The sequence below is a fragment of the Opisthocomus hoazin genome, chromosome Z (genome assembly GCF_030867145.1).
Source record: "Opisthocomus hoazin isolate bOpiHoa1 chromosome Z, bOpiHoa1.hap1, whole genome shotgun sequence".
Classification (NCBI taxonomy): Eukaryota; Metazoa; Chordata; class Aves; order Opisthocomiformes; family Opisthocomidae; genus Opisthocomus; species Opisthocomus hoazin.
Window position 1 is genome coordinate 50,051,884 of NC_134454.1, and position 72,089 is coordinate 50,123,972.

General features: G+C 40.6%; 1 protein-coding gene across 1 annotated transcript; it reads left to right on the forward strand.

Moving 5' to 3' along the window:
- The first annotated feature begins 13,326 nt into the window (after positions 1-13,326).
- On the forward strand, positions 13,327-58,563 carry RASEF (RAS and EF-hand domain containing). Its single transcript, XM_075411341.1, has 17 exons — positions 13,327-13,685; positions 31,689-31,835; positions 32,625-32,715; positions 37,361-37,456; positions 38,553-38,630; positions 39,094-39,209; positions 40,008-40,076; positions 40,933-41,017; positions 42,419-42,510; positions 45,364-45,598; positions 46,645-46,782; positions 46,873-47,020; positions 47,933-48,014; positions 49,293-49,407; positions 50,282-50,401; positions 51,439-51,515; positions 53,461-58,563. Exons 1-17 carry the CDS (start codon positions 13,327-13,329, stop codon positions 53,567-53,569), a joined length of 2,157 nt encoding a protein of 718 aa, XP_075267456.1. The 3' UTR covers positions 53,570-58,563.
- Positions 58,564-72,089: the final 13,526 nt, after the last annotated feature.

Here is a 72,089-nt window from a genome sequence, read left to right on the forward strand (position 1 = left end):
TATGTACAAATGTCCAGTGGCAATATATTCCTTACCACTAGAAATATTGTCCTTGTGATCAACAGGTTATATCCTACAACCTTACAACAGCCTCTTGTACTGAATATTGTTATACCTTTGCTCAGAGTTCCCTTCTCCTCGACAACCTTAGTTTTTTCAGACCTTTGGAACAAGGTCAAGTTTCTCAGGCTATGACCCTTGTTATTCTCCTTGGGAATCTCTCCAGCAAACCCATGTAGCAAAACCTGGGCATTGCTCTCTCATTGAGACCTTATTTGTGCTGAGCAGAGTGGAAGTTTATGTCAGGTGTCTCTGAGGGTGTGCTACTCTGTGTAGGTCCCTGTATGATGTCTGTTCTTTTGCTGGTTGATGTCCAGGTGATGATCCACACACTTTCTGATCCTTTCCTGAACAATTGCTGCCTAGCCAGTTACTTCTCAGCCAGTTCATGCAGTTCATCATACTGACTAAGTGTGGCACGTGATAAATAAAGATTTTGTCCTCACTAATTTGTATCCTGTTTTTTCTCAATTTGCCCAAGCATTTTTTAACTCTATGCTTGCTATTTCACTTGCTTGTATCTCTTCTCTGCTAGGTTTCAGCTACAAATTTAGTAAGAATATTCCTAACTCCAGCAGGGTTATCAGTGAAAATCTGAATAGTTATGCATCTATTCAAATTTGACTTTGAACCCTAGGAAAACACTCTCCAGGTATGGCTTTTCAAAGGATTTTTTCACCTGCATAACAAATTTCACATTAGCTGTTACTTCATCACAGGCTGGTCCACAGCTAGTTCCTTCAGTCATTACAAGGAACCTGTCTTTCCTCACATGACTCTTAATTAAATTTCTTGCAACTGTATTCTCATTTAGAAAGCCCAGAAAAAGAATTGTTTGCCTATAATTATTTATACCTTCAAGGCAGTTCCATGTTTTTTAACAACTGAAAACATACCTCTCATACTGAACTTTCAATTTCTACTTTCAGTAGTAAAAATCTACTCTGTTTATAGTTTTTAAGAGAAAAAGGGAGTGCCATACACTTATTATCAATCCACTTGTTTACTATTGTGTATCTTAGTATTCTGATTGTAACAAATTGAATCTATTTTTGATGAGAGAATTATTGCATTTTAAACAATCATCTTCTCACATGGAGTCAATGTGCGTCACAGGTTTCAGAGCTTCATGTTGAGAGCATAGTTACTGGCAGGAGTAATGAATATACTCTCTTTTCATCATAATTCCATATTTTAAGAGGCTAAGCACCTGCTAATTAAAACACAGAGAGCAAAATAGGTAAAAGAATGAAAGGGCTTTTCAGCCCTTTCAGTACATTTTCAGTTTCCTACCTTGAATCACAACATATTAAGATTCCAGGCTGTGGTTCACAGGTAGCTATAGTAACATATATGTTTGTTACATTTTATGTTTCTTTAATAGAGTTCAGTGCTGTAAGAATAATGATTCTGTTTGTTGTTGTCCAGTTATGTGTAATTTAATGCGAACTTTCCATTTGATCCTGATCTTAGTATTTTTTTCTGTAATGAAAATGAAATAAACTGCACTTGTGCTGACTACGTTTGGATTTTTTTTTTGTCATTATACTTAGCTTGCTGTGCATAATAAATTATTCAGATCGTTTTAAGGGACCTTCATGCGTGTGACTTCCTTCTAGCTTGCTAACTCCCAGGAAGGCTCTCTGATAGACTAAAGGTGTTGCCGTTCGTGCTGTATCACTTATAAATCAGTTAGACTGCATGAATGCTCTAATTCTGAAATAATCACACCAATTTGTTTCGGAAGGATAGACTACTCTAGTTTGACATTTAAAGAGAAGGGAAGAAAATTTTATTATTTATTTTAAATATAGGAGAAAATTGAGTTCCTTATATCTTATCAAGCAATAATTCTAACCATTTGGAAGATTTCAAAAAAAGACATGCTTAGCTGTGATCTTCTCAAGCAGACAGAGTATAATATTGGGAGCTGGATTTTGACATGATCGCAAGTCAAGAGTGCAAGGTGAAATGTACCTACATTGCGTTCAACAAGGGCTCAAACACTAGAAAGCTGTAGCTTCCTCCTTGCTTTCCTTTCTGTTCCAGCTTTCTATGCTATCACTTCACCAGTTACTGGAGAAAGCTGACTCTCTTCTTTACTTATCCATGTGGTGGAGTGGGCCTTCCCTTCCACCTTCTCCTCCCCTGCAGGCTTCTTACTCTCCTGCAGAAGTCACTAAGGCAGAAGTTCTCAGCTTTAAACTGTTTATACAAGTACTTCAGCATTTCAAAATGTTTTTATGGCAGCTGGGTCTAGGATTGTCCATATTTGGACTTATGGAGCTCAATATAAATGTCTTCTGGGAGTTATCCTTAATACCTTTCAATTTTATTTTTTGTAATTGCTTTATGTTGCCCTGCTTATTCAGTGCACAGACTATAGGGGTTTTTCCATGGTTTCACCTTTGTTTCTGGATGTGTAGATTTTACTTGCATCTCACTATCTGCTGTCATTTGTTCTTGTTCTCATTTGTACGTTCTGTATTGCTGTGAACAAGTAGCTGTAATTTGTTTCCGTAAATCAGAGTCTTAGATACATTGCACTCTTTGGTAAGATCTCTGTCAGTATTTAGAAAATTACCTTTATTCCATCCGAATGTAAATAACAAATCACTAAGGAATTCTAAGCGCCACATGTTGCCTGTTGTATCGTTACAGTTTGTTCCGAAGTTAGCATTTTAATGGTGAACGGTATGGTATACATGCATTTTTTTCCAAGCTACAGTGGAACCATAAGGCAGAGACCTGCAGTTTTCCCTGTTGGTGTTACTTCTCATGGATGATTCTCTTGAATCACAGTGGTGTTATCAGAGCAGAAGTGGTAGTCCTGCAGACTTGAAAATGTGTAGCTTTCTGGCCACAAAGGACTGCCTTATGCTTTTGCGTGCTTCATCTTTCATTTCAAATTTTCAGTCATAAGGAATAGTGATTTCAAAGAACAAATATCTTTTGTGCCCTTTTTTAATCAGATACCGGTATCAGTACAGGCTGGGGGATGAAAGGATCGAGAGCAGCTCTGCTGAGAGGGACTTGCGGGTACTGATAGACGAAAGGCTGCACATGAGCCGGCAATGTGCGCTGGCAGCCCAGAGGGCCAACCATGTCCTGGGCTGCATCAGGAGAAGCGTGGCCAGCAGGTCGACAGAGGTGATTCTGCCCCTCTGCTCTGCTCTGGTGAGACCTCACCTGGAGTACTGCGTTCAGCTCTGGAGCCCTCAGCACAAGAAGGACATGGAACTGTTGGAGCGGGTCCAAAGGAGGGCTACAAAAATGATCCGAGGGCTGGAGCAGCTCTCCTATGAGGACAGGCTGAGAGAGTTGGGCTTGTTCAGCCTGGAGAAGAGAAGGCTGCAGGGAGACCTGACTGCAGCCTTTCAGTACTTAAAGAGAGCCTATAGGAAAGATGGGGACAATCTTTTTACTAGAGACAGCAGTGACAGGATGAGGGGTAATGGTTTTAAACTAGAACAGGGTAGGTTTAGGCTGGATATAAGGAAGAAATTCTTTACAATGAGGGTGGTGAAACACTGGAACGGGTTGCCCAGAGAGGTAGTGGAGGCCCCATCCTGGAAACATTCAAGACCAGGTTGGACAGGGCTCTGAGCAACCTGATCTAGTTAGTGGTGTCGTGCTCGCTGTGGGGGGGTTGGACTAGATGACCTCTAGGGGTCCCTTCCGACCCAGAACTTTCTATGATTCTATGATTCTATATAGAAAATATTGCAGCTCTCTGCAGCCTAAGTAACACAGTCAAAGGTTTATGTCCCTTAAAAGAATAATACACACAGTTTCTTTAAAAATGTATACTTTTAAATCTTCCTATTTGCCACAGAAGAAAGAAAGAAAATAGGAACCTATAGCCTTGAGCTAGCTATCAGCAACTAACCTGTAACCATAGCCAAATGTTACCCCTGCTGCTTCTTTAGGCAGCCAATCAAACAACCTTGTTTGGATTTTGTCAGCTGAGTAACACTTCTGGATTTAAAAAAATTAACATATAGGTGTCCTCATTGATCTGGAAAGCACAATTTTTTATTCACCAGTTGCTGCTGCTGTCAGTAAGCATCTGTCAGAGATAATTTAATAAAAAAATTTACATCAGAGTTCACCCAATTCATAGTAACATTCTGTTAATTGAAAGAATTCAAATGAATGTAGTAATCAGTTCTTACAGCTTGTTGCATGATGCATAGGCTTTATATTCATGTTAAAATAGCAATTAGAGTTACACCACTACCACCTCCTCCCGCGTATGAGAATGATAACTGTTTTCCCAAGACAGACTGGTAAATTTCTCATTGCCAGTTATGCTTCCTAAGTTCCTAAATGCTGTGTGTTGAATGCTAGTAATTACTCTTACTTTTTTAATGATTCTATGAATTTTACAAATAAAAAAGTCATGTTACAGTTCTGTTTCTGTCTTTGTTTAAATGTAACAGAATAGTTTTAATTTTTAAATTTTCCGGATACAGGTGGTTCATTTTGCATTTAATTAGTTTCAAATAAAATCTGGAAGAATAACTGGTCACATATGCTTCTTTGTACCAATGAGTTTTGGTCTGTGCTTTTTTTTTTATTTCATGCTGCTTAAGCTGTCTGGACAGAAACCTGACCCTGCTGAAGTAGTGGCAAGACTCTTGATGGACCTGCGAATCATCTTGCATTTATATGGACTGGTTCAAGTTCAGTTACCGACCTCATACAATGGCCACGGAACTGTAAAGAAAGAGTGACTTCCTTTTCTTTATCCCAGTCACTGATACATTTATATATTTTTAGATTGCTTTCCAGAAATATGCCACTTGACAATTCACAAGATTTAATTGGCACCCCAGCATCCTGTAAGAAAAACAGTAGCTCTTACACCTGTACTGGTAAATAAATGAGTGGGCCTGGGAGCATTCCTGGGTACTGAAACCAATCCACGTGACACAGCATGTGTCTGTGCAGTCTGACTGCATGCACACCCCATTTTGTGAACAATCTCTGAACTATTCTAGCTTCTTGGGAATGTTCAGATTGCTAGTTGGAACATGCCAAATTTGTGCCAAGAAAAGGTCTAATAAATTACTTGCAGAGGCAGCTGAATTATAGAGTCTAGGAAGAAGCAGTGACACGCCGAATAAGGGGAAAACCAGCTATTTAATTTGGACATGCAGACAAAGTGCCTTTTCCTAGTCTCTAAGATTATACACTAAAACTCACCTTTAGTTAAAAATTTTTACAAATCTTCCTGTTATTTTTTAAGAGATTTTTCCTTTCCCAGCTTATACATAATTTCCCTTTCCTTCCTCCAATTTTTCTGAAGCAAGGAAAATAGAATTGAAACTCCATCAACATTACGAGGATTCTACATTTAATATTTATTTATGATTTTCCAAAAGTAAAGCTGATTCAGCCCTTACAAAGATGTGATGTGTAAGTCTCTGCACTTATAAAACCCGTAAAGGTATTCTTAAAGATATCTGGAAGAACTTAATGTTAACCTGTTTTTCATTTGTGGGTCTCAGGGTAGGCCTGTTGGCCAGCTTTTGCTGGGTCAGTCTGGAATGTGTGAAGCTTGATTTCTGCAGAGATGTCAGTCTGGATGCAATTAAAAAACTCACTAGTAACTGCAAAATGTTAAGTGCCTGTCTTTCCAGAAAAAAGCATACTTCAGTCTTTGGCTACAGCTGCAGCATTTCCTGACAGATCCTGATAATTTGATGCAAATATGCAGCCATTGTTTTTCTTATTAAATGCAAAACATATATTTAAAGCTATTCACAGCTAACTTAAAATGCAACCAATTTGTGTTACTCTTACAGGAGTTTGTCTGCATTACAATGTGTTATAATCACGTTATAGTAATGCATAACATCTATTGCTATTTACTTTAATAGGTTGTACATCAGTTTTTCCATATCACATCTCCCAAGGAGAGAATATTTTACAGCATTATGATGTAGCTATCTGAAGTGGTATCTTTAATACTATATAGTACAGAATTTCATTAAGAGTAAATTTGTTCACAAAATTATTTATTTTATTTAAATGCCATGTTTGTAAAAAAGTTTATCACGAAGGTAAGAATCATTATACACACCTTTGACACTGTTGCAATGAGTTGTTTAACAAATAGTTCGTTAATTAAGACCAAAACTTTTTCTGTTGCTCTGGATTGCCTGTGAACAGTTTCTGTTTTCAATTTTTCTTCCTCAGATCCATTTATTCAGTATTATCCAGTGGAACATCCTTAGTTCTGTCTTGAAAGTTATCAGTTCATAATGACTATTTGAAACCAGAGCTGTCCTCATTTCTGCTGAAGGAAAAGTCAGATGATATGCTTTTCCTCCCTAATCAGCTGGGTGAAAGTGATGGCTCATTTGTGCTGTCCCCCACCCCTCCCCCCCAGCAGACAGCAGAGCACATTATGGTAACTGTCACTTAGCTATAAAGTGATATGAAATACAAGAAGAATAAATCCTTTTAGCTCTGTAGTGTAGTCAGCTAAAGCACCTAGACCTTATCACAGCTAAAGCCGAACTCTGTGCAGCCCAGTGAGTGGCAGTTGTTATCCTGTGTTTCAGAAGCCAGGTGCTTTAGGAGGAGGATCAGCCTGCCACCAAAAGCACTTGTTTTACATACACAGAATTAACTTTCATCAGATGTTCTTGAGTATTTACTTAGAGTTTAACAATACAGGAACATCAGTATGATCATTTTGTAAAATATTTGTGAGCAAAGGTTGATACAATACAATTTGTGGAAGGTGTTACATGTGTAGAAAAATATCACATTGGAAATAATAATTATTTTTGTAGTCTCCTTCAGTTATCTGCAAGATAATACACATATCTAAAAGGTATATTAAGTCTGTTAATGGATTTAGGCTCAGAACATTTATTTTTTCTTTATGTTTTGGAGGCAGATGAGAAGGAATCTCTTTTTAGTGACCTTTTAGAGGAGGAAACATCCAATAGAATTGATATTTATTTCCTTTCTGATTTTACATTATGTTGGTGAGATGCATTGTCTTTTCTGTAATTTGTATGATGAGAAAAGAAGATCTCTTGAATTGGTAGAAAATTTGGCAGATGTTTTTTTCAAGTCTTTTAAGACTATGACAAAATCTCACTCCCCTTCAAGATTAACAAGCATGGTATTATATCTTATATTCCAGAAGAATCAGTATGGCTTCATAACCTTGTGATTCTTTTATTGTTTGTTTTACTTTTCAGCTCTGAGTCATGTAACCCTTAAGCTACTTCGGTTTAAAAATCCCATGAATTTCCTTTAACACTTTCCCATTTAGAAGATCCTTGAGGAATGCTTTACTACAGGTTTCTTCTTGCCCAGCTCTCCATTGATTTATTGCTATACTGTTCGGTTGTACATCGTAATAAATAAATATTTAATGTTTTTGAATGCACTTATTTTGTTTCTCACATGGTACAGAATCCGCCTTGTTTTGGCAGAGAAAAGTCAAATGAGTTACATTCACATTTATTCAGCACTTAAATTTGAACTGTTTTAGAAGTGCTACATATTCAGGAAGTAAATTCTAACCAGATTATAATCTCAAATGTTATTCTGACCTTTTATAAATGGAAAGGCTATTTTTCTACCTTAGTAAATTAAAAACATCAGAACAGTTCTCTGGCAGAGGCCAGTGGGCATGGCATTGTCCACTTTGTTCTTATTAAACTGGACTTACCTTACAAAACAGGGTGGCCACATTAAAACTGGCTTATCCCATCTCCCAGACAGCGTTCATTAGAACTGAGCAACCATTTCGGAGATGCTAGTTGTCCTGCATCCAGTGCCGGGGGATTGTTCTCAACAATTTAACAATGTAGATGGCTGAGTTTACGTGCCTTTGCCTGAGATCTGGCACTTCTGAAATTATTAGCTGCAGACAAGGGGACTGAGAACCGCCACCCAAAACCGCTTTCAATGGGGAATTGACCAGTTCTGTTTTCCCCAGGAAAATTGCCCAGAAGCCTGAAGTTGTGGGCATGTGCAATAGGCCTGTGGGCACTGTGCAGCTCAACAGCCATATTCCCCTTGGGATCCAGAAATGGGACATGCTTGCCTCATTCTTTAAGGGTGTGCTCGGTGTTAATACACACAGTTTGCCTAAAATGAACAGGACAAGGTTTCAAACAATGAAGCAGTGGCAGCCACTTTTACCTAAGATATAGTAGAAAGTACTGATTGTGTGTGTCTTCTTTATAGAGCGTCCTGAAGGTATACACACAAACTTGGGAGATGAGTTAAGCTTTCCTCTCTGTCTGAACAGATTCAGGTATTTCTTGCTGCATGTAAAAACCCCTGTCCTGTAGGCTGTCTTACCGTTGCTCAAGTGATTGAATATATACCATTTAGCCAGAATCTGTGAAAATACTGTAAGACTTTTTTGGTCACATAGAGAGAAACGAAGCATGGCATCCAGTTTTCCCTAGGCCAAAGTCTCCAAAGACTTTTTTATCTGTTTATAGTGCACGGTACAACACAGATATGTGGAGCAGTGGCTTTGAGCAGCTGGATGCTTCTCAACTCCACCACTGTGCCCAGTAGATTTGTGGTTAGAACACTCAACTGAGGAAAAAGAATCATAGAATGATAGAATGGTAAGGGTTGGAAGGGAAAGATCATCCGGTTCCAACTCCCCTGCCATCAGCAGCGACACCTTCCACTAGACCAGGTTACTCAGAGCTCCATCCAACCTGGCCTTGAACACTTCCAGGGAGGGGGCAGCCACAGCTTCTCTGGGAAACCTGCTCCAGTGTTTCACCACCCTCGTGGTGAAGAATTTCTTCCTTAATCTAAATCTGCCCTCTTTTAGTTTAGAGCCATTCCCCCTTGTCCTATCACTACACACCCTTGTGAAAAGCCCCTCTCCATCCTTCCTGTAGGCCCCCTTCAGGTACTGAAATGCTGCGATAAGGTCACCCCGGAGCCTTCTCTTCTCCAGGCTGAACAGCCCCAAATCCCTCAGCCTGTCCTCATAGGAGAGGTACTCCAGCCTTCTGATCATCTTTGTGGACCTCCTCTGGACCCGTGCCAACACATCCACATCCTTCCTATGTTGGGGTGGAGCTGGATGCAGTATTCCAGGTGGGGTCTCACGAGAGCGAGGTAAAGGGGCAGAATCACCTCCCTTGACCTGCTGGCCACGCTTCTCTTGATGCAGCCCGGGTTATGGTTGGCTTTCTGGGCTGCAAGCGCACATTGCCGGCTCATGTTGAACTTCACATCCACCAGTACCCCCAGGTCCTTCTCCTCAGGGCTGCTCTCGAGCCACTCTCCACCCAGCCTGTACTTGTGTTTGTGATTACCCCGACCCACATGCAGGACCTTGCACTTGGCCTTGTTGCACTGCATGCGGTGCATGCAGGCCTACCTCTCCAGCCTGTTAAGTTCCCTCTGAATGGCATCCCTTCCCTTCAGCATGTAAGAAAGGTAACTGTAATTTGCTTCAGGCAAGACACTGAATTAAGCTTTGTTTTCCTGCTTCTGCAGAAATGTTCGAACACATTCAGCAAGAAAGGGAGGTAGCAAGAGCATGTAACAGTGATCTTTGTGTTTGCAAGGAAAACCTGGGACTTGCTGTGTTTTTGAAAGAGCTTTGGCACCATCTGCAGAAAAAGGTCAAAGCTAATCCTGGAAGGAGATATGTCATTTTGACCTAACATTGTTCATCTCTGTCTTGAAAAGGACACATCTATCCTCTGTCTTCAGTATTGCTCATCATTAACTGGATTTGCATATGGGGAATTGCATTTTGAGATCCCGTTTCTTCAAGAACAAAGAAGGTTCATCAGTACATGTAATCTGGTTTTGACTATTAGAAACTGGAAAAACTATGTAGACTTCAAAACACAAGGAAGGCTTATATACCTGATAGCTTGTATATCTTTCAGTTAAAAAAAAAGAGATACTATCCTAATCTAGAAAGCTTATTTTGCTTATCTCTTTAGACTGCTCTGTCCATTAGAGCACTACCAGTGAGTCTCTTCATGGCTTCTGCAGAAAACTTCGGAGCCTGATCAATATGGATTTCACCGTCTGTGACTATACACAAAGGAATATTTAGTCCATGGTGAAATTCGAACTCCTAGTAATGAGCAACATGTAATAATCTAATGTAATAAATAACTTTTCCATCACAATGTTATTCCTCTGTGCACAGAATAACTTATTCTTTTCAGTTTTTTCATGAATGGACTCAGAGGATTTTGCTGTAGACGAATTTATTTTACAGCTGTGGAGAAAGAAATAGTAAGAAATAAAGCAGTGGTTAGGTATTCTCTCCACAAAGCAATGTAATTACTGCTTGTAGTAACAATCCACCCTTACCACAAGCACATAATGACAGAATGGATCTAGCAGCTTTGATTTCTTTTAGCCTACTGGGACTGAAAAGACAAGGGAAGAAAAGCCTCTCTTTTCTGAGGATGCTGGTGGATTTTTCCATGTCAAACAGTCTCATTGGCCCCTTTGTTTCTCAGGAAGTGCTGCTTCCATCCCTGAAGGTGGAATTTAGGATACAGTCACTGCTTTTGCATCTCACTCGGCCAAGTCTGCATTTCTGTTCCTGTTCATTAAAAAGCAAGGTATTTGTCAGGCTTCCTTAACACCTTAAAAATAGGACAGAATAAAAAAATAATCAAGTTTTCATGAAAATCATCGTGAAAGCCACGCTGTAAAAGATGAAATTCGTAAGCATTTATTGCTAGCTGCTAATGTTATTCAAAACCTTTACAGATTTTGAGAATTGGCATTATGACAGCATGTCTTCAGAACGCTCTTTTTCTGTTACTTCTGGGGTTGAAGTGGTTTTATTAAAGCAGCATGAAGACGACTGCTAACACCTCCAGACTAGGCCCAGCAGTTATTATTGGCCATTTCAGCATCTCCCTGGCTACTCAGTTGATCATACAGACAAGCTTTTAAAAATGCTGTCAGATGTTCATACCTCCTTTGCTGCCAATACTTAATACTTTCTGCAAAAGCATCTTGGTTACTTCGCTACTCTTATATTAATGGTTTGTTTTCTCTCTTGCAGCCTGAAGATGCTTCACTTGTGTGGTTTCCGCTTCAGTCACGGTCTGGAGTCCATTAAAGAAATCAATAAAGTCATTAAAGTCTTTCATAACCTTACTGACCTAACTGCTAACATTTCAGTTGAATGAAAAATTCTGTGTATCCTGAGAGACATTTTTGGCTTCTAAATGTACCTCTGTTTTGATGAAGAGCTTTTATGTCACTTTGTGTCTCATTTTTTGATAAAGTTGAAGCACAAGATTGTGTTCTTTTGCAATATTATGCAAGTTATTGAATTTCTTTGCCTTGGACTAAGTTTTTATAGATTATGCCTTTTCCCCTTCAGAGTTTATAATGATGCGATATATCTGAGAAGTACAGTCTACATGATGGCTTTTACTAAATACATCACCCTTACTTTTTAATTGAAGAGAATAAGAGTGAGCCACATTCGGTAGTACTAAAAACTACACAGCAGGGAATGAGAGAATGTAACAATCGTCTATAAACTGCCCAGACTTGGCATTTAAGTATGTGCACCTATCCTACAGACTTCACATGAGGTGCATGCCTGGATATAACTGGGTTATCAGCTGTAAATACCATCAAAGTCATGAAAAGTGCAGACGAAGGCACAGCAGGAGAAAGGCAGAGAAGGGAGACAGCGGAGGGGGAGAACCACTGCCACCCTCTCACCATGTCCTTCACTGGCCTGCACATGCCATGCTTCCCTTCCTGATGGGAGGGAGAGAGCGAGGCTCAGGAACAGATACTGGTGCAAAAGGAGACAAAACAGCCCCAGCTCCCTCAGCTGCTCCTCATAAGACTTGTTCTCCAGATCCTTCACCAGCCTTGTTGGTATTCTCTGGTCACGCTCCAGCACCTCAATGTCCTTCTTGTAGTGAGGGGCCCAAAACCGAACACAGTACTCGAGGTGTGGCCTCACCAGTGCCCAGTACAGGGAGACAATCACTTCCCTACTCCTGGATGCTTCTGCACAGTTCTGCAAGGTTACTTTCAGAGACCACATGAATTCAAACAGCATTTAAGAATTCTGTATCTTATCCCACTGGCCAGCTCTGCTCCTCTGCTTTTTGCACTCCTGGGGCAATGCTAGGTCTTTGTGTCATGTGGTGCCACACCTCCTGTCGCTGGTTTCCCTGCATCTTCTAATCTGCTCTGTTTAACCTCTGTGTCTACAACAGCGTCAAAAGCCATCTTTTCCCACTCAGCACAAAGGGATGCTTTAGTAACAATACAGAATCACACAGAATCACAGAATGTTAGGGGTCACCTAGTCCAACCTGCCGAAGCAGGGACATCTACAGCACAGGACCTTGTCCAGCCAGGTCTTGAATATCTCCAGAGGAGAATCCACAGCCTCTCTGGGCAACCTGTTCCAGTGCTCCGTCACCCTCAGAGGGAAGAAGTTCTTCCCCATGTTCAGACGGAACTTCATGTGCTTCAGTTCGTGCCCGTTGCCCCTTGTCCTGTTGCTGGGCACCACTGAAAAGAGTCTGACCTCATCCTCTTGACACCCATCCTTAAGATATCTATAAGGAATTATAACGTCCCCTCTCACCCTTCTCTTCTTCAGGCTAAACAATCCCTAGTTCTTCTGCACAGTGCGCCGAAAATCTGGCCTCTTCAGTTTACCGATTTGAAGGTATCTTTGCATTTTCAGCTTAGGCTGCTTGCAACAAGGGACGTTTCTGAACCGCTGGTGATGGCGTGGCAGCATGTGCGTACTCGACGACGTGCAGCTCCGGGCCTACTGGCGGCTGGCCGGCGTCCACCCGGTGAAACTTGGCGCCACACTGGGTTCGCTGCCTTCCGCGAACGTCAGGAGCGTTTTCATCCTGCTGGAGAACAGGAGCGGGATTTTGCACCTCTCGGTGACCGCGCAGGGCTGGGACCCGCACCCGGCTGCCGCAGGGCTGTGGGACGCGTTTCCAGCCCCCGGCGCCGGTAACCAGCCACCCGCGGGAGCGGGGCCAGCACCGTCCGCCCGTCTCCCGGGGCGGCCGGCAGCCCTGCCCGGGCACGGCCGAGCGCCCGCCACCGCCGAGAGCCGCCACCTGCGGCCCGCCCTCCGCCTCTCGGCCGCGCCCGGCCCCGCGGGGCGCCGGGGCGGAGCAGGCCCCGTCCCGCCCCGTCGAGCCGAGCCGACGGCAAAGTTGTGCCGCCGGGTCGGGCCGCCGCCGCCGCTCGCCCGGTCGCGTCCCGTCCCGGCCGATGGATCCCGAGGCGGCGGGGGACGAGCTGTCCCGCTTGCGCGCCCTCTTCCTGGCCTGCGACGCCAGCGGCTCGGGCCGCATCGAGCGGGAGGACTTCGCGGCTCTCTGCGCCGAGCTGCGGGTTCGGCCGGCCGAGGCCGAGGCCATCTTCCAGCGCCTCGACAGCGACCGCGACGGGGCCATCACCTTCCCGGAGTTCGCCCGCGGCTTCCGCGGCGCCACCCGCTGGCGTCCCGGCGGCGGCGAGCCGGGGGGCGACGAGGGGGAGGAGGCGGCGGCGTGGGCCGCTCCGGGGCTGGAGCAGCCCTGGAGGGACTTCGAGGTGCGGCTCGGGGACGAGGCGAGGTACATCCCCAGGTAAGGCCCCGGGGCCGTCAGAGTCCGGGCGGCGGGAGCGGGGCCACGGCGGCAGACGGCCCCGCGGAGGGGGGAGCGGCCAGCGGGGCTGCGGTCTGCGCCGGCGCTGATGCAACAGCCTGCGTGGGGAGTCCGGTCCTACCCCCACCCGCCGCGCCGGCAGGTTGCGGAGCCCTCCTCGCTGTTGAGGGCTGCCAGCTCCCTTTTCTCCAGCGTGCCGGCGCTTGCTCGCTCCCTCTCCGCTGCTCTGCCGGGGGCCCACGTGGGGAGGTCAGGGCGGGGGGGGGTGGAAGTGTCCCGAAGAGCGTAGCTCGGTTTGGGACTAAGCCCGGTTACCAGCGGGGCTGTCAGTGCCGAGCTGGTGCCGGTTTACGCAGGCACGTTTTTGGCGATTCGCTGAAACATACCTGAGGTGCTCACAATTAATATGAAAATGCTGGCCGTAAAAAGTACGTTCCGCTTCGTTTAAAAATTGTAATTTAAAACGGCAAACGAGCGATCTGAGTTTAAGGGCTTAGCAGCTATAGTGGAGTCAGTTTAAAAAAAATACTTACATGAACATATCCAGAGACTGCGTCAAGTTGGAGCGGATCCTGGCTGTGAGGCACACAGAAGCTGGTAAAAGGCTCATTAGTTTCCGTGTAACTTTTGCAACAGTTGATTGGAATGTGCAGTTTGTTGTTTTACAGGAGCATGTGTAGAAATCACTGGCAATTTTTTATCTTACCAGTCTCCACATAATGCACCTTAAATTCTCGTCTACCCTGATAGTTTTGTTCTAGCCATGTTTAAAAATGTGTTGTGATTACGAGATGAAAAGTTTCTTCAGAGAAATACGCAATTACTTAACCTGCTACTCATGTGCACAGCTGGAGTCAATTGTTCTGTTCTTTTTGGACTGGAAGGGCAAATAATATTGGTTAGTCTTATTGGACTTCTCCGTTTCAGACAGATCAGTAATTTCATGTAGGCCTTTCTTACCTAGGCAGGTTGATAACTTCATAGGCGTCTTTCCTACGTAGTTTGTGATGCCTTCCATGCTACATACTTGCTTTCTACAGAAAGAGAACAACAACTAAAAGGTTGTCTGAAAGTTTGCAGGAGTAATTCATAACTTCACCAAAAGTCAGATAGAAACTCAATAGGAGATGAAAAAAATCTGCAGTGAACAGTGGTGGCTTGTGGAAGCATCTGTCTCCATTCAGTAATAATTCTGGCTCAGTATCTTGGTTGCGATGTTTGCAGCAGCAGTCTGAACACAGTCCAGTTGTTTGTCTAAGGGGATAGTAGCAGGGGAGGGGAAGAGCTTTTGTCAGCTAGACTGTGCAGACACATCCTCTAGTTTTGTTAAATTCATCATGACACAATTAACATTATTTGTGTTGTGATTCTTATACATCAGAATTGCAATGAGAAGTAAATTTTGATAGTTAAATGCATGTGTATCAAGTGGGCAGCAATTTGATGTCAGTGCTTCCTCTTTGCGTTCAGCTCTATGAATAGCTTTGAACATCCTTCGTCCTTGGATGTACTTACCAGGTGTGTGCCAATGTCAGCTGAAGAACAGTGCGCCCTTTGTTTGCTTGTTCTTTCTCTTTCCTGTCCTGAAGTGCTAGAAGCAGATCTGTGTTACGGCTCAACTTTTTTCCCTTTGTGGCCCACATCTTTTTTTGTTGAAAGGTGTGTGTAAGTTTTTTTTCATGTGAGTAGTCCCACTAAAATTGTTAGGACCACTTGTGTAATTAATGAATATATTGAAATTGTTTGGGGAGGTTGGGCACAGGAGAGATTTTAAGCAACAGAATGCAACAAAACCATGTAAAGTACAAGCTGGTACTTAAAATAAGTCACTTATAGTTTTATTTAAATTATTTAATTTTTTTTAGTTATCAGTTCCTTACTTTTTTTTAAAGAAAGGATGTACTTTGAAAAACAGACCTAGCTTGGAACACACCTGCGTCTTCCGTACTATAAAACAGTTGGTGTCCTCACATTGTGGTTTATTACTCTTCATATATTTGCTGTAACATTGGTGTTGAAAATTGTGAGAAAAGCAACTACAGAGAAGAAACTCCTCAAACCCAGATGAGCAGAGTTAGTTTTCTGTATTTTTCATCTCAGTCTTTTGTGTTTTTTATCTCGATCATTTTGGGTTTCAGTCCCACAAAATGCCGTGCCTTCTGGCCTCCATGTAGCGAAACACTGGCACCTATGCTTTGATACTATTGTGGCCTACACAGAGAGAAACAAGACATAGCAGATGGAATTAGTGAGATAAAGCCAAGATGAAGTCAAGAGAAAATTACGCAGTAAACACCTGTGGTCCCTGACATTCCTGAACTGGATTGAGTGCTCGTGGAAATCAAGGGGAAGTTTTTCACTGACACCAAAACACATGGCTCAGCCTCTGTTTCTGCGACCAAGCTTTTAAAAGCCATAAATAAGCCTCCATGAGGGGGTGTGAAACTCAGTAACAGATCAGTATCCTGACCCAGTCCTCGGTGTAGCAGCAGACATCAGATGCAACACAATTTACTGCCAGATACGGCCTCGTTCCAGGTACTAAAATGAGCATATACTACAATAAGCATATATTGAATTTAGTCAGATTTTAAGAAAGATAGTTTTATTCTGGGATGGATCCTACCTCTCTGCAGTTTGGTGTATTGGTTGCGCCGGTTATGCTTTGAAACATCCAAGTCTGCACTGGAGCTGTGGTTGTATTGGCTGCAGGTAAACAGGAGGAGTAACATCAAAGAGTTTCTTTTCAGCCTTGCTCCTTCCCTCCCCATCTGAACAGATTTTTTTGACTAATTTTAGTTAGATTTGTTGGAAAGGTGTTCACTGTGAGTCAAAGTATTGTTTGCCTTAGTCTTTACACGTGCTCAGTGGGCAATTGTGCCTCTAGCACAACAAAAGTGGAAAGTCTTTTCAGGCTGATGAGCTACTAGGATGTGTGAAGTCAGATTTTAGTGGAATTTCATAGAGGATTGGGGGTTTTTTTGGCGTTCATTTAATTTAAAATGCAGCTACCCTTCTGTGTTGTTATATTCAATCAGGTATAATGACTAATTAAACACAAAGGTTTGCAATGCCTTTGGTTTATATGTAGTGAATTGATAACCGGAGTATACCTGTGTGAGCCATAGGAGATCTGTTTTATTGAGAACTCAGGCATGTGCATTAAATTGTTCCTCTAAGAAGTGTTTGCAATGGTAGAGGCGTAGACAAAAAAAGTTTCGAAACTTACCTGTTTGGTGCTCCAGGCAGCGAGTGCTCTAGTGTACTGCCTGCACTGGAAGGGATTAGCCCTTGACTGTGTTACCTGGTGTTGCGTTCTTTTTAGGTTGTGCCCAGCCTCAGATATGTTTGGATTTCAGTGGTGAGACTGAAAAGTTCCCTCCTAACAGACATGCGCTCCCTTAAGCATGTCAGAAGGTCTCCCAATGGCAATGCTTTTCCATTCCTCAGCCTGAACAAAGAATGATCCAACATACACTGACACTTCAAGAGAAAATTTGTACTTATGAATGCTACGGCAGTTATTTGTGTCTGTAAATTACAGGCAAAAATCTTCCTGGAAAACAATTTTTGAAATTTTAGTGTCAAAGACCTTCAGTCAGAAAGAACAAAAACTTGGGACTGTGTGTGCTGTGTGCATTGTTGTCTATTGTGAGATCACTCTGGTATAAACTGACTCCCTTTAAGCCCTGCCAGGCAATTTTTGTGTGATATTTGGCAAATTGGATAATCTCATTGGAAAATGAACTAAATTAATTTGAGCATGAATGGGTGGATGAATCTGGAGAAGAAAGTTTGTATCCCTATTTCAAGCTAAAGTCTTCTGCTTCTGAGACACCTCATACTTCATTGCTTTGCTTTTTAGTCTTGGGGTCTGTTTAGTTGTGTGCCTTGTACTTTGGGCTGAGCTGACTGTTCGTCGGACTTAGATTTCAACGCTGCCAGACTGTGAGATTTTATGCATCATACAACTCCAAAGTCTCCTGATGTGATTATGGTAACAGTTTGCCCCCAGTCATGTCATCTGGAGCTGTATAGAAAATGTGGATCTGGGAGATGTGATAAAATGAGCAGAGTGCTGTTTTTAGCATGAGCTACTTAAACTGTGAAGACAGGTGGTGCTCATGGGATATACTGCTGTGCTACAGCAAAGGAGAGGGTCTCTGCTTGTTAAAAAACTGTCCAAAACCTGTGGTGCTCTTGCCACCATGAGCCAGGATGGATTTTTGCCAAAGTCAATAAAGAGCACAGCATCAACTCTCGTCAGCAATTTGTGTTTAATTCCAAGAGACGATGAGCCATGATACCAGCATTGGAGAGCTTTCCTTGTGTTTTGGTTTCGGCTGCCGCCGGCAACAAAAGCGCCACGCGGCCGCCCCTCCCCCCGCCGGCGTGCGGAGGAGAATGGAAAGAAAGAGGCAGAAACCGGTGGGTCGGGATAAGGGCAGTTTAACAGAACAGCAAACAGAGGGAAAACAGGAACAACAACGATACAAATAAGGAGAAAACACAACCACGAACCGTACAACAGCTGCTCTCCCGAAACCGGACCGGCGCTGCGCCCGCCCAAGCCGCGAGTGCCTTCCCGCCGCGCCGCTCCCCCCCACCGGAACCCAGCGTGACGTCACATGGTATGGAATACCCGGCTCTGTATGGCCAGGTGGGGTCAGCCCCCACCCCCCGGCTGTGCCCCTTCCTGGAGTCCGGTGAAAATTAACCCTGTTCTGGCCAAACCCAGGACATTATCCACCCCTTATTCCATACCATCTACGTCATGCCCAGGTCCCCCATTGTCCGGTCGATCACCACCACTTCTCCTGTCTCCAGATATCATTCCCTTAGTCTATGGATCATCACTCTAAAGTGTCCGTTGAGTTCATTTAATCCATGACTTCGGGCTCCATCTGTCGTTACGGTCTTCTGTGGCAGGGGAGGTGATGTGTGGTGATGGGCGGTCACTTGCTGCATCCGGAGCTTACGGCTGATGTATCTGGTGCGGCCCGTGCCCACAGTCTGCAGGAGATGTTGATCTTGATGAAGTTGCTGGATGCTAGTTGTTGAAAACCAGGTCCAGTTCCATCATCGCTGTGCTCTGCTAGGTTTTCATCGAAAAAGTCCATCCTTCTTTAATCTGGACGATTCTTACTATGCTACTACTGGTACAAAATATAACAATTATAACAGTGATAACAGACAGTGACAGGGTTATTTAACAACTAACTTTATACAATTTATTTATGGACTATTCTCGCCCAAAATTATATCCCCATGAGGTACACATCGGACTTCCCCATCCTTCCGCATTACCCACCAGGTACACCCAGGTCCTTGAGCAAAAGCAATCCCGCGGACGGGCTTGCCTTTGCCCGAGGCAGGACTGACCCAAACTGTCTTCCCTAACATGTTCCGCATGTGCACTACAGGGACTTTATCCCCTTCTACTGGGCGCTGAGGTTTTGACTGGGCAGGACCAGCCCGGTTGGTGGACCCTCTGGTGTTAACCAACCAGGTGGCCTTTGCTAAATGGGTATCCCAATTTTTGAAAGTCCCACCCCCCATTGCCCTCAAAGTGGTTTTTAGCAGCCCATTGTAACGTTCGATCTTTCCAGAGGCTGGTGCATGGTAGGGGATGTGATACACCCACTCAATACCGTGTTCTTTGGCCCAGGTGTCTATGAGGCTGTTGCGAAAGTGAGTCCCGTTGTCCGACTCGATTCTTTCGGGAGTGCCATGCCGCCACAGGACTTGTTTTTCCAGGCCCAGGATGGTATTCCGGGCAGTGGCATGGGGCACAGGGTAGGTTTCCAGCCATCCGGTGGTGGCCTCCACCATTGTGAGCACATAGCGCTTGCCTTGGCGGGTTTGTGGCAGTGTGATGTAGTCAATCTGCCAAGCCTCCCCGTATTTATATTTTAGCCATCGTCCTCCATACCACTGAGGCTTTACCCGCTTGGCTTGCTTGATTGCAGCGCATGTTTCACATTCATGGATAACCTGTGCAATAGTGTCCATGGTCAAGTCCACCCCTCGGTCACGAGCCCATCTGTATGTCGCGTCTCTTCCTTGGTGGCCCGAGGTGTCATGGGCCCACCGAGCTATAAAGAGTTCACCCTTATGTTGCCAGTCCAGATCCACCTGAGCCACTTCAATCTTAGCAGCCTGATCTACCTGGTGGTTGTTTTGATGTTCTTCAGTGGCCCGACTCTTAGGGACGTGGGCGTCCACGTGACGGACTTTTACAGCCAACTGCTCTAGCCGGGCAGCAATATCTTGCCACAACGGGGCAGCCCAGATAGGTTTGCCTCTGCGCTGCCAGTTGTTCTTCTTCCATTGCTGCAGCCACCCCCACAAGGCATTGGCCACCATCCAAGAGTCAGTGTAAAGATAGAGCACTGGCCACTTCTCTCGACTGGCAATGTCTAAAGCCAGCTGGATGGCTTTCACCTCTGCAAACTGGCTGGACTCACCTTCTCCCTCAGCAGTTTCCGCGACTTGTCGTGTAGGGCTCCATACAGCAGCCTTCCACCTCCGCTGCTTCCCCACAATGCGACAGGACCCATCCGTGAACAGGGCATACTGTTTCTTATCTTCTGGCAGCTGGTTATACAGTGGGGCCTCTTCAGCACGTGTCACCTCCTCCTCTGGCGATGCTCCAAAATCTTTGCCTTCTGGCCAGTCCATTATTACCTCCAGAATTCCTGGGCGACTGGGGTTTCCCATTCGGGCACGCTGGGTGATCAGAGCGACCCACTTACTCCACGTAGCATCGGTGGCATGATGCGTAGAGGCGACCCTCTCTTTGAACATCCAGCCCAGGACCGGCAATCGTGGAGCTAGGAGGAGCTGTGCTTCAGTGCCGACCACTTCTGAAGCAGCTCGAACGCCTTCATATGCTGCCAGAATCTCTTTTTCAGTGGGAGTATAGCGGGCCTCGGATCCTTTGTATCCCCGGCTCCAGAACCCCAGGGGTCGACCTCGAGTCTCCCCTGGTGCTTTCTGCCAGAGACTCCAGGTTGGGCCATTCTCCCCGGCTGCGGTGTAGAGCACGTTTTTAACATCTTGCCCTGACCGGACTGGACCAAGGGCTACGGCATGAACTATCTCCCGTTTAATCTGTTCAAATGCCTGTCGTTGCTCAGGGCCCCATTCAAAATCATTCTTCTTCCGGGTCACGTGGTACAGAGGACTTACAATCTGGCTGTAATTTGGGATGTGCATCCTCCAAAAACCCACAACACCCAGGAAGGCCTGTGCTTCCTTTTTGCTGGTGGGTGGAGACATAGCTGCTATTTTGTTGATAACATCCATTGGGATTTGACGGCGCCCATCCTGCCACTTTATTCCCAAAAACTGGATCTCTTGCGCAGGTCCCTTGACTTTACTTCGCTTAATGGCGAAACCGGCTTTCAGAAGGATTTGAACTATTTTCTCCCCTTTCTCGAAAACCTCCTCCGCTGTGTCGCCCCATATAATGATGTCGTCGATGTACTGCAGATGTTCTGGGGCTTCACCCTTTTCCAGTGAAGTCTGGATTAGTCCATGGCAAATGGTGGGACTGTGTTTCCACCCCTGGGGCAGTCGATTCCAGGTGTACTGGATGCCCCTCCAGGTGAAAGCAAACTGTGGCCTGCACTCTGCTGCCAAAGGGATGGAGAAGAATGCATTAGCGATGTCAATTGTAGCATACCACTTGGCTGCCTTTGACTCCAGCTGATATTGAAGTTCTAGCATGTCTGGCACGGCAGCACTCAGCGGTGGTGTGACTTCATTCAGGCCACGGTAGTCTATTGTCAGTCTCCACTCTCCAGTAGATTTTCTCACTGGCCATATGGGACTATTAAAGGGTGAGCGAGTTTTGGTGATCACTCCTTGACTCTCCAGCTGGCGGATCAGCTGATGAATGGGGAGAAGGGAGTCTCGGTTGGTACGATACTGTCGCCGGTGCACCGTTGTGGTCGCGATTGGCACCTGTTGTTCTTCAACCCTCAGCAACCCCACAACGGAAGGATCCTCCGAGAGACCAGGCAAAATGGACAGCTGTTTAATTTCTTCCGTCTCCACAGCAGCTATGCCAAAAGCCCACCGATACCCCTTTGGGTCCTTGAAATAGCCTCTCCTAAGATAGTCTATCCCAAGGATGCACGGAGCCTCGGGGCCAGTTACAATGGGGTGCTTCTGCCAGTCCTGCCCAGTGAGGCTCACTTCAGCCTCCAGTAGACTCAGCTCTTGGGACCCCCCTGTCACTCCCGAAATGCAAATGGACTCTGACCCTTTGAACTCTGATGGCATTAAAGTACACTGTGCACCAGTGTCCACTAGAGCTTTATACTCTTGTGGATCTGACGTGCCAGGCCACCGAATCCACACCGTCCAATAGACACGGTTGTCCCTTTCCTCCACCTGGCTGGAGGCAGGGCCCCTCTAATCCTCGTCAGAGAAATTGCTGCTCACCTGCTGTAAAAATGACTTGGAGGTCCCCTCCAGAGGATCGGAATCAAGGTCAAACTGTCTACCTGGTCTGGAGAGCTGGCTTTTGGAAACTGGAGCGGCACTTTTCCTAACAGAGTCCCCTTTTGTGATTGTTTTACCTCGCAACTCACGTACTCGTGCCTCTAGACTTGAGGTGGGTTTTCCATCCCACTTCCTCATGTCCTCTCCGTGGTCACGCAGGTAAAACCACAGGGTGCCCCGTGGTGTGTAGCCTCTGTATTCCCTCTCCTGAGCAGGGAAACGCTTGCCCCTAATAGCTGAGACACTGGCCCGTACAGGTGGCGAGTAGGACATGTTCTCTTTGATTTGCCGCACCTCCCGGGCCAGTTTCTCCACAGCTGAGACAAGGGAGGAAGAGAGACTTTCCTCATATTGGCGGAGTCTGACAGCCACCTCGTCCACTGTTGGTACGTCTTTACCTTTCCAGTTTACAACTGCCAGTGAGTTGGCATATGAGGAGGGTGCGCTCCGCACAAACTTCCTCCACATGGATTGTGAGCACTGGAGTTCATCTGGGTCTGTAGGTACCTGCTCATCGTCTGTGTCACAGTAAACCAGCTCCCGCACAGCCAATTCCCTCAAGTACTGAATACCCCTTTCCATATTGGTCCACTTGCCAGGATAGCATACAAAATCGTCACTGAAGGGGTACCTCTCCCTCACGCCTGACAGAAGTCTCCTCCAGAGGCTGAGGACTTGTTCCTTTTTCCCAATGGCCTTGTCAATGCCCCCATCCCTGGCCAGGGATCCCAGCTGCTTGGCTTCCTTGCCCTCTAATTCCAAGCTGCTAGCCCCGTTATCCCAGCACCGCAGCAGCCAGGTGGCAATGTGCTCTCCTGGATGGCGGCTGAAATCTTTCCGCATGTCTCGCAGCTCGCCCAGGGACAGGGACCGGGTGATGATCTCTGTCTCTATCTCCCGTGATGACCCTGGCTCATCATCATCCCTCCCAGAGCGATCTGCTCTCTTTGCGTCTTTCTTTAGTTTTACAGGGGCGACTGCTACCTGCACAGGTTGGTCATTGGGCTCAGTCACTGTGCCTGTGGCTGGAGCTGGGGCTGGAGCAGCTGCTGTGCCCGCTGGGGAAACCGAGGCAGACCCTGCAGCTGTGGCAGCGGTGGTGCTGGCTGGGGGGGCTGTGACTGCCTGCTGGGCTGGAGGTGCTGCAGGGCCGGCTGGGGGGGCAGCGCCAGCTGCAGTGCCTGCTGCTTCATTCCCCCCCCTTTCCCCTTTAGGGCTCTGAACAGTGTTGAACAGGGCAGCTCGGTAGGCGTGGGCCAGACCCCAGCACATTGTGGTGATCTGTGTCTCTCTGGAGTTCCCAGGGTGGCAGCACACTTTTTTCAGATATTTTACTAGTTTGTCCGGTTTCTGTATTTGTTCAGGGGTGAGTTTAAAACACACCGGTGGTGCCCACTGCTCTAGACACCTGCCCATGCTGTCCCACACACCCAGCCACTCACAGCTATCCGGCCCCGGGGCAGGTCTCTGCACGATGTTCTTAACGACTTGCTTAACCCTAAACAAAACCTGCAACCCATTCAGGAGGCATAACAAAAGGAGAGTGCTGCCCTGAGCATCCCACGGGTACTCGAAATTCTCAAAAGCAGTTAGGACCAGCCTGAGGGAGAGAGGGGGGGCGAAAGAGTGGGGGGAGGTATCCCCTTCGGTTTTCCCCACAGACTGGGTTTGATTATTCACAAATTCTAAGACATAGGATCCGAGGTACGGAAATGACCGCAGTGCCGCATGCAAATACAAGACTAATTTCATGCACAGTGATGTTATCACATCATAAGTCGATATCGTAAGGTAGAGCAAAATTATCATCCTGATCTTTTTCCCCGTGACGATGAATAGCACCACAGGGAACAAGTACAGCAAGTACGGATTCAAAAACCACAACCATCTGATGAAAGACAGAAACATTTTTACCGGCGACTTTAACTAACACAGTAAATGCGTATGATAAATTTTAACAAAATCTATGAAAGCAGTTTTAACACCCGCTGCTCAGCCCTGCCGTTATCCCCGCTCCACGTCTGGGCGCCAATTTAATGTTTTGGTTTCGGCTGCCGCCGGCAACAAAAGCGCCACGCGGCCGCCCCTCCCCCCGCCGGCGTGCGGAGGAGAATGGAAAGAAAGAGGCAGAAACCGGTGGGTCGGGATAAGGGCAGTTTAACAGAACAGCAAACAGAGGGAAAACAGGAACAACAACGATACAAATAAGGAGAAAACACAACCACGAACCGTACAACAGCTGCTCTCCCGAAACCGGACCGGCGCTGCGCCCGCCCAAGCCGCGAGTGCCTTCCCGCCGCGCCGCTCCCCCCCACCGGAACCCAGCGTGATGTCACATGGTATGGAATACCCGGCTCTGTATGGCCAGGTGGGGTCAGCCCCCACCCCCCGGCTGTGCCCCTTCCTGGAGTCCGGTGAAAATTAACCCTGTTCTGGCCAAACCCAGGACACCTTGGAAGTCAAAGTATGTTCCCTGGAGAGGGGATAAAGGCAAATCCTGAGGAAAAACAAATGCTGAGACCACTTTGTCACAGTGCTGGAGAGGTGTTCCATTCTGTAAGAATGATGTCTTCCCTTTTAACACATCTCAGGGCAGGGTTTTGATGGATGTGCTCTGCTGGAATTGTGATGGATGCGTTTCTGTGAGCTAGAAGACTTTCTGAGCTACCTTAGGTTTTGCCGCTCTTCTGTTTTTTGCTTTAATCAGAACAGCACCTGTGCCAAATAACTAAAGCACTGTAGCATTCGTTTTCCTGGTATTTTCATGTCACACGATCATTTGTCAAAACCGTGTCCTTTGGCATGTTCTCCTTTTCCACAGACTGAATCCTTCCTTCCCTGTCCCACAGTCTTTTCCAATCCTGCTCCACTGGCTCCAAATCACACTTCTGTCTTCAGGAAGGGAATAGTATTTATTCCTTGTAAACATTAAAAATCCATGCCCTGGGAATCAGCCCTTGGCCAGGCTCACTCATCTGGGTGTTGCAGATTTGTTGGTCTTCTTTTGATGCAGCCTGTTTCTGAAGAGAAAAAGAAAATAGTATTAATAATACTAATAATATTACTAATAGTAATAATAGTAGTAGTAATGGAGAAAAAGAAAAGTGGTATTAAAAAACCCCATAGTGTTTCAGGTTGAGAAATACCTTGAGTTTTACGCTATGTTAATGTTTCATGTAATCCTCAAGGCACTTAACTGAGGAGAAAGTGTTAGGTGCTCAGCTGTGACAAAAGTAGATCCTTTCCAATTTGAAATGGATCTGGTTGATCTTTTCTGGTGGCTGATATGATGGCATAGCCAATGTGTCTTCTTTTCAGAAAAAGGTATTTCTTTGTCTCTTGGTGGCACACGTAGGCTGTTGGTCTGCAGTGTAAGGGCAATCACCAGGTGCGTAATGCTTAATCTTCCTCTTGGTCCGACCATCCAGCTCAGACCTTCCTGGCTCAGACCGCCTTATGCTGTATCCCTGCATCCTCATACCAGAACAGAGCTGCCACAAGTGATGAGAGTAATTTTACAAGCTTACCTACACTGGGAAGAGACCATGAGAACAGTGTTCTAAAATTTGGGAATGGGAGCATATTATGAGCGTGAAAGCAAGTTTAAGTGTAGCGGTGATTATCTTTGCTTTTACCTGCACCTACAAAAATAGAAACTGTGTTTTTCTAGTGCTTGAATGAAGTCCGGGTGAAGAAAACAAAGTGTTTGGGGACCTTAAGTCTGCAGGTAAGAACATGGATGAAAAAGAAGGTAGAAGTGAAGACAGAGGTCAGTAATTGGCGAGGGGTGGTGTGAAGAAAGGTATGAATGTACACAGAAGGACCTACAAGAACGGTCCTGCTGGGGAACGCTTTGGTCTAGTTTTCTGACCTCTCGACACAACCCTTGCCCAGCTAAACATGGCAGTCCACACACAGCTCCTGCCTAAGTGAACTTTTACCTTGTTTTTTTGCTTTGTGCGCCTCAGAGTGCTCTGTGCACGGGGGCTCTGAAGTTGTGCTGGTGTCGGTCTCCACCTTTCTAAATTGAACCCAGGTAAACGTAATAGCAATGGAAGAAACACTGAATCTTTACCATGTGAATGAGGGAAGGTGGTATTCTAACATCACTTGCACATCCTTGATTTCCTACAGTTTTCCACTAGCTTATTGCACTTTGTACGTCTTTGGAGGAAAACTATACTGAAAGTACCAGCCTTGGGATCAGACTAAGGGGCCATTCAACATAGCATCCTCTCTCTGACAACCACATAGCGAACACATGTAAGATACTGAGCAACTGTAGAGTTACTCTTTGATAAATTCCATCAGCTCCCTCCGAGCTGCATTCAGAGTGCGGAACATTAGGCATATGGTCACCGTACCACCATACATTCAGCAAACCAAAATAATACTATGAATTAGCATAGCTCTGTGGGTTAAATGACATTATGCCACTTAATATAATCTAAATAACTGATATCTCTAATACCAGTGTTATTTTTCTGCTTTTATTTTTTCTCTTGCATTGTCATCAGGGCAATTTTATTTTCTTTCTATAATTCTCTCAGGAACTCTCTGAAACCATGTGAATACAGTAACTTTGCTAAAGTTAACTCTTACGTGAAGTTGTGCAAGTAATGACTAATTACTAATCACAAATTTTACAGACAGTTGACGTAATAGAACCTTTGAGATGACGTAAGGTAAAGCCAGAGCAGTACTTGGTCAGCATACAATGCTTTTCTGGGTCCTAGTGTTTTTTGTGTCTGTGCTTTGTAGAAGCAGCAGAAAGTCATGCATGGTAGGTAGGGTAATCATAGTGCCAGATGGTCTGAAGGGACAGTTTCTTTCATGTTGTATGTCTTTCTATGCTTTAGTATTTGTGAATGTCTACAGTTGTGTTAGTGTGGAACTTAAAGGGGTGCAGCTAAATCCATTTAGAAGTCATTTGAGGATTTTGGGGAAGACCAGTTTTGAAGGGCAAATGTGAGCATTTCTGATGAATTTTGCTGAAACTGAAGTAAGAGCATTCTAGTTGCCTTTTTGTCCAGCAAAAGGATAGACTTTTCAGAGTTCAGGAGGCAACTTGGTAAAATCCATTTGTGAAATCTTCCTTGATAAATAATTTTGAATAACTAATGAATTTGCAGAAAGAAATAGCATGCATTCAAGGGGAACTGGAGACAAACAAACAAATTGGGCAATATTCATTACAACTAATCTGTCCTGCTGCAGTGGTGTCACTGATATTTACCAAGGCAAGTGGACATGGAGGAGTGATTGAAAATATGGAAAGAGACAATTCAGAACAATTCCTGTCATAATCATCAAATACTTACTGCGTGTTGATGTAGCGTGTATATAGCTGCATCCTTCTAAAATCGCGTGTATCTATAAAATACTATTACAGTGTGCTTGCTGCGAAGTCATCACGGATACATGGAGTGATTAAATCAGTATCAGTCTTACCAGTTCACAAAAGTGTATGACTTCTGGCTGACAGCATAAATGATTTAGGAGAGTCCCATCAATTTTGTTCCATGACTTTAATTTCTCTTCTGTATTTTGTTGCTGCAGTAGTTGTTGAGTCATGTTTTTAAAAAGGACTTCTGGTAAAGTTGCCATAGAAGCACTAAGGTAAATGTCACTGAGAATTTCAGTGGCCAATTCTAATCTAAAAAAGCCTTCCAGGCCCTTTCCAGGATCCTGCACAGTTGTGGTTTTATGGGTATTGTTTTGCTTCTTAAGACCAAGTACTGCTTCGTAAAACTGGGTCACTGGCATATTTTGATTTCATCTGGATGGTTGCTGATCACTGGGCTAAGGAGGAATAATAAATATAAAGAGGTTTTTATATCACAGAGGGATATAAACTCTCACAATAACTCCTTTCTGCTTCTGAGTACTGCATCTTATGGCAGAGGCTCAGCAGCACGGACATCCTGATTTCTGTCTTCAGTTCTGGTATGTGTATTTGCATACATGTTGAAAAGAAGCTGCAAGAGGGAGTGGCTGTGGCATTCTTGTAAAGAGAACGAAAGTTGCGGAAATACACTACAATATTCTGCTACAAATGTCTTCTGCTCCTGACACAAAATACAGTAAGCAAAGGCCAGACTAGTTGTTTGATTCTCTACTCCCATCAATGTAAGACACTGTACCTTCAATTTTGCTACTCCATTAATAATCTGTGTGGTAGGAGGCCTCTGGTGTTAACACTATGCATGTGCTGTTTCTGAACATAGGGTTGGTAGTACAGTGTGAGGTACAGTGTAGTTTTATGGATGTAGCTTCATTTAATTTAAAGACAGCAGCTGATTAATCCTGCACAAGATGGGATGAGAAAGACAAGAGTACCAACATAACCCTAGAATCTTTTGAAAAAATATATGTAGGTCCTTAAATATCCAACCCTAATTCAGTGACCTGTGATTTAGAAGAGAATCAGGAAAACATTTGCTCAAGTAACGAGTATTTTATGTTAGTATCAAGTAACAAGTAATTTTCCTACTGTTTGCTTGCTTCCTAGGAAACAAGGTTATTAATAAGCATCTTGCTGGTGAAATTTAAAGGAAAAAAAAGAATATTTCAGAACACAGATTTCATGTTTGTATTTTGTATTACTAAAAATCATATGTGTTAACCTAGATTGTGCTGAATTTATCTGCCTTGGAAGATTGATAAACTCTGTCCATCTGGCTGTGGCTAGTGCAATTTCTATTTCATGTGAGACTCGTTTGAAGGACAGTGTGTATAGTCATGCTGTTTGAAGAAGTGACAGTCTTCAACAGCTATTTCTGCATATGCACGGTGTCTGCTTCTATCTAAAATATAAAGCTGTTCTGGAGTAGTTTTATTGGTTGTTGTTTTGGTGAGTAGTCTGTAGCTCTGAAGGACAACTGCTGAAGTGCTAGGAATTTATGAAATGCAGCATACATTGCCAACTGTCAGTCCAACTATTAAAAATAAATGGAATTTGAAATGAGAGACTATGAAGAGGCTACATTTTGTGATGTTTGAAGTACAGCCAGGCTCCAGCTTCAAGCCTACCCAACGTTAATGGAATTGTGGTAGGAATTTTGTAAATGGTGGCACCTTGAGATACTGAACTTGTTTGTTCAGCTGTATGTACTTGGAAATCAGTGTCTAAATGCTACGAATCTGCTGTAGTCTTGACATTTAATTGAGATCTGATGAACTCAACCATCAGACTTATTTTGTGATACATGATATCATCAGAACCATTCCAAAACTCTGTGGGGCAGTAAACCCTTTAGCACAGAAATCTCACGTTTGTCTGTATGTTGCAGTGGTACAGAGTGAAAGGAGGGCAGATTTTAAGTCTGCAATTTGTTTTTATTTTTTGTTTTTTCCTAGTTTTAATATTTCTGATGGTGTTGATAAAGTCAGTGTTGTTTCAACGTGAAGTTGTTGCTAAGGAGAATGTCTGTAACATTTTTTTAAATGTGAGTTATTAATTGACTGAACATGCATTCGGGGAGTTCTTTAATGATGTATTATTTATACGTAGTTTGTAGCATCTGATGATCAGCTAAATCTGTGCATTATTGTGACTATTTGTGAACTTTGACCTTACTCTGTTTCAAATATATTTTGAAAAAGAAATTGTGTGCATACATTGGAGGATACTCAGAGCACTACATTAAGTTTAACTTAACTTCTGGAAATACTGAATACAGCTGAGACATTACACTTTGTAAAGGAAACCCTTTGCAAGACAGAAACATGTACGTACACAGAAATGCCCCTGGCATCAGTAAATCTATATTTCTTCGTGCTGCTAGTAAGTTTCTGTATATTGAAATGAATGTCAACATTTCAGCTGGAAACAGTTTTTACGGTGTCCTGAAATACTTCAGTTGTTTAAAATGTGAATCTGAGCTGTATGGTACTGTTGTAATATAGTAAGTTGTACCTTCAGTGGGTTAATCACATGGTGGAAGCAGAGTGCTGCAATGTTGATAATCTAAGCTGTGGAATTGCGTCAAGTGGGAGAAAAATGTAGAGAATATACAGTGATTGTTGATGATGTGCTTATGGTGAAGGTATTAAATAGCATTACCTCCATAGAACATAGGAAAACATCAGCTGTCTAATGAGGAGGGTCATTAAATGAGAGTTTAAGCTTTCCTTTAACAACAAAAAGAGGTCATGTGTTCATGATATGTTAGATACGGTATTAGACGAGAACTTGCAAAACATTATTTTTGTATGCATTTCTACCATTGACGTGTGGTATTTCCTCATTACTGGCCTGCTTCCTCCACCTTTCTAGACCTGATCTTCGCTTTTCCTTTTTTTCTGTTTAATTTTTAAGTTCTTGAATACCTGCTTGTGTTCTGGCATATAGTTGATATGGCAGTTACCTTCGATTTTCCTTGGGACTACTAAATTCTGTTAACAGAATTTTCTCTGGTATATTGCCTTATGGTGATCCAGATACTGGAACCTAGCTGGCATGTAATGCAAATGGTTACATGGCATTACTAATGGTATGACCAGAAATCAGTGCTTTTTATGTAGTAACCTGTGTAATAATATTATTGTGCTTATGCTATTCTTTGTTTTTGTATCTTGGCAAGATTCTTTGCTTTGATAGTTAAAGCTGTATACAATCTATGTAAATGAGTCCAGATCAAATGGAAATTGGAATATACTATTCCTGCATGCAGGCAGCTTTTAAGAAACAGTATAAATTTCAGGAGGGCTTTTAATAACTAAAGGATCTGCAGAAACTTTTTTCTCTCTTCTGTGCAAGATATATCTGTTGTCTTTCACGTAAGAATCGTGTACAGAATGAACATCTTATAACAATGAGTTTTTTTGGGTATAAAACAGGGCTGCCATTATGAGGAGTGCAGTCATCTGGACCAGAATAATTTGTCTTAAACCAAAGAGCTGTATTCCCATTTCCCTTGCAGTTCCCCCCCACCGCCCACCCCGGCCACACACTGTTGCAAGAGGTGTAAATACTAGAAGTCCAACAGCTGAGGGATCATAAAACTTTCTTTTTTCTTGAAGAAGATATGGTCACCTCCCTCTCCCCACTCTAAACATCCTTTTTAACTTAGGTGGTTGGCATTCATACCTGTTTTCATTTCTTATGCAGCCTCCTAAAATCGTAAACTTCGTCATGGACTATGATTAACATTAGAGCTGCCAACAAACTTGATATGTATTGTGGGTTACTCCAGTGGCATGCTTTTGAATACACCATGAATAGAAGTACAAAAAATTTACTTAAGCTAAAAATTTTTTTCTAAAATAACTATATTGAAGTAGAGAAGCAGGAAGGGTAAACATCATTGAGAAGAATTCAGATATACTATGCTGAATATTCAAAGTCCATATCTAACTTGCTAAATTTAAAAATACGCAGAAAGAGGAATATCTTCATTTGTAATACATTTTTCAAACCTGTTATAGAACATGTTCCAAGTGTGTTAGAATGGTATCTTTCTTTTTCAGACAAGAGCAGGTCAGTGTTCTGTATCAGAACATACACATAGCAGAACCAAGATTAATCCAGCCGTACGAACATGTCATTAAGAACTTCATCCGGGAGATCAAACTTCAAAGCACAGAAATGGAAACTTTGGCCATCGCGGTAAAAAGGTATAGTAAATTGTGTTCCTAGTTCAGTTATGCAATTACTTTTGTGTCTGTCACACTTGGGTGGGTTAAACTACTGGGAGTTAGTGCCAAAATATATCATGCGGAGTATTTCCATAAACTGAGTTCAAAGGTTAGTTTATGTGCATACACATGTGCGAAAGCAGCTTGCAGATGATCCCCTGTTCATATTTTGGATAAGTCCAGGACCAAATTTTTGCAAACTCTGTTCTTATCTTTAATGTCTTAAAACATTTTGACTCCTCTTCCTTGGCTGTAACTTTGAGTTATAGCATACACGCCCATTATACTTTCATTTTAGAAAAGATGTTTTTGCTTCTTTGTTTTCAGGGAGAGTATTTACCTATTGTAACTACTCGACATTTACAATCTCACATCATTACTGCCAGAGCGAAACAGATTAGCTCAGGACAGAGATCTTGTATCTGTGGGAGATGCAAGTGTCTGTAGTTACCCCTTTGAAGTCTTTTCATAGCATAACCAGAGGGGCCTTTTGTCTCTGTAACTTAATTTTCAAAATGCAGATGTGAAGTATTTCATGTTAAATAATCAGCTGCCAACTTTTATTTAAAATCTAATTTGCCTGTATCTTCAAATTAACTTGTGATTTTGGTTCCCAGCCATATCAGTTTCAAGGTCTGGGCAATATTAAACAGTTTCCATGTCTGTCTGTCTAACCTGTTTCAATTGAGGTAGGCAGATGTGTTTCACACAAAGTTTCTGTCAAGCCAGAGGGCAATTCCTAAGAGAGTATTTACTTTTAAATTTTAGAGCTCAGGATAAAGCTGCAGTTCAGCTCAGTGAGCTGGAGGAAGAGATGGAACAACGGATACAGGCTGCAGAGCATAAAGTTAAAAAGGAAGTGAGTATTTTATGTTTACAGAATTTCATAATTACCAAACTCTCAGAGGTCTTAAGCAGGATTGATGGCCAGGTGTGTTTTTGATCCTGATGGGCTGACTAAAAGCCACCAAAGGCAGGGCCAGGATGAAAAGAAGCTGTGCATGAGCATACATTGAAAATGTATTCGCTTAATGCTTTACCAAAGAGGAATGGCTGCTCTGATGTAATAAGCCAAGAAAAAAAAATGCTGACCTAGACGAGTTTATTTCTGAGGCCAGTGTTCGAAACGGATTGGAGAAAATGATCTTTCACCATAAAAGAAAGGAATCTAGTTCTCCTAGTAGATGAATTTATGTAGAAATTAATGCTTGGATCATTTGTTCTTAATTTGTATGTCTGCCCAGAGCGGTGATCTTTCTTTCCCCCATTCTCATGCTGCACCTGTATTTTAGAGAGTTATAGACATAAGAGAGGGTAATTATGATGACAGTGTGAGGGTCTGGACCTCCCAAAGTTGATGGGCAATTCGGTTTCAATGTGCTCAAGTTTTAACTTGTTTCAACTGGTTTGTAGTCTTGGTGGAAAAGTACAGAAATCCTCTTCCCCTTACTCACTGAAAGATGTTATTAGAGCCACATGTGGCTGTGTAATTCTAAGCAGAAAGCAGTACATTAAGACCATTCTACCGGTGTTGTCAGCTTCATGTTGAACTGTTACTAAACTCACATAAAAAAGCCTGACTTTAGAATTTGCATAAGAATAACAGTTTGTGGAATTGTTCTAATGTGGACGTAAGACATGCAGTAATTAAAACATATGCTATGGGCATAATTACTGCTTTGTAGGACACACCGTATACTGAACATCTGTACATTTGGTATGGGTTCTTTCACCAAAGCATTTGCAGAATCAGAAGCAACAAAGTGTATTCTGCCAACTTGCTGGTTTTAAATAGTTCATGGTAATTGATCTGTGAAGGTAATTGGTATTCTGATAGATTTGCTTCAAACAGCATCTTTTTCTGTACAAGTAGAAACACTTCTACCGAACCATACAAGTCAGTTGTTTTCCTAGAAACAATATATCATGACATAAAAATGTTGAAGATATCACCCCACCAAAAAAAGCGTATCATTATGTGGTTTTACTAATGATAATGCAACTCTCAGTAGAGAGAAACTTTCCATTTCCCAAGAGACTAAGCATTTATGTTTAAAAAACAAATACATTTGCTCTGGAAGGTTTCTGTTCTGCAAAAAGGGGTAAGTCACTGAAAAAAGCCCTGAAGACTCTTACTCACTACTGTCAAAAGACGACTGGGATGTGTGTATTCGCTCACTCAAAGAACATCCACAGTTATGTACCAGCATTATGTGGAAACACATCTGCTATGTATTGTCCACATCTAGTCTGTGTTTCTCATTCTAAAAAGTCCTTAAACTGTTACTGAGTTGCATGGAGTGCGATTTCACTGTTCGCTCCTAGCTATAGATGGGAAAAGTGGGCTGTCACTTGTTTCTCACAGCGCTTTTTTTGCTTTTTTTGTTTTCACTCCTAAATGTTCCCTTCAGCCTGTAGCTCTGCATACTCCACCTACTAAAATGCCCTGAGAGTAAATGTAAGATATTTACTTTGTGGGATTGTACTAAGGCATTAATCTTAATGCCTGCACTCAAGGCCATTGTTTGTCAGAGTGATCTCACTCATGCCACTGTGACACCTGCTTGTGCATGATAGTATCTGCAGGTTGAGCCTATCCTACATTTTATTTCTTCAGGGGAAGCAAATAGTTACCAAACGGTACTCAGGAGTCCTATATAGTTGCCAACAGTAAGAGAATCCATTTTAAGCTGATTACTTTGATCGTCGTTTTAACACACGGATGATCATTTAAGACACGGATGTCAGCATCACCTACAGGAAAGCATTGAATTCTGAGCAAAGTCTGTGTCTGCCTTTTCCATGTGAAAACTAAACCTGTTTCATTGGCACCACATGTCACTGCTGCATTCTGGGCTCTTGGATTGTGAAACTGTGCACTGAAGTCCCTGGGGTGTGACTGGAGTGAGTTAAACACGTACTTACCTATAGCACGCGGAACATATGGCTCTTCTCATTGTGCTTGATGTAGCTTCCTTTCAAAATCTCTCTGTTTTGATTAAAATGAAACTTGGAATCGTGTACTTGGTTTGATATTCAGACCAAGTATCATATGAAACTGAAGATGCTGTCATCAGCATACCTTTTACTGAACATAGGCTTGTAACATTCCAACACTTGCAAATGAAAAAATGTAAAAGAAACCCAGGAATAAATAACTAATGGTGGCACGGTAATGCTGTTACTAGCATAGTGTATGGCGAGCCATAGAAAGCTGGTTTGAAAAAGAGTGTGTGGTGCCCTAATGTGTGTGTGGATGTGTATGTGTACCTCTATATAGACAATACACACCTAAATTTATCTACAAATAAAATTCGAACACTTCTCTCTCATTTTTTTTAAGACATTGAGAATGTTAAGAACAGGAGATCATGACATGAATTACAAACACTGAATTGACCCATATATTTACTTCCACCTTACTACTTTATTTCTATGAATATTTTATGAATGGACTACAATTACAGAATCACAGAATCACAGAATGTTAGGGGTTGGAAGGGACCTCTGTGGGTCATCTAGTCCAACCCCCCTGCCGAAGCAGGGTCACCTAGAGCAGGCTGCACAGGACCTTGTCGAGGCAGGTCTTGAATATCTCCAGAGAAGGAGAATCCACAGCCTCTCTGGGCAGCCTGGCCCAGTGCTCTGTCACCCTCAAAGTAAAGAAGTTCTTCCTCATATTCAGACGGAACTTCCTATGCTTCAGTTTGTGCCCGTTGCCTCTTGTCCTGTTGCTGGGCACCACTGAAAAGAGTCTGGCCCTATCCTCTGGATACCCACCCGTAAAATGTTTGTAGGCATTTATAAGGTCCCCTCTCAGCCTTCTCTTCTTCAGTCTAAACAAGCCCAGCTCCCTCAGTCTTTCCTTGTAGGGGAGATGCTCCAGTCCCCTCATCATCCTCGTAGCCCTCCTCTGGACTCTTTCCAGTAGCTCCTCATCTTTCTTGAAGTTGGGAGCCCAGAACTGGACACAGTACTCCAGAAGGGGCCTCACCAGGGCATAGAATCATAGAAAGTTTTGGGTTAGATGGGACCCCTGGAGGTCATCTAGTCCAACCCCCCCACAGCGAGCAGGGACACCACTAACTAGATCAGATTGCTCAGAGCCCTGTCCAGCCTGGTCTTGAACGTTTCCAGGGATGGGGCCTCCACTACCTCTCTGGGCAACCCGTTCCAGTGTTTCACCACCCTCATTGTAAAGAATTTCTTCCTTATATCTGGCCTAAACCTACCCTGTTCTAGTTTAAAACCATTACCCCTCGTCCTGTCACTGCTGTCTCTACTAAAAAGATTGTCCCCATCTTTCCTATAGGCTCTCTTTAAGTACTGAAAGGCTGCAGTCAGGTCTCCCCGCAGCCATCTCTTCTCCAGGCTGAACAAGCCCAACTCTCTCAGCCTGTCCTCATAGGAGAGCTGCTCCAGCCCTCGGATCATTTTTGTAGCCCTCCTTTGGACCCGCTCCAACAGTTCCATGTCCTTCTTGTGCTGAGGGCTCCAGAGCTGAACGCAGTACTCCAGGTGAGGTCTCACCAGAGCAGAGCAGAGGGGCAGAATCACCTCTGTCGACCTGCTGGCCACGCTTCTCCTGATGCAGCCCAGGACATGGTTGGCCCTCTGGGCTGCCAGCGCACATTGCCGGCTCATGTCCAGCCTTTCGTCTATCAGTACCCGCAAGTCCCTCTCAGCAGAGCTGCTCTCGATCCTTTCATCCCCCAGCCTGTATTGATAGCGGGGATTACCCCGACCCAGGTGTAGGACCTTGCACTTGGCCCTGTTGAACCTCATGAGATTCACACAGGCCCACCTCTCCAGCTTGTCCAGGTCCCTCGGGATGGCATCTCGTCCTTCTGGTGTATCAACCATACCACAGAGTGGAGGGGGAGGAGAACCTCCCTTGACCTGCTGGCCACACTCCTCTTAATGCACCCCAGGGTACCATTGGCCTTCTTGGCAACCAGGGCACGCTGCTGGCTCATGGTGAACTTGTCGTTCACCAGCACTCCCATGTCCCTCTCCGCAGAGCTGTTCTCCAGCAGGTCTGCCCCAACCCTCTACTGGTGCATTGGGTTGTTCCTCCCCAGGTGCAGGACCCTGCACTTGCCCTTGTTGAACTTCATCAGGTTCCTTCTCTGCCCAACTCTGCAGCCTATCCAGGTCTCACTGAATGGCAGCACAGCCTTCTGGTGTATCTACCACTCCTCCCAGTTTTGTGTCATCAGCAAACTTGCTAAGGGTGCACTCTAATTCTTCATCCAGGTCATCGATGAAGAAGTTGAACAAGACAGGGCCGAGTACTGACCCCTGGGGGAACACCACTAGTTACAGACCTGCAACAGAATCAGAGTCTGTGGATCTTAAGAAAGGGACAGGTTGATGTAATGGAAAGACAAAATTACACACATTAATGTAAGGGGAAGTGGTGTCATTTCCAAACTGATGAATGCATTTTTTTAATAAACATTTGAAACCTGTCTCAGCTTTTCATGAGATTAAAAATATTGCAGGAGAAGCGAAAAGCTGAAGAAGCACTAAATGAGCTGAAGCGCCAGTATGATTCTGAAGTTGGGGATCTTCAGGTGACAATAAAAAAACTTAAGAAGGTAAGTGAGTTGAAGTCATGATGAAAGTTTTTAAGTCTTTTAAGTGATGCTGACCTTATGAAGTGCTTTTCCCAAGATGGATAATCATAACTGTAGCTTTTTAACTTAATGTCTATAAGTAAATAGCAAGTGCAAATATTTTTTTAGGTTGTATTGTCATTCTGTACTGTTGTGTTCTTTCTGTGTAATTTACTGAAATACTTAGGAAAGGGACCAACTACCAGGCAAATTATGTTGCTGAATAATTTTCTAGATCCGTCAAGTTGTTAACACTGCAGATGCCTAGTCATGTATTTGGTATGTTAGAAATAGTCTAATATATTGCTTCTAAGTATTTGTAGTTTATAGATTTAGATAAAATTGGCAACCGAAATGTAGTAATTTATAGTAATATAGTACCTTTCAGCAGCCGGTGCATTTCTTTCAAATGTTAATGGTAGAGCTGAGTTTAAGTGGTAATTTTAAAATGAAGTGAGTAGTGGTACTGGTTATTACTACACTGAACTTAACGTGATATTTTCATTTGATACCCAAGCATGAGGTAAACTGAAATCTCAAGTATTAGTATTTTGTTTAGATTATTTTGTAATTTGCATTTAATTTTGACATTAGTTTTTGCTAGAAGTTTTACCATAATTTTACCAGAATTATAGTGACCAGTGAGGATATGATTTTGTTTCTTCATATTGAATTGCACTTAAAAAAGCATTGATAGAAATGGAAATTTCTCACAAGAAGCTTCTAGTACAAATCCTACATAGATGAGGTAGAATATGATTCTTTTTTTATGTTAGTGGGGATCCACCTGTTTATATCTTTTCAGTAGTTGGCTCCTGTGTCGCTAGTTATGCATATTTAAAACCTATGGAGTGCAAAATGCTCATTCAACATTTTTGAAGTATTGATTTAAAAAAATTGGGTAGAATGCCGGTGTTTTTTTGAGTAATGCAATGAGTTCGGAAACTCTCGCTTTTAAAAACTTTGGTAGCTGTAAATGCTTTAGGCGTTATTTAGTATGATGTCCATCTCTTTCTATGTACTTTGAATCAGAACAATCAATAACAAACATTAATTGTGTGGTTTTTTATCCTTCTAGCTGGAGGAGCGATCCAAAAATGTAACTCACAGGGAAGATGTGGTTGAGTTGAAAAAAAGAATACATGATATGTTACTGGTAAGAGATGATTGTCATAAACGTACCTATTTAGCCTCAGTTTTACCCTCTGCAAATACAGAACATTTTTTTTTTTTTTTTTTACATTTAGTGCTGGTAAGCTACAAAAATAAATTTTTAAAGTTGTTGATAAGTGTATGAGGATGTTTAACTTGGAAAAAAACCCTGTTCTGTGTAAATGCATACTAATTCTATGTATAACATTTAGAAATGGCTTAAGATGATATAGTCCCCTTTTTGTGTAACTGAAACTGAAAAATAAAAATTCAGTGATTCTTGCATGCTAGTCTACTGACTTCTCTGTTTATTCAGAGTTCTTTCATTTTCTTTCCCCCTTTATGCTCCGATTTTCTACTGTTTCATTTTTATTTAATTTTGGTAGTTTTTATTTTACCATTATAGTATGTCAAGATTTTATGCAGGTGACTGCGAGACCTAACAACTAGTATCTTCCTTTTTTAAGGAAAATCAAAAACTGAAGAAAGATCTTTTAGAAGCACAGACAAATATAGCTTTTCTACAGAGTGAATTAGATAGCTTGAAAAGCGAGTATGCAGATCAGACTTTGAACACTGAGAGGTAAGGTAATTCTACATAGTAATATTTTCACAGGGGAAAACAAAGAATTGTTGTCTTTAGTAGTTATTAAGTATGCCGTTGTTAACTGTTATTTTCTAAATTTGCCATAAATGACAGGTGTACATTTGACACCGTGCAAAGTATGCCATGGTTACTGCTCACTTCTCTTACCAGGTTTCTGAAAGAGGAAGTTCTGGATATGATGCAAGCTCTCCTAATCTTGCAAGGAAGCACATTGATTTTACTGGGACTTTAGTTAGGAGTAAAATTTATAGCATTGGGCAATTTTTTTCCTCCACGACTTGCACTTAGATGAGTATCTGTATGAATATTGGAGAGAATAGTTTTGGAAGGCTTCCACATCACTCTCAACCATTTTTTTTTAAAGTGAATGAAAGCTACTTCTAGATACTCATTCAAAGGAGTGTAAATGACAGTTTCATGATGTGGTTATCTTCAGATCACACAAATTACATTTCAAGGGGAAAGGAGGCAGTCCATGTGGTTGTCAATGTTTTATTTTTCATTCATAGTCTTTGCTGAGATATAATGGCAGAGATCAGTGAAGTTACCAAGTGATTTTACTTTGTGTAAAACTGCTTTTAACGTATTTCTGCAGAATTGTAAGCATAGAAAAACTGTATTCAGAAATATTTTGAAATTTTGTCTTTTCCCCACTATATATTTATCACCTCTTATAAATGTTGACTGTTGAGTTTTGTCCTCTGCCAAAAGCAGAATTATAAAAATAAAAAAGTATATCCTGCAAAGTATAACATCTTGAGTTTTTTTTTGCAGAGACCTAGAAATGATCCGAGAGTATACTGAAGACCGAGATAATCTGGAAAGACAAATTGAAATACTTCAGTAGGTTCTGAGTAATTCAGGTTTTTATTAACAAACTTTTGTCCCAACATATTCAGGGGTAAATGTTTTTGTATGCAAAAGACTGGGATGAGGTTTGGGGAAAAAATACTAAGTAAAAATACTGAAATGGCCTCAATTCTCATAAAATCTACTGTGCTCAGCTTTCATGCAAGGTACTGTGCTACTAACTCTGCTGCGCTGCTGAGCCACTAACTCTTTGTTGTTCTTTTTTTCTTAGCCTCACTGACTTTCATTTCTATATGATAAGGTGAATGAGATTGGAGTCTATCCATGCTATTATAAAAATTGTTACTTGGCTCCTTTTTTTATTGCTTTCGCTTCTCCAGTAACTCCCTGTAGCATTGTTATCTGGTAAGTACTAACAAGTGGCACACAGATTTTTGCTTTCAAAGAGGGTCACAATGAATAATTTTTTTTTTATACCTTCAGTTAATTTCTTTGTCCTAAACATACTCTTTCTTTCAAGCAGCTGAATCACATTTGTCCTTAGAGTCATCTCAGCAATACTTACAGGGTAGTGATTTTGTATTTCAGAATGGCTGTATGAGCTTACTACCCCATAGCTGTTTTTTTGTGGCCATTCCTACAGTGTCTTTTTTCACCTCAGCTGACCACAGACCATGCTGCAGAAGTGAAACAGGATTTCCTAGGCTGCTGCTGGAGGCTATTTCATTTGTTTGTACATACAACACATTTCTAGTCCCACATTATTCTTTAGTGTTTCTCTAAGAAAAAGGTTTTTTGATATATATTTTTTCAGTTTTTCTTAGTGACAAGTTACATAATTTTTAATGTTTTCTTTACCTCTGCAAATTAAACTATATTTCTTTGTTAGATCAGCTAATAGAAAGCTACATGACAGCAATGATGGTTTAAGAAGTGCACTTGAAAACAGTTTCAGCAAGTACAACAGATCATTGGTATGTATTAATAATTTTGTTATGTGGTACTAGAAGGTTTAAGAATTAACACACCAAGTACAAATTTGTTTGTACTTCAGTGGGCACTCAGAAAATTGAATTTTTTTAGTGGACGCACTGTGGGAACTACACTTGTGTAGTTGAATTTTGTTGGAATTCACTTGCGTTTTGTGAAAGAATGGAGTTTTCTTAGAGCACAACTACTTCCTGAGGTGCTTTGGAAATAGTGATTTTTTTTAATATGCTAGGGCCGGATGTATCTGATGAGGTGAATAAATCAGCTGTTTCTCTTGCACTAAAGGGAATATGTTTGTATTGTGTATATGGGAGTGCCCTACAACAGAAAACACACTTTTTCAGAAAACTGCTTTATTTCGGTCGCAAGGTCTTAATCTAATTTGAATTTTTGTCTAGGCCAGGTCACTGGGAAAATGAATAGCAGGGACTGCTGAAAATAGGGACCTCAGTTTGACCCTTTTGGGCTATCACAACTGTATGGGAATATGTTGTAACAGATTTAACCCGGCATCCTCCAAACCAGAGAAGGGAAGGCTTGAAAGTTACAGAAAATCTACTCTACTCAGTGTTTTGTAATATTGGGAAATCTGTTAACTCCTAAACTAATGACTTGGCAAGCCCTTCCATCATCAGGAAAGCAACTAACTGCTTTAGAATGATGAGGCCAGAATAATGGGGCCACAGAGACAATACCGACCAGGAAGGAGGAAAATAGGGGTCATTGCCTCTTTCCAGCATACCATACTGGTGAACGTGAGTGCCTTTTGCTGATACAGGCTACCAGAGATTCACTGCAGGTGCAGCAAGAGATACCATTTCCTTCTGCCATGCTCTGAAACGTAAGGGAGGCAGATTACAGAAAGGACAGAGGAAACTGTTGCCGGTGAATAAAAGTGTAGAGGGACAGCAGAACGGATGAAATACTCCATCATGTGCTATCAGTTGTGAGCTATCCACAGTCCACTATCTCACTCATGAACCAGGAGGTATCTCTACTGAAACTAGCTCAGCTGGTGACATTTCCCTTTTTGCTTTAGTAGTCAACATGCCATTTTTCTAAATACCACTTTTCAAAATTTAGCATTTCACTCTTCAGGTGTAGTCAATGAAATCATCCTCTTGGAATTTACATTGTCTTTTGTGGTGGGGAGTGGCTAGCAGGTTCAATATTAAGGCAACAGTGGAACCTAAATGCTATATGTAATGGACGTTTTGACATCCAGCCCTATATAAAGCATGAAGTTTAATTTAAAAATAAGTAGTTGAAAATATATGGAAGTACACAGTAGTAATTTTGATGGTGCATACTTTTTTTGTAACAAATATAGATGCTTACACTGTATTCATCAAACTCCTTATGCATTTGTTATGTATCTATCACAGCGGTTAGCAAACACCTCACCAGGAAGTACCATTTCTAGAAGCAGTCCTAAATTTAATGGTGGACAGTCTCCTCTCAACCCACGGTATGACAGGTAAGCCCGGTTTGCTTTCATTAAGCTTAAAAAGACTAGAGCTTCACACTTGTCTTAGAAGAGCAAATATTGTCAAATAACAGAGAGAATAGTTCTGTATGATTCAGAAAGAATGCATGACCATAGCATATGATCCAAAGTATACTGAAGTCAATAGGAATATTTTTCAGTGACTTCAGAAAGCTCAGGAAAACTCTTTCCAGTTGAAATCATGAACTTACAGACAGTTCAGACAGCCTCTTGTTTAGTCTTGGACTGCTTTTATTCTAGTTTTGTTTTGATTCTCAAGCTCCCCTCCTTGTCTCCAGAAACTAAAAAAATGTACTGTTAGCTAGCTTACTCACTACTTAGGAAGCAAAACATTTTTGGTCATGTCTTCTGCCTGTATGTCTGTTTTTCCCAAGTAATAATTATTACAAAGGTATATGGACCTAATTCTTCAAAAGAATGAATATCCTCATCTCACACTGACATGCAAGAATAATGAATGCACTTGGATATTAATGAGGTAATAGCCACAGAGAACAGTGAGTTATCTAAGTGCAAATAGCAAGTGGTCAGAGCTACTTTGGTTTCATACTTAGTGGATGCAGATCATCGATCAGAGCTTCCTCAGATCATTGCAGAGACTCACTGAAGTCGCTGGGCATTGGATCCAACTTGAAGTGCTCTTGATCATGCTGTATTTTCACACTTTGTTTTTTTCTTAAACAGCTGAAACTGCCAGAAGAATGTGTGTCCTTGCTCAATTGATAGATTATTTTGTCTTATTTCTTTTTCAGTGGTACTTCAAACTCTAGAGAGATTTCTGTTAGAGTTCTTAGTAGTGTGTGTTTTACATTTTGCCAGAGAGATGCGTATCTTTTGTAGGGTTTAAGTTGGCTTCTGCTTCACACTGATAATATCCACATTCATTCAGAGGTGTTACTGTTATTTTGCTGTCTCAATGTGAGATGTGTTTGCTGTCTGTAAAGTGTTGCTTGCCACAAACTAGTTTGTTCTGCTGAATGCAGATAAAACCAGTTCCCCTCTGTTGGACCCTCTGCAAATTTTGAGACGTATGCACTACTAATAGTAATATTCTGAAGGGAAACTAAAACCTCTCTGGAGGCTTAGTGACATCCTTCTCTGGGAATATTTATTAGTACCTGCCACGTGGTGCAGTTGTTGCGTTTCCACAAAAGTGAGAAATGCAGGCTGCTTTAGAAGAAAGTTTATGTGATAGGAATGAAACTTACTCTTAACAGGTGTGAGTTAGGAGTATGGAAAGACAGAAAGAGAGATCAATGTCCCAAAACCTGTTCATTTTCAGTACTTTGTCTGTCTCCTGACAGCAGATCAGCATTAAGAGATATGGATTTGCATTCTAACATGTTTTAAGCAATTTACAATAGTGTGTGTACTTTTTTTTAGCTATGTCATACATCTTGGTCTAACTTGCTTTAAGCACATAGGAAGTTCCCAGCATTGAATTCATGCTTCAGTGAGGTTGAAAATAGACTACTAAAGAAATTTATTTCGGGGAATGGCTGACAAGCTTAACTTTGTTACAGCATGCACCTTTACTGTGTATTTCAGTGATTTGGTATAGGCTAGTAGATGCATGAATACAAATAGCATGGATGCTGTGGTATTCCACAGCAAAGATCACGCTCATTTATGTGATTATTCATTAGCCTGAAAGGATGTCAATTAGATGGTTCTGGATTTTGTTGCATAGGACAATGATGCCACTGTCACATGCATTTGGCCTCTAGCAGGGAGGAATTGTATTCGACTCAGTAACAGCTTCATAATTTGGTGATTCTCCACAGTGTACTCTTCTGTGGTGTGCCGTTGCACTGGGAGCTCCCAGCCCCTGTGGCAGCAACCTGTCTTTACCAGGATGGATGCTGACCTTGCCTGCTGTAGCAGTTTCGTGCTTCACATCCACTCCCAACAGGCCAGAGCCAAACTGGTTCTCTCTTCTCCGTTGTGACCTGGAAAACTTTTCTGCCTCACTTCATTTTTGGGCCTGTCCCTGTCTTGCTGCAGGAGCAGGATAATGATTGTAGCCATAGTAAACTTTTTAAGATTGTTTCTTTTAAGATTCAATCTATTAATTTTACTTTTCTGTAGTTTCATTTACATAAAGAAAAACTACATTGATTTTTCTGCAAGCCATACTGTCATTGCTGCACCCATTTGAGTATTTTTGTATAATACAGCATCCAGAATGTAAAAAAAAAAAAAAAAGAACACTTCGGAAGGAAGGATGAGGGGAAAGAATGGGCTTTCTTGCAAAACCTTTAAGCTTTGCATATCCTATCAAACTGTAAGAAAACATGTTTCAGTGAGTTCTTCCACCATTACTGACCTTCTGAACTCAGTTACCCTCATTTCTGTATTTATAGCTGTCATTATTGGCCTGTATGCTTTTGTAAGCTAATGCATTCATTTAAATTAGATACAGCATTTCAAAGTTATATGTGTCTTAGAATAGGCCAAAATTAGCTAAACCATCGGCTATCATTTTCTGCCTTTGATGTCTTCATAGTATGTAATTTTCTGAATCTTTTTTAAACAATTATTTTTCCTGTGTATAAATAAATAGACATTCTTACTGAGACTTAGGAAATAATCATCAATAGCATAGTTTATATAATTTAATCTGAGCATCCTAAGAGATATGATTGAAAAATAAATTACTTAGAAAGGTAAAGTAGGTATTGACCTATATCTTAAACTGTATAATTAGTATTTCTAAGTAGTTAGTATTTCTAAGTATTGACTATTCCAGAATGGCTCAGATTTTGTTGGGAAAAACAACTGTGGAGTAATTTTTTTTTTCCCCCTTCAATATTTTCTTATTAGATCATCTCATTCTTCCTGTGTGGATGAAGATTATGATTCTTTAGCACTTTGTGATCCCATGCAAAGGATAAACTGTGAAGTTGACAGCTTACCTGAGAGCTGTTTTGACAGTGGTTTGTCTACCCTGAGAGATTCAAATGAGTATGATTCAGAAGTGGAATACAGGCATCAAAGGATTTTTCAAAGGTTGCAGTGTATGCAAGAAAGCTTTGGTGGTGATGCTTCTGATACAGATGTAAGTGCCAGACTTACTCCTCTGAGAAAGACACTTGGTTGGAGACAAAATTAGTTTCCTGTTTTTAAAATTAAATAGGTCTTTGCCCATAGGCCAGTTAAAACTAAGTATTTGGGTTATATGCATTTAAATAAGATTAGTGACAGTCTTTTGGAGAATACATAGATAGTTACCGCTCTTTAAAATAAAATGTTTGTTTTGACATTTTTGATAGATTTTTGAGGTAATAACTTCATTTTTGAAGTACATGTGGTTTTTGAAGGTTGTTAAACAGCATGTAGACAGGAGCCTGTTGTCTAATGATTAAAAAGCAGATGCTATAGAAGTAAAACATGTTTCTGTTCGCTCTCTCCTACTGTGAGACAGTGAATGAAAAATCACACCTATGAGAAAAAATACTGTTAGTGCATACATTGACTTACACAGTAAGTCTCAAAGAATTTAGAAATGTAGGAAGATGTTATTGTGTCCATTTTGTTGTTAGTTAAAGAGCGCTTTACTGATGACTACATAGCAAGACTAGTATCAAACACAGCAGAACATATATTTTTTTTCTGAGCAGATCCTTTACTATGCATTTAGTAAAGACATGAAGTCTGCAGCTGAAAATGCTATGAATAGTGCTGATTACAGCTGTGCTGTATTTAATTTAGCTTGAGTAGTAATAGCACAGAGAGTAATGTTTTGTAGGGTAATGCTTAATTTTTGTAAAATAAGCTTTGAAATAAAGTATTTGTTTATTGTATTTATTTAAGCTGAAATTGACCATATGGAAATTAGTTTGCTCTGTCTGGAAACAATGCTGAAAGCATGTATGCCAAACAGCAAACACATTTAAGGACCAAATGTAGGCTGTAGTAAACAGCAAGTGTGGATTAAGAACAGAATAATCACAGTATTTCGACTAGAATTGCAGAGCTCTATTTGGTCATTTATCTCTGTTTAATCCAAGATGTTAAAACAAATGCTTTAATCAGTCTTAGCTGTCCCTTTCCAAAAAAGTGTACTTTTCTCACCGGAGCTAACGCAGTAGCTTGTACTTTCAGGTTCCAGAGATTAGGGACGAAGAAGCATACAATCCTGATAACAGCAGTACAGTATTAGACTGGAAATCCTCACGACCAGTAAGTCGAAGCAGCTCTGTTGCCTCAACAAGGAAATGCATATCTGCTCTCACGCCTCAGGTAACCAATTCTTTAGGAAAAAAGAAATTTCTTTGATATAGAGAATATTTTTTATGTGAGTTGAAATAGAAGGGTTCTTTTCATTTTCAGTCAGATGCAACCGAATGTACTCCGAAATACCTCAGTTCAGAGAAGGCTTACAAGATTGTTCTTGCTGGAGACGCAGCAGTGGGAAAATCCAGTTTCCTTACAAGACTTTGCAAGAATGAATTTCGGGGCAATACCAGTGCAACCCTGGGTATAGTTATTCTTCTTAAAATACAAAAATGAATTTCATAGCTGTTCTGCAGAAGTGGGTGTTAAGATTACCCTCTGTGATTGCTTGCCATGGTTTCTGTAATATACACATGCAGTCTCTTAGACTGTGAGATCTAATTGAATACTAAAGATTAGAAGTGCCTAACTGCTGTTTGGAGTGGATAATAGGGTACTGCTCTAATTTAGATTCTCTTTGCAAAGCACAAAGCCTATTCCTGAGCAACACAAAGTAACAAAAAAGGGAGTTTCAGTGTAATGAACTTAAATGTGTGTACAATCCATTTCACATTTTCATTGCTTTGTTGTCATCTTAGCTCTTTCCTCTTGCTTTAGTATTTCGTACTGTCCTTTGATGTCTTTCATACTATTTTTTGTCTCTGTTTCTTCAAAGTGTTATTGAAGCTTTGGTTTAAATGCAGCTGGAGGGATTTCTGACCAACTTGTGTATATTATTATAGCTGTCAGCTAACAAACTACCTTACTGATTCCAGAGACTGAATTTTTGTGTTATATATTTGTTTTATTGCCTCTGAGTCAGGATTTTTGTTCTAATTTATCTTCTTCCTCCGTGACATTGGAAATAAAGTCTGTTTTATAAAAAGTTTTCTTTTCTTCCATAAAACTGTTTAGCAAAATAAGGCAGAGAGAGATCTTCTTGTTTGCTGGTCATAATACCAAATTTGTGTGGGTAAAATATTTCTTTAAATGTTTTTTTAAAGACTAGGTAAATACATTAAGGTAATTGTTGCAGTTCAAGGCTGTGTGAATGACTGAAATCTCATAATCTATTAGGTGAATTTTGAAAGAACTGTTGTATTTGTCACATAACTTCATCTTCTGTGGGTTTGTGAAGGTTATTGATATTTTTTGTTAGACTATACACTTTTTTCAGGTGTGGATTTTCAAATGAAAAGACTAATTGTTGATGGGGAACCTACAGTGCTACAACTATGGGACACAGCTGGGCAGGAGAGGTTAGTGATTCTCTACATTTATGTAATTTCAATTGTTTTGTTTCTAAGATGTTTGCCTTTTTTCATCTAGGTGAAAAAAATTCCACTAAATATTATATGGCCCTGTACGAAGTCAGTATGACTATATGTGAATGTCTATAAACAGGTGTGATTTTGCTGTCCTGAGACCCGAAGACAGGTGGAATGTTTATTTGTTAGCTTTGGTGATGCCTGAGGTAATCTGTTCTCTCTGCAGAGACAAATAGTTGAGATTCACCACAGCATTAATTAGTTAAATCTGTATGTCCCTCTCTTGCAATACAAAGAAGTGCAATAGATGTACATTGGTTCTTCCATTTTTAGTCTTTATTTGTGCTTACAGACCTGTATTTCTGAGCAGGCTTTACCTTAGAGATTCCCTTCCCTTCACCATCCTCTCCTCTTCTTCACTTGCAAGTCCTGATCCTGATTTTGCATTGTGTATAGTGTATGAAAACTTCCTCACAAAGACTCTAAAAAGATTTATGGCAAAACTGTACAGATTACTGAATGTATATATCCAAGGTTCTTCATGTTATTGTGTAGCGTTTCCTTGAAATCCTGTGACATTCTTACTTGAGAGCAATTACTTCTTTACTGACAGCTGTTGGGCGTTATTAAGAGGTCAGTCCACCACCTTGGAAGTCAGTTTAATCTGTTCATTGACGAAGATTTGTATTGAGCTGTATGTGTTTACTTTTGCCTGAATGAGTGATTATGTAAAGTAGAGGCCCAATCATTCTATTCCCACATAATAAATTTTTGGATAATATTTTAATATAGAATTGAAAGACCTGGTTGCTGTACTCGGTTATTAAGTAGATTGTGTTATGTTAAGAGCAAAGATGACTGTAGCTGATGAATTTAATCCTAGAAGAAGTTTATTGGTTTTGTATTTTTTCAAATGTAGTAGAGTAACCCACTCAATTTATAAAGTTACATGTAAGTGGAAGAGCCTTTCCAACTGATCAAAAGTCCAGTGCAAAACAGATTATTTGTAATAGATACACTGTAGATTGTTCTGATACAAAAACTGTTGAATGCTGTTTGGAAGAGAATCCTGTGAATCCTTACGGAGCATTTGTAGACTTGCATCAGCAGTTTTCAAGAGCTACTTACAAAAGAAGCTATGAGAAAACTCTTGTAATGTGGAGATAATCTTACTCAGTAGTGCAATAAAGTAATGCTGTGTTCTTAATGATTGTAAATGGAATTTTTTTTTGATAATGCAGCCTTATGAAAATCTTTTTTTTCTGAAAGATTCCGAAGTATTGCTAAATCATACTTTAGAAGAGCAGATGGTGTCTTGTTGCTATATGATGTAACGTGTGAAAAAAGCTTTCTTAATGTGCGAGAATGGGTGGATATGATCGAGGTAAGACCCTTAAGTATATACAATTTATGAAATATGTTTCACTGCATTGTTAACCTTATTATTTATAAAATTTGAATATCTGTATATTCAAATTAGACAGACTGCAGTCTTGCATAGAAGTAAAAGCTACAGGGAAGTCCTAAATGTATCCTGATATATTCAGTTAGTGTTAAAACCAGTACATATTTTTGAGTAAAAGGGTATCATGTAATCACACTCTTCTCATTTGCTTCCTTTTGAAATGAACGTGTGAGCCCGTTTCAGATACCGTCTTATGGATGGCTTTCTATTCCTTGTATTCCAGGTATTCCTTGGAGTCTGTGCATTTTAAACCAATGTGTTAGATTCTGTAAATTAGCTATAGTTCAAGTGAAAACTTCAGTATTTCTTTGTACTATTACTTATTGTTTGTTTATTCGAATAGAAATTTGCATTTAATGAAAAGGATTTTTCTCTCATACCGGAGGTGTTTAATAGGAGCGGAATTGATAAGCAAAATCTTTAATTCATCTTCCGAAAGCCATCTCTTTTGGTCATGGTATAGGACTTGGTCAGTTTTCCCACATTAATTTAGTCATACAGCATTTTGATACAGTGACTATTTCCATTAAATTAACTTAACACATGAAATTCCATGTTGGGAAACGGAGCTTGTGGGAATGGAAGCACAGGTTTGTGGGCTGATGTTTAAGCTGGCTGCTTAAATATCAACTAGTTCATGAAAAGTTCTCAGTGTGACTTTTTTAATTTGTCATTTTTTGTGATAGGGCGCAAGACGTTTTTGTGGGAAGGAAATCAGTATGACGTGATGATTCTAGTTACTTTTTTGTATTCTGAGTGTTCTGGCAATAAGGAAATAAAATCCTCTTTACAGGATGCAACTTATGAGAATATTCCAATTATGATGGTGGGAAACAAAGCAGATCTCCGTCAAGCTGTTACAGAACAAGGGGAAAAATGTGTGCCTATAAACTATGGAGAAAAGCTGGCTATGGTAAGGTCCAAATGTTACCTCTTTAGTATAAAATGGTCTTAAGAACTTTAGTCTGAAAGCCATGTGAGAAACTACTAAACAAAAGTTATTTTCTGGCCATTAGTTCAAATCTACTAATTAAGATTTATGAATGGATACTTGTAGTGAAAACTGTCCTATTTTCATGGTGTTTGCTGGGCTAAATCATGTCTCAGTGTTCAATGAGCTGAACTTCATTGTTGGCTGGGGTAGTTCAGAAGACTGTGAGAAGAAGTCTTAGCAGTGAAAAAGTGGATGAACTAGGAGACTGAGTTTTTCTGCTGCCAAAGAGAAATTGCTGGTACAAATATGAAGCACACTAGTGAGTGTATGAGGCTTTTCACCTGGCTTGTGTCTGTCCAGCTTTGGAGTGTAATATTTTTATCTTCAAGAGACTAGCTTGTATTCCTGCTACATCTGCAGAAAGAAAATGGAACTCTGCTATCAATAGAAGCATGGACAAGTTTTTTGCATGTATTTATATGGGGGATAAGGGATGCACATATCCCATATTTTGCAGGAGAAAAATGTAGAATCTGTAAGACTCCTGAGTTGCTGAGTGCTCGTGCAATTGATTACACCAGCGTAGATATCATGTCTGTTACTTATGGAATGATATTTCTGGTTAACCTGGAATACTGGATGCTGTAGCTTACAAGTAGCTAAGAAGCTGGATTCAGTAACCTGTCCTAGCAACTCTCTTCCTATTTTGCGGTTTTGTGGACAAGAAGATAGGGTTTGGGTGTTAAGCCTACGATGTGTTTTGTATTCAGTTTGTTAATTCAGAATATACTGGATATAAAAGATAAATATAAAAAGATAAAAAGCAATTACTATTTTTTTTCACAGTACTGAAGTGAATGTGTTGGGAGAATGAAGAGTACCAGAGGAAATCCTTTTCATTTAAATATGTGTCTTCTTTCTTTGTGTTATTGAGGAAACCATTTGTAAATGAATATACATATTCACGTGGGAAACATTTTGGATTAGTTGGCTTAACATTTTATTTTTATTCACAGACTTATAATGCGCTATTCTGTGAAACAAGTGCTAAAGATGGATCTAATATTGTAGAAGCAGTTCTTCACCTTGCTCGGTAAGTAGCCGTGTTTCTATTTTCAAATAAACACATCTGGGTATATTTTATGAAAAGGGTATTACATGTGAGTATATATACAAAGACACACATGTTCATTTAAAAGTATACCAACATCAAATTCAACAAACAAAATTTATGAAAGAATACCATGTTAAATCTTTGTAGATAAATGCAAGACAAGATTTATTCTCAATTTAATGGAGTGACGTTTTTGCTTGCAAATGTTACAAAGCTGTCTCAATAATTGATATTTAAATTAGAGCTCAGTTATGGAGCTCATAATTTTAAAACCTGTTTGGTGAATTAATTACATTTTTTAATGGTACATGGATTTACTTTACTAATTCTTTCTTTAATTCAAATGCATATAATTCTACATATAATTCTTATTCTTTCAAATATATTAATATATGTTCAGTTTTATTACTGACTGTTTTAATCCCACATATTTTCTTTGATGTTGCATTCTCCAAATTGTTTAAAAGATAGACATTCTGATTATATCCATTTAGCAGCCTGGTATTTCTGTGATAATGTGTGAGCCAGACATTACACTTCTACTACCTTTCCAAACCATTCTTGGTTACAATATAGTTTTGAAGGGCTGACAGTATGTAATGAATACGCAGCCTCTGATTTTTCGGTTTGATGCATGGAGCTCAAGGCCAGAATTACAAACCGTATTGAAGTGATTTTTGCAGCAGCCTAATGCAGTAACAAAACTTTTTCACATTTGGTCAGTATTTGATTATTCATTGTTAAAATACTACTGATTAACACAGCGTGAATACAGAATGCTGGCTTTCTAGAGAGGATCATTGCTTCTTCACATGGAACTTTCAAGAGCACCCATATTTCTAGGAAAATACATCCGTCAGATATGCAGCAAGAACACAGGTGTTTATTTGTCTGTTGGTGTCAATGTGAAGTTAATTGCTGATTTGTTGAATGACTCATTTCCAAAAATCTGGCCATGAATACAGCAATGGATTATGAAGTTAGAGAACATACATAGCACAGTTATGTAACATGAATCACAGATGGAAAATTATCTTTAAATTTTAAACAAGATAACTTTGTTCAACTGTTTAAAGGATAAAAAACCATTTTGGCAATTGGACCCTCTCTTTTCAAAACCTAGGAGAAAAAAAAGTCAGTATTTTTCTTCACCATTTTTACTGATCCTCAAATGGTCTAGCAATTACCCAGAACCTTGGTCTGGAATGGTTGACTGCAGTTTGTTTACTCAAGTCTTAGTAATTTGTGTTCTTTGAATGAATTGTTTCATTTTGAAATAAAAATTACTAAAGGAACATTTCATTACCATTATGTTGAATAATACGGTGTTCTGAGTGAACTTCATGAATTTATGCTACTAATACAAGGGGGACTGGTTGTATAGATAAATGTAGATATAAGGAAGCAAGAAATTTCAGAGCTGGCTGTTGACATTCTAGGAGGCCCACAGTAAGAATACAGGTCAGTAATCATACATACATGACTTTTAAGTCCGCATTTGTAATAAAACATCCAACAATGTGCATTTTTCCTCGCAATTTATACTTGAAATTTATACTTGAAATTGCAGTTATTTAGTTTTATGCTTTCAGCTGTGAACATATTCTGTTTCTATGGTAATACACTGAAGCAAACAAAGAAAAATTATCGAAAGGAAAAGAAAAACAGAGCATTGTGGAGTTACAACATATCATAAATTATTGTGTTTCTATCAGTAACTATGATTTGTGTAGAAATATTGATATGATTCCCAAATGGGAAAGTTAGGAGACATGTTGATTCTGTGCACTAAAAACCATAGCTTTAACCACATAATAGATGATGATGAGCTCTGCAAGATGTACTGGGAGAAATGGAACAGTGAACATGAACAGAAATGTGTGAATTTGAGTGCATTTTTTTGTTTGTTTGGGTTTTTTTACAGTGAAGTGCGAAAGCGAAGTGATAATCAAGATGATACGAGTTCAGTGACCAGCCTGGCTGGGACATCTGTCAAAAAATCGGCACTCACGAAAAACTGTTGCAAAGTTTGAGTGACAGATACTTCTCCTAACCTGAATAACTTGTATATTTAATAAAATAATAATGAAGGATTTCAATAATGTATTCAGTTTATTGTGGATTTATACATTTATCTATTTAGAAATTGCACATCATGTTGAAAATCCAGACTCTACTTTCTACTCATTCATATTTGTGCACTTTGCCCCATAGGTTTATTTCTTAAGTAATGTAAGTCAATGAAGTGACCTCAGAATCAATGCTACAGTAGTCACTGCGTACAATATTGTAATATGTTTTATCTTCTTTACTTGCTTGTTTCTTTATGGGCTCAATATTTCTTGTATACAGAACATGATAATATCATGTATCACTTATAGGAAAAGTTACAGCTTCAGTTAATGTAATCTCATTTTGATCATGTCTGCTTATCTAGTTTTTTGAAGGCCTTAAGTTATGTGTTGATGAAACATTTCCCAAGAAAACTCCACACTATTGAAAGGTTGCCTAGATCCAGGTAAACCCAGAGTTCAGGGCATGAAGCAGAATGGTCTCTGTTGGGAGAAGACAGTGGCAGGTGCTTGGGGTTCTGGTGTAATTTCGCAGAAGTTGATGAGTTGGAATTTGTTTAATTTTGGGAGTTGGGATTTGATTCAGAACTGAGAAGTAGACTTTTCATCTGATCTTACACAGCTCAGAAGTGAAAGGAACATTTGCATGGATCGTTACTGTTCAGAATTCCAGAGAGACTGTAGTACCTGTGATAGGTAGGATTACTGAGGTGAATTTGTGATCCAGTACCTGCCTGTTTGTTTAGACTAGATCATTATTAGTATTACAGAGAGTTATGGGATGTAGTTTTTTCCTTGTTTTTCAAATGCCATCCATTCAGACATTAATTGAGGAATTGTAATAGTGCAGAGGAGTCTGTTTTAATGGATATTCTTTATGTATTTTTGCAGTTTTAAACCTGCAGGTGTAAGAATTGCTGCACATGCACAAGCATCTGTATAAACTGTTCATTAAAAGAAGTCCCTGAAATGAACAGCAACCACTTACCTTAATGAGAATTCCTTTACCTATTTTTAGGAAAATGTTGAGAAACTCATCAGTGGGTGGTGCTTCAGGTATCAACACCTCTAAAAACTGAGTTGTTACTGCTTCTAATAGTTCCCAATTGTCCTGTAGTGTAGTAAAAAATGTATGTATTTCTGCAGTTAATAATTATGATCCAATTCTTCTCAGCTTCCGCTATTTTTGATGGGAATGGGGTAAAGCCTCTTCAGAGCCAGCAAACTGTTTCAGTCTTTTCTGTGTACATTAATAAATCATCTGCAGGCTGAAACCTAGCTCAGTAAATCAACCTTGGATAAAGTTTTATGGTCTGATTGGAAACCTGCGTGACTAGCAGCACTGTGTTTGGACACTGTGTAGTCTGTGCTCTGTTATCAGTTTCACAAAATGTGGAGTTCTTGGAAACAGGAATTCAGCATTTAAAAAAAAATGAGTTTTGAAGTAGGAAAAGCAGTGTTTTTAGGCATCTGTTCAAACCTCTAGATCAGAGCAGCTAATCCTCAGGTAACTATCTGAAGGATAGTTCTTACCAAGACAGAGAAATCGAATGGTAGAAGGAAGAATATATTTTATTTCACTATATTGTACTTCAGCTGTAGAAAAGGAAAACATGTTTGGTGTCCTTGTTGAAGTACTAAGGGAATCTTCACAAACTACGTTATTCCATACAGGAGACTTTAGGGTTGTAGCGTTTTCTCACCCGGCAGTACAAGAGGCCTCACTGTAGTCCTGAGACTTGTCTGGAGCGTGTGGCAGAGATTGAAGGAGATGCAGGTGTACCAGGAATATGCATGGTCACATATGTGTTATTTACTATTAACCCTGTGTTATTTAAACTATAAGATTATAGCTGTAATTAGCTTCGCTGAGGAGAAAACCATGTTTACCTGAGCGCATTGATGAGGGTGTCTTCTGTGTTCTTTGTATGCAAAAGCTTCTCTCTCTCCAAGGGAGTGAAATGGAAGTAGAATTAATGTGGGTTGTACTTACAGATAGTTCTTTCTGCAGCAGTAGGGAGTAGAGAAGGAGATGATCCAGCTCGTGGTTTCTGTAGTATAAGCTTACAACATTTGCATTTTTGGAGGATGAGAAGGTCGTGATTATAAGCAGATACTTACATTTCAAAATATTGCTCCTTCAGCGTTGCTAACTTCTGTTAATTTGTAGGGCTTAGATTTAGGCTCAGTGTTCTATGCATGTCTCCTGAACCACAGTGTTTGATCATCTCTGTGGTCTTGGCCTGCAGTTAATGAGGTTAAATATGTTTGCCTAAACCTTGTTGACACACCTGCATGAGAAAAACGTTTTAGTTGGATGCAGAGAATCACTTAAAGTTGTTGGCAAGAAGGATTTCTGGAAGTGGTTGCCCAGTCTCCTAAGCAGAGAGGGACAGTTGCTGGCCCGAGATCAGGTTAGCTGTGGCTTTGGCTAACCAGCTTGTGAAAATCCCTGAAGACAGAGATACCACCACCATTCTGGTCAGCCTGTTCCTGTGCTTGCACTCCGCTTCTGGATAAAAATTTCTGTCTATGTCCAACCTCAGTTTCCCAAGTGGTTACAAGTTTATAGCTGTTTCCCTTCATTGTATCATCTCCTGCTACCAAGAAGGGTTTGGCTGTGATCTCAGTAGCTTCCCTTTCATTATCTGTATGCTATTAGATGCTGCTTGTCCTTCTCTTCACCAGTATAGTAACGTTGTGAGGTACCTCTTGCAAATGCGGGTTCCACATTGCACAGTTAGCAGCTTGCATGCATGTGCAGTAATTGCTTTCATGTCTAAGATTCTTATCATACGGAGAGTACCATGTGCATGATCATGCCTGTAGAGAGCCTGGTTGAAGGATATGAGTTCAGGGACGTGCCTTCACACCTATTTTTCTCTCTCTGCAGTATTGGGCCATTGATATTTTGGGTACTTTTTTTCGTTTAGTGACTATTTTCAATGAATGATTTTTTTGTTTAATGACTTTAATTTACTGTAATGACCAAAATCTCTCTTTGTTTGACCAAATTATATAAACAGAATTCCTTTTTTTTTAAGCTCTGTAATTTTTATGTCTGGTGTAAAGCAATTTTAATTTGAAACAGTGTTGTTTTTTTAAGTAAGGTTCAGGTTTGGAAACTGTTAACAAGGTTTTACCTTGGAGTAGTTTTATGGTCAACGTCTAAATTCTAAAAAAACACTACCAAATGGGGATATAGCTATAGCTCAGTTGGAACTGGTTTTAGAACTACAATGATCAGCTCCAGCAAGACTGAATATTCACATATACCATGTAGAATTCATGTTAAAGCAAAATAACTTGGAAAAAATATTTACATTTAGAAGTTAAAGCATGTGTTTATACATGGTAATAATGAATATATAAAGTTTTCTGTTGTTTTGCTTTAAAAGATTACCTTGTCTTCTATCTAAAATGTAAAATGGCAAACATCAGTTTTTTGCTCTGACATGGCTGCACTATTGTACTTTGAATGTTTTTATGGTTTTCTTTAGTGTGTAAGAACTATCATTTAATCTCACAAAGTTATTTTTTTAGTTAATGGATGTGTTCCCTTAATACATGTATTTATTTGAAAAGGAAAGGCATTTCATGTTTTTCCTCATGATCTGTAAATAAATTATTTTTATTCAGTTGACACAGAAGTATTATTTTATCCTGTATTCATTTGACCCTTTTTAATTGTGGCATAGTACACAGTTCTGAGGAAATGATTTCTGTGAGACGCTGTGAAAATGTTTTGATCACCTAAGTTCTGGTAACCACTCTGTGCCTGTTTAGCGTACATTAGTGGCTGAATAAGACAAGCTGCAGCTTCATTTAATTGTTTTTAGAAGCACAGTTATGGCCTAACACGGTTTAAGAATTTTTCTGTGTAGTTATGTTTGTATGGACTACAAAGTCCTCTATCATTTTAGGAAAAAAATAAATTACAGTTTTAAATCTGTATAGCCTGATAAAATGTATTCCAAGGAAAGTATCTACGTTCCACTCCTGCAAGGAGCATCATGTCGATGTGAACCTATGCAGTTTCCCAATTAAGCTAATAGGTTTTGTGCTAATGCAGGCAATCTATTCATGTACAGCTCCTTTTAAAGAGGTTTTCTTTTCTTCTCAATCCACTGCTGTACAATAATTCTAGGTAACTTTTTACGGAAAAAGATTTCAGTGAAAGATCACTAATTCATAAACCAAAGGGACATATTTTTTCATATAGTCGAGGGGCTTTATTATATTACAAAGAAACCTACTTCCAATCTTTCTGACTGTATTAGGTAGTGAAGAAAATGTACCAATATCTTATGTGCGGTTCAGATGCCCTTTGCCACTGCCCCTGCCACAGTTGATACAGCATGTAATGCTATCCCTCTGACCCTGTCTGGGCTACTTACGGGTTGGAGAAGCGCTTTACAGCACTAGTTACTCTAGTATTTCTCTCCCACTGTATTACTAGCAGGCCTAATCCCTTCTTATTGGTATCCTTAGGACTGCTGGCATCTATATTCATCATAATTCAGGGTTTTTTTTTGTCTTCTTTTGTGAGAAAACTCATCTTATGGTAAAAGAAAATTTGACTCAGATGATATGTAGGTTCAAATGTGGTACTCAGTTTATAAAGAGAAGTCCTTTTTCTATAATTTCTGCTCTTTGAGTTATGGCTATAGATGGGTGGGTTTATAGGAAATTAGTCATTAGGTGGCTGAGTAACAAATAAACCTAAGCTGTGAAGGTTTCCCACTGAATATAAAGTGAAGTATTTAAAATGGAAGGGTATTTTCATACGAGTATGAGGAAGAAATTCAGTGCCAATTGCACGTGCCAACTTTTAGTAAAAGTCTGTATATTACGTAAATGAGGCTCTAAATTGCGAAAACTTTTTAAACTTTAATTTAAACTGTTTACAAGTAAAACTGTGGTGTTCATGAAGGTTGTTCCTCCTCAAAACTGAAAATCACTGCATTCACTGTAATTTTGTACAAATACGTGTTTAAATAGAATGACGTATTTTCTGTATTACAAATTGCTATCTAATAAAATATGCTTTAATAGCTGTTTTTGTTTTGTGTATTTTCTTTTTGTTGGTGAGCAGTCTGGCATAGCATCTGTAACCTGTCAGCTTAATGTCATTAGAGTTCGCCAGTTCTGTGGCCAGCAGCATACAACAGTGATGCAACCACAGGTATCTCTGGCTGCCTCCAACTTCTTAGCCTCGATGAAGTCATCAGCTTACATCTGAGCTGAGAGATGTCCCTCGCTGTGAGTCCTGAATAAGTCCTGACGTTATGCTGCTTTGTCTGTTTACAGATATGCTTTAGCCACTCTGTCTCTAACCAGTAATATGTGATATTGGTAGGAGAAGAAAGAAAATAAATAGCCAAAAGTAATAAACCTGTTGCAAATATGCTCTGTGTAGGGCTCTAAACCTCTAATAGAAAATACTTGTGGGTCCAGATGTCAAAGGAAAAACTTCCCCAAAATCCAAATTAAAAGCTGCTTCAGGTAAAATTGACAACTTAAAATGTTATCATAGAATCACAGAGTCATTTAGGTTGGAAAAGACCCTTAAGATCAGCAAGTCTAACCATTAACCTAAAACTGCCAAGTCCACCACTAAACCATGTCTCTAAGGACCATGTCTACATGTCTTTTAAATACCTCCAGGGATGGGGACTCCACCACTTCCCTGAGGGAACCTCAGTTCCCTCAGCCACTCCTCATAAGACTTGTTCTCTTAGACCCTTCACCAGCTTCGTTGCCCTTCTTTGCGTGCACTCCACCAGCTCAGTGTCTCTCTTGTACTGAGGGACCCAAAACTGAACACAGTATTCAAGGTGTGGCCTCACCAGTGCTGAGTACAGGGGCATAATCACCTCCTTACTCCTGCTGGCCACACTTTTCCTGATAGAAGCCAGGATGCTGTTGGACTTTCTGGCCACCTGGGCGCACTGCTGGCTCATGCTCAGCCAGCTGTTGACCAGCAACCCCAGGTCCCTTTCTACTGGTCAGCTTTCCAGCCACTCCTCCCCAAGCCTGTAGTGCTGCATGGCGTTGTTGTGACTGAAGTGCAGGACCCGGCACTTGGCCTTGTTGAAGTTCATACAGTTGGCCTCGGCCCATCAATCCAGCCTGTCCAGATCCCTCTGCAGAGCTTCCTGCCCTTGAACAGATCAACACTTCTGCCCGACTTGGTGTTGTCTCTAAGCTTACTGTGGGAGCACTTGATCGCCTGGTCCAGATAATTGATACTGAGCCCTGAGGAACACCACTTATGACCTTGTGCCGACTGGATTTAACTCTGTTCGCAGTAACTCTTTGAGGCTGGCCATCCATGTTGATCCAACAGGAGCTTAAAAGCACATTGTTGTCTAGTATCTTTTTTACAAATACATTCTTAATAAATACAACACTCAAAATACTAAATATACTCAATTTTAATAAAAAGTAAGGTAGCTGAGAACAGCCAAAAAGAGATGTCATAGATTTTTAAGTTAGTCCTGAGATTTACTGGCAGAACTCCTGTGGTGTATGTTCCTAGGCTTCAGAACAGCTGCTGCTTTCCCAAGTGCTACTGACAACAGCCCTTGCAAAGCTTTGGCACCATGGGCTCCTTGATGAGATGAGTTTAGAGTGACATTGGCTGGTGGTACACTGTGTTATCTTCTTTTGTTTCTAGGCTTGGGGAGAAACTTCGACCTTCTCCTTGTCCGTTCTCAAGGAGTATACTGAATAGATGCACATTCAAAGATAAAATAATGGAGCAAATTAAATGTGTGAAAGATGTCAAACTAAAACCAGGCCTGTGAGAGCAGACGGTGGTGTATTTAAAGTAGTACGTGAATAGATGATGCAAATAAAGATAGAAGTTACCAATTCAGAAATATTTTAGGTAAATCTAATCTAAACCCCAAACTGTGAATTTCAGTAACAGTTTGTGAGCCACTTGGTATTTTCTAAGATATTTCTGCTAGTCTTATTTTACCCCAAACTGAAGACATTGTTCTGGCACTGTCAGAGCTGTAACATCAAACTTGTCTGTAACCAGAGCTGTGAACCACAGACATCCTAAATGAACCATACACAACCATTGCTGACTCTGTAACTTGTCCCATTCTAAACCATTGTCCTTTGTCAAACTGATGAAGTCTGGAAAAAGCTGTATAGATGAAATAAAGTCTACTCTTAAGAGATTTCAGCAAATACACAAAAAAATTATACTTTTTTCACATTTATTTCGAAGTTGTCTGAAGTGACCAAACATGAGTGATAGTGTAAGGCAAAGCAGTGACTAGTAACCGCGTTTTGCACAGCAATATTCCGATTCTGGAAAACCAGGTTTAGGGAGGTATGTACATATATATATATATGCACCTATATATGCATACACATACACATATACACATTAGAGTATATATATTCTTATTTTTCTTTTATATATACACAGGCATGTATATATATATGTATTATGCAGGCATATATGTGAAAAAATGACTACTGTCTTTCCCTTAAAAAATTAAAACCCTAGGTCAGAGGAGCTTTCCCATAATGGAGTTCATAAAAGGTAGCAGTGACATGAGTGTTCGTGTCATCTTTTCCTCTTAGTGTAAGTCTGCTCTGAATCCAAGGTTGTATCTTCTTAAGCACATACTGGCAACTGCTTTTGCTTTTGAAACCCATAGAGTAATTTTAGTGTTTTATTGCAAAGTGCTTTGGGCTGTCTTGCATGTAGAATCATAGAATCAATTAGGTTGGAAAAGACCGTTAAGGTCATGGAGTCCAACCGTAAACCCAACACTACCAGGTTCACCACTGAACCATGTCCCTAAGCACCACATCTACAGTAAATATCCCCAGGGATGATGACTCAACCACTTCCCTGGGCAAAGGTACTATAGTATTTTTTGCATTCTATTCTGTAATTATTTGGGAATGCACATCAACATTTGAGTATAGAAGTGCCTCAGAATGATCTTGTTTCAAGATTTGCATGAGTGATTTAGGTTGCAAGGAGGTCCCAAGGAATAAATAATGTCTTTCCTAAGACTTCATGGACCATTCAAGCACTCGTTCTCACAGAATAGCTGTGCTTTTTGAAGAGGAACATGAATAATTGGAGCAGTGAAGTGCTGTGATGGGCATAAAATCTGTCCTTCTTAAATAGGGAACATACACGGATCATTTCATGTGTGTAACGGAGAGATAGTTTTTTCTGCCTGGTAAAGACAGACTTGTCTCATTTTTTTGAAGTGTATTTACAAGTAATGAAGTACTGAGGAGGACTGGAGTCATGCAGCCTGTGTGTAGTGGCTTTCCCAGAGAGTGTGATGACAAATCAAGCTTTTAAGTGAGTTCAAAATAGAATATGACACTTTCAGTGAATGGAACAAACAGGTGATGTGGAGTGTGAAATATCTTTGGTAATTAGCTACTGGTGGGATTTTGTTGAATAAAAGTGGTAAAATTATACTTCCAAATAATACATTCGAAGCTAGGTGGGAAGCTTTAAAACCCCAACCAGTGAAGTACGCAACTGCCTGTATAACTTTGAATGAAAGAGGTATAAGCAGGTTTAACTTGGGTCTGTTTCTTTAAAGACAAGTTCTGTAAAGATTTTCTTAAGTTACATTTTGTTAAATCCCGTCTTTTTCTTACTTTTATGTTAAATTTGAGATGTAGGATTTAGACAACTGAATAGTTTATATATCAAGATATTTTAAATGTTTTCTTCATGAAGGAAAGTCATATAACCAAAAAATGCTACCAAATATTTGAAGGCCGAAAGTTGACCTGCACAGCACACCCAGAAGGGCTTACTGTTCTGCTCCCATGTTCTGGAGTTTTCTAGTTCTTATTTTAGTCTTTTTACTTTTAACTTCGTCCTGAATCTCTACATATCTATCCATCCCATACTCTCACTATCCTCCTTCCGTGCTTTCCCACACCTCTCTCATTCATCTGCTTCCAATTATCCATGTCTTTTCTTTTTTCTCTCACCCATAGCTATTCCTTTGCAAACCTCCATCCCTTCTGCTTGACTGTGATCCCAGTGCAAGGGTGCTGTCTTCTGATGCTCCTGGGCCTGTCTCTGCTCTGCCTCAGGCAAAACTTTCCCAGATAATCATGTGATAGTTTCTTTGCCAGCTTATTAAAGAAGAGCCCAGGTGGTAGACACCTTTCTCTGAGAGTGGTTGGCATTGGTCTAATCTCAGATAAGAAAATGTGGGTAGCTGTATTTATCACTGATTCTTTCCAGATAAGAGTTTATGGGTGGAGTAGAAAAGCGCAGTGCAGGAATCTAAGAGTGCACGTGTGTCCCCCAGGGGTTGATTATTACTTATACAGATGTTTAGTATTTAGTGCCCTCTGTCCTGCCAGGTTCATTACAGAGATAAAAGGTTGCTAATAACAGAAGAAATCGTTTTGCTGCATTCATCTGGAGCATTGTAATCCTGGGTTAACCAAGAACTGAAATGTATTCTGCTAGTCATAGTCAGGTCCCATTAGAGTCAACATCTATAAGACAAACAAAAAAAAAATGGTCACAAAATATTGGAAATATGGAACTACAGTATTCAGGACTGTCAAAAAACTTGTCTACTGTAAAACAGCTTTTGAAAAAAAACCACCTTTAAGTTTATAACAACCTTATACTACTCATTTACTCCTACAGAAAGGACAGGCAATTCTGCACATGTGCAATTTATGGAATGAAGGCAATGATGCACTTTTATGCTGGTTTTTGTTGAATTGTCTGACACTGTTTATTGTGAAAATCCCCAGTAGTGTAAACACTGTCACATACATTCAATGTTTTCTAGATAAATTAGACCAATTTGTTCATTGAACTAGTTGTCATGTAATATAGATTTCTTGTTTGCAGCTGTAACTTTTCTGAATTACTGGTCATGAAGTATTTTAATGCAACACAAAAGTATTGCTGATAGTAATCTGTGATCATTTATTGCACTACACATTCCATTTGCAGAAATGTTTATTTATATTCAAGTACTTTGTTTATTCAAATGATATTTTAAGGCTAAGATTAACTAAGATTTCACTCTCATAAAATTCTGTCGTAGTTAATGATACCCAACTGATCACTTACATCTTGAGAACAAAGAAACCTTTTGCAGCACTGTCTCTTCAATTGCTTGCCCTGTGTAGTCACTAGAGGGCAGCAATGTCAAATATAACACTCTTCGTTCTATTAATCCCTCAGGTTAGGCCCCAGTTGGAAACTCAAACACAGAAAAAAGCCACGTTAGAAGTACATACAGTCAAAAGATATTTTGGTATAGCAAAATATTCGTACTGTGTTAGTTAAACTCATTTGGCTGTTCTCACGCTGCAGTTAGTGGTGCGGCAGAAATGTCTGTGGCTATGGGTTCCAGTTGCTGTCTTGCAAAAATGTTTGGATTTGTTTCATTCTTCGGTTGCTTTCAATGGTCTTTTTGGGTTATTATTACAAAAACAAATTGCTAAAGGTAGTTTTCAGTAATGAAAAGCATTTCATTATGGTCTTTGAACAGAGGAAGAAAATGCCCTTCTAACTCTTCTGACTGACAATGTTGCACAGAATGTGAGCCATGTTTTGTGTCCTGGGCTAGCCTGTGGGCTGAAGAGATTACTGCTTTTAGGAGTCCCTTCACACGTGTATCTTGATAGTCTGAATTAGTTTATTTTTGAGTAGGGAAATAATTAAAATATAAGAAATAGAAGGCCTTCACTTTGGGACTATCCTGATTAGAATTTTTGGTTGTGTAGTGGCATGCATCAATTGGCAATTAACTCAAGTTCACTAAAACAACTGTAAATGTTAAGACTAGCTAGTCCCAAGGTATTTATTCATTGCCACATTTCATCAATGCAGCAAATGTTTGTTCTTGACCCTGCTGATCAGCCTAGGGTAACGAACAAATGTTTGCAGTTGGAAAAGAGCTCCACGCTGGCCTTACTGTGTGCCATGGAAAACGCTTGCAAACGTGGAAAAAAATACTTGTTAAGTGGTGACCCTCTGACCCTGGGTCAAAGGCGATGGTCTGGCACCACAGTAGCCTTTGCCTTCACTGTGAAGGCTGTGGGCTGAGCTGAGAGCTGGCCCGCTATCGCCATCGCCCCTGCAGCCCGGTACCCATGTTGCTGAGGCCTGTGTCTGGGGAGGGTTTGCCACACCCAGGGATCACAAGAGACTTGAATTAAAAATTTCCAGGTGCTGCACAAACACAAGAGAAAAGGGGTCTGTCCCAGCCAGCTGCTGCCGGCCTCCTGTGAGGTGCAAACTCTGCAAGGTGCTGGCCAGTGCTGGGTGGGGGATGGCTAAAGAGGGTGGGACGCACTGGGAGCTGGTGAGTGAGGGTGAAGCCAGACCCCGGTCCCGGGGCTGGACCGAAGTTTTCCCCCAATAGCAGTTGGGCTGCTGAGTGGGGTGGGAGGTGTGAGGGTGGAGCTGCACGGCTGTGCCCCCTGCCAGAGGTGGTGGTGGAGACATCAAATGGCTTCCCCAGGGTGAGTGGCATGGTGAGGTGGTGGGTGCCGATGTCTGATGTTGGGGATGTGCCCCGGGGTGGATTATCCAAGGCACACTGCTCCTATATTTTGTGTGGAGGCCCTGTATGTGGGAGGAGAGAGAGCAAATATTGCCCTGCTGCAGGCTAGCAATGCTGTGGTGAGGAAATTAATGTTTATGAAAGGGAATAGGCTCAGAGCGCTGGGAAGAGACAGGGACAGAAAGCACAAAGTGGGTAAATGGAGGCCTTGAGAGAGTGCTATTTATACGAGCAGCCTGTAACAGCACCTATTTTTGAGGGGATGTCAGGTCTGCAGGCTGCTAAGTGTGCTCTTCTGCATCGCCAGGTGAATTGCATAAAGAAGAGTAAAATTCTGTGCTCGGATAGCGTCTCTGCAGCGCTCGGCCTCGCCCCGCTCTGGGTGTTGGTGCTGCCTTGTGCTCCCACGTGCCCTGCTCTGTGGGACCCGGCTGTGCTGCTTTATATAAACTCATAGCGTTTTACATAAGCTTTTTTTTCTTTTTGTTTTTTTACACAGAGGAGTTCAAGATCAGTTGGTCACGTCCACTATCTGAAAGAGCTCCAGGCCTGGCATCATTGAGTACTGTGCTTGCTTTTGGGCCCCTCACTACAAGACGGACATTGAGGTGCTGGAGCGTGTCCAGAGAAGGGCAACGAGGCTGGTGAGGGGTCTGGGGACAAGTCTTATAAGGAACGGCTGAGGGAACTGGGGCTGTTTAGTCTGGAGAAGAGGAGGCTGAGGGGAGACCTTATTGCTCTCTACAACTACCTGAAAGGAGGTTGTAGTGAGGCAGGTGTTAGTGTCTTCTCCCAGGTAACTAGTGAAAGGACGAGAGGCAATGGCCTCAAGTTGCGTCAGAGGAGGTTTAGATTGGATATTAGGAAAAATTTCTTTACTGAAAGAGTGGTCAGACATTGAAATAGGCTGTGCAGGGAGGTGGTTCAGTCACCATCCTTGGAGGTATTAAAAAAATGTGTAGATGTGGCACTTTGGGATATGGTTTAGTAGGAATGGTGTTGTTGGGTGGATGGTTGGATGGTTTAGTAGGCATGGTGGTGTTGGGTTGGACTTGATGATCTCACAGGTCTTTTCCAACCTATGATTCTATGATTCTATGATTATCCACCTCCTTGATTGGGCAGCTGTGGCTGCCAAAGGGTTGAGAGCTGGGGCACCCGGACGTAAGCACCCAAGAGCCCATTGCCAGCAGGCAAGTGCCCTGACATCCTACATACGTGGGCGTAAGTTTGGCTGTCTAAAAAGTTGTCCAGGAGGTAGGGTCTAATCCCGAATGGTAACTGAATATGAGCCTTGGAGCCCTGGGGGAATTTCTAAGTTGGTGGGTGTTGAAGCCACTGTGAAATGATGGTGTTTCCAGAGACAAAACGGGTTGGGAACTGTTACTTCTCCTTTGTCTGAATAACTGAAAAAGAACAATAAACCATAAACAAATACGGATTCTTTTTTTTCCCCTTTAAGCCCTGTAGATAGATATGTTTGATTTCTGGCTTATTTTCTGTTGTTTTTATGAGCAGGTGAGTGGGAAATTTTTTTTTTAAAATCAAATCCATGCGTATCTGTTCTGGAATTTAGATGTCAAATGGTTTATATCTCTCTGTGTGTGTATTCATATATATATATATATATGTGTGTGTGTGTGTATACATATATATATATATACACACACACAAACTTTTTTCCAAAATGAGTTGCTTATGAGTTTCAGAAACTATGTTTCTATGATTGTTTTTGTGTTGCTTCAGTAACTCTGGAGCATTTATCCATGTAATAGCATGGTCTTTTGCTTCACTGGTTATATAGACCTCATGCTTCAATAACTTTATTTGATAGGATTCAGATGAAATGCTGCTTAGTATATTTTGTGTTTAAAAGCCTACTTACAGAAAGTAAGGAAAGCAGATATTTAAAAAGACATAATCATGTTGACTTGATAGGCTAGTTAGTTTTCAACATATATATTAACATATATGACTAAACGACTTGTTTATAACTGATGTAAGTGTGTGTGTTGTGGTAGAATGGAAACGTGAATTATTGACAAATATATTTTTTAAAAATTAAGAGGTCTTATTTCCTTGTGTGAATAAAAAAAACTAATTGGCAGTGTATTTTAGGGATTGATTATGAATGTTGTTTCAGGTAGGCAAATATCTCTGGGACCTTAACAGAGTCTTCACAAGATGATAGTGGAACAATCATTACAGGTCACACATGATGCTAATCTAGACTAGACTACGAAAGCATGCTTAACCCTTATATTACCAGTACTCCCAAATAATTAATCTTACTGAGTTGACTTGTCTGTCCTAGCAGGTGAGTGAAACTCAATCAGATAAAAGTTAATCCAGGAGTGGTAGATCCAGAAGGTTAGTTTTCACATCTCACCTAACTTGGTAGTCATACGCACCTCCAGACACTTTCCTGCAGCTCTAGTTCAGCAATTACTTTCAGTGTGCCCCAGAGACAGATAAGGGTTGTTCTGGAACAAGTAAGAAAATAGATTTCTGAAGCTGAAAGACTTACCAGCTGTGTCTTCTCGTATGTCACTGAAGTTCCAGCCCAGACTCTGGTATTAGTGATTCTACAAGTATGGCAAGGGAGAAGAGTTGCCGTTCAAATCAGTTCCATATATATGAAGCCTAATAGTTTAAACCCCAAACCTGGAATTCAATCTAGGCTTGAAAGCAACTAATTGCACCTAGGGAAGTGATGTGACAGGTATTTGGGCAACTCACTTCTCACAGACTAGTTGTTCCTGCTGGAGGCAATAGAATCTATTAGATAATGTCTACAGGCTTGTTATATTCACTCAGTTTACTCCTCAAAAATTAGCAGATAAGAGACTAGTAGTGTCTAGGAGGCTTTGTCCCTAGCAAGGAAATGACTGTCAGTTAGAGAGGCTATCAGGAGAAACATGACAAACTGAGGTTATTATACTGTCTCTAGAGTGCTCTCCAGAGTCCGGCCTATAAGATAGAACAGTCTGCCTAAAATGGCTTGAAATCTGGATTGAAGATCTGCTTCATCCTTTTTTTAAGTAGCAGGAAATGCTGACATCAGATGCTTACTATTCCTTTTTAAGTAGTTATATTGGGACCACAGTTTCAAGGACTCTTCTGTTTGTGGTTCAAGAACTTCTCCACAAGAAGTGCATGCAGAATCTACTTGAGCTATGGATATGAATCTGTTGCCTATTTACTGTGAGAAGCTAAACCACTTCTGACCTTAAAGCAAGAACTTTAAGCACTTGGAAAGGAGAATTTCCTGTTCTGTCACTTAACTCCGGAGACAAATGATTTTTCCTGATTTGGTCTTGCAGAATTTCTTTTTAAGTGTGTGCAACAAAGTAAAGCTATTCCAGCCCTTTGAAAGTACCTGTAAGACAGCTTTAACTGGAATGTTGAAAGTCTAAACTCCATATAAAATTTATTTTTATCTGATCATTTTTTCAGGGTTTTCCTGCTTGTCCTTCACAGATTCAGTATAAAACTACACTGCTGAGTGCAGCATGGAGTGTGACCACTGTCTGTATTATAAAAATCAAGTTTATTCTGAAAAAAACCTGGGCTGTGCACTTGTGATAATCTTTGTCCAAGCTGTTTTTCCTGTTGTCTGGGTAAGTCAGGTGTTGGTGAGGCTGAGTCCACAACAACCAAGCTCATCAAACAGCTACTCAAGCTAAGGGTTTCTTAATTACAGCATGATTACCTTCAATGAAAGACAGCTGAATCCCTAGCAGTGAGAAGGGAGAAGCAAGCGAGTTGTGGAGCTGGTCTCTACTATCTACTGGAAATATGTAAAATGTAAAACGGAGGAGTGTGAGGTCTAAAATAAATTGCCTAAAATAATTTATTCTGAATAGTAACCCCTCCACAATGGTGAATGTCATTTGTCTGGGAAAAAAAAAAAATTGGTTAGATCGTCTTAGAGTGCAAGTGTCTGTTGAGAGCCACTTAGACTCTCAGAGCAGTGGTCTGGGTTTTGTAGTTTAAATGATTTGGCTAATAATTTCTCTTCCCTTCTTTCAGGGGATCACAGGAAACCAAAAGGGACAAAGCCTATGTAATACCAATTGTTCGCATTTCAGCCTTAGATTTGTCTTATGCAAGAAGATATTCTTACATTTTATTGCTTATGTTCTTAATGTAAGTAACTAAAGATATGGTGTTACTTGAATTGCTAGTGTGTGTAAGCTGGAAACCAGTGATGTGCTGATGCCTGTGATTGACCTTTGACTCTGGCATAAGACCATAACATTTCTGGGAAAACTCTCACAGAAAATAGAACAGTCAAGCGCAGACTTGGTCTGCTCATCCTAGATGGTATAGCTCTGTGTGATAGAAGACTCAGTTTTGTTTTAATTGTACCAGAAGATGTTGCAAAATGGACAGTATTGTTCCTGGTAAATAAAAGTGTATTTTTCATAAGACTCTCATGCCAGTAAGTAATAGACTGCCAAGGTGCCTGGCTGAAGTCAAGGAAAGCTAGACCTTCCAGAGAATTAAGATACAAATCTCACTTAAAGCTTGGACAAAAGAAGATTTGTTTATTTTCCAAATGCTTTTTCAATTCTTAGTATGTTTATCAAGATAGTAAATATAACTTTCTAATTGTTTGCTCATCCTCTGAAGAGTGCAAGTCATGAAAGGGCTAGTAGTGTTAAATAAACCATCTAATTTAAATAGGTAGTTTCACCAATTTTCTTTTTTTTTCTGCTGACCTCTGTCTGGGAAATGGTTGAGCTATTTCTGCTAAAACATTTAAATAAATTTAATATAGCCTTAAGCAGAGAGAAGTATGAAAATTTTGCTCTTAACTAGTAATATCTGCTGAAATTATAGCAAGGGATAGAATTAAAACAAGCACAATGCAACCTTCATTCTTCTTGTAACACAGATGAAAGTAAGTATCAGTAGAACTGGAGTGCAAGTAGTTGTAGAGGGAGAGAAGACAAATATATATTAAATATTAAATAATAAATATTAAAATGACTGCTTCTATAAATGGTAAAAAATATGTAAAACCATAATTTTGTGTGATCTGTTACAGCATCGATAGCCAACAGGGAATATACAAAATGGCTCTTACAAACCCAGTAGTTTTCTGCGAACTTTTCCATTCAAATTGCTGTGGATACAGATCTTATAATGTGATAAGGGGCATTGATCTGCATATTGATTTTTTGGAGAGTAGCTAAAATCATGTGGGCACTGATGATATAAGTGTGTGCTTTCATTCTGAGTGTGCAAGAGGCAGAATACACTTTATTATAACTGTAGAATGAGAATTTGAAAAGAATTGTCAAGAACAGTGCTGTCAGAGTTGAGTAATTTTATGGAATATCTGATTAAAACTAAATCTCCTTTTCTATTGTATAGATTAAAAAGGACTGATACTGAACAAGATAACTAACATATTTAAAATTAAGCGAAGTGTAGTACTAAGGAATGCACAGAAAGGGATGAGGAGTCAATGAAAGTTAAATCAGCTTATTTTTCTTTTCCACTTGTTTTGGTTCTAAGTAAATAATTCTTATCAATTAATTGGATGTATGGTAAAGATCTTAACTATTCTTGAAGTATGCTCATAACCAACACATACAGAGTATCCTTCAGATTAGAGAAGTATATGATGGATATAATGGCAAATATTGTTTTTCCTGGGAAGAATATGGCAATGTCACTTAATCCCAGCGTCTGATTCTATTGACAATCCTTATTTTTTCCCGAAAAAGATACACAAGCGTCTAGCCAAACAATTAAATGACTACTGGCCTTTTAAAGTCTATTTTCATCAAGAAGAAAAGATCATTTTGTGGCATATGTTGAAATGTGGCTGGCATCCAAGTTCTTTGACAGACAAACCTCAAGCTGATGTCTGTAGTTCTTTTCTACTAAGGTATGAAAGTTGTGAATCTGAGTTGATTTTTTCTTTTTTTTTTTTTTTTTTGAAAATGAGTTTGCTAACTGACAAGGCTTTTAAGTAGTTGTGTTCTACTACAGCAGCTAAAAGAATAATCTTTATGTACTCTTGCCAAGATAATCCTTCTTTGTGGCTTTTTTTTGCTCAAATCTGTTGGTTGAAGGGAGAGGATTTAGCCTTTTGGATCAAGTGTAAGCATGCCTGTTGACCTGGATTTACAAATACCTGATAACTAAGGCTGAGAGTATCATACCTTAAACTTACACAAACAATAGTGTGAGTATTCAGCAGTTCAGATTTGTATTAAAAGACAAAACTCAATAAATAAATACATGAACGAAAGCGGAAAGGTCCTGTAATACCTGCTGGGCATGAGGTAAATCTTCTGATTCACGTTTTAGCAAATAGGGCAGTGTTGCTATCAGTGGCAGCAGAACACATGCTGGGGCAGTCACTGGAGCAGAAATCCCGTGTTGGTGGATTATCTGCTGCAAATGTGAAAGAAGGAATTAAGTAGTGTTTGAAAATAGTAATTTCTGCTTGTTGAAAAACTGATTGCATGTCAAAGCATTGATTTGCTGACAACTATGAACTATAGCTTAGGTGTGCTAAATAATGCTAGACTGTAGCCTTCATTGCATAGATGCACATTTAATTGAGACCAGCTCATAACTGTTTCTCTCATTACTCTCATTTATCTCATTACAGAGAAGAGTAATCTTTCAGAGAATGTGTAATGTGGTCATAGCTGCTGACAAGTACAGGAAAATAACAGTAATAATCCACTGTGATTATTGCGATGTTCCTGTGTAGGGAGGAGGGTCTTAACAGATCAGCAAATGATCTGTGGTTATAATTTGGGAAATGTGGATTGTTTGCAACACCATCCGCCTTGTCAGATTGTAAATTGTGTGTACAAATACTTATATGGTCAAAACCTTCACTACTGCCCATCCATAGCCTCTATGTCTTTTTGTATTTAACACAGCAATAGAGACCAGTAATT

What these genes read in the sequence shown, in the direction of transcription:
- RASEF (XM_075411341.1), top strand. Translation starts at nt 13,327, where the DNA reads ATGGATCCCGAGGCGGCGGGGGACGAGCTGTCCCGCTTGCGCGCCCTC. An exon ending in CTCAACCCACGGTATGACAG is followed by an intron (nt 42,511 to 45,363) that starts GTAAGCCCGGTT and finishes TTTTCTTATTAG; the next exon opens with ATCATCTCATTCTTCCTGTG. An exon ending in TATCTGCTCTCACGCCTCAG is followed by an intron (nt 46,783 to 46,872) that starts GTAACCAATTCT and finishes TTTCATTTTCAG; the next exon opens with TCAGATGCAACCGAATGTAC.